At 39.1% G+C, this 60,948-nt stretch overlaps 1 protein-coding gene across 5 annotated transcripts; it reads right to left on the bottom strand.

The window, feature by feature from the left end:
• Window positions 1–8,653: 8,653 nt before the first annotated feature.
• Window positions 8,654–32,007, bottom strand: cdh19 (cadherin 19, type 2). 5 transcript variants are annotated; one of them, XM_039790703.1, is made up of 13 exons: window positions 31,242–32,005; window positions 24,312–24,691; window positions 23,880–24,174; window positions 21,432–21,551; window positions 19,132–19,299; window positions 17,880–18,070; window positions 15,987–16,240; window positions 14,505–14,641; window positions 13,483–13,604; window positions 13,068–13,185; window positions 12,003–12,254; window positions 10,660–10,715; window positions 9,946–10,051 (listed from the first exon to the last, which is right to left on the bottom strand). In XM_039790703.1, exons 2-12 carry the CDS (start codon window positions 24,555–24,557, stop codon window positions 10,699–10,701), a joined length of 1,920 nt encoding a protein of 639 aa, XP_039646637.1. In that variant the 5' UTR covers window positions 24,558–24,691; window positions 31,242–32,005; the 3' UTR covers window positions 9,946–10,051; window positions 10,660–10,698. The 5 variants fall into 5 exon arrangements, with proteins under 5 accessions (XP_039646633.1, XP_039646634.1, XP_039646635.1 ...); XM_039790702.1 differs by having other exon boundaries at window positions 9,970–10,051; window positions 10,674–10,715; XM_039790699.1 differs by lacking the exon at window positions 10,660–10,715 and having other exon boundaries at window positions 8,654–10,051; window positions 31,242–32,007.
• Between the last annotated feature and the right edge of the window lie 28,941 nt (window positions 32,008–60,948).

Genomic DNA, 60,948 nt, shown 5'->3' with positions numbered 1-60,948 from the left:
AGTAACCCGCTATATAAGCTATATTTTAGAGAATATTATAGATGCAAGATGAAACTAATCAAAGGGCGGGACTAAGAGAAAGAGTCACAATTACAAATCTGTCTGCTACTTCAGCACCACGGACAGCGTCATGGATTTATTAATACACAGCACAGTTAGGCTACTGATATTTCAGAGCCATGGTCGGGGCCATAGATTCTAACTTGCACAAACCTTATACAGAAAAAAGAATCAATGAGTTAGGCAGACTAAACTGACATATTCAACTAAACATGGGGTGGTGGTGGCGCAGTGGATATGACACGTGCCTTTGGTGTGGGAGATCCGGGTTCGATTCCCACTGCGATACATCAACCAATGTGTCCCTGAGCAAGACACTTAACCCCTAGTTTCTCCAGAGGCGTGCGACCTCTGACATATGTAGCAATTGTAAGTTGCTTTGGATAAAAGCGTCAGCTAAATGACATGTAATGTAAACAAACTCTTTGCCCCTGCACTATCTCTGCTACTAGGATGTAGGGGGATTGGAGGTCAAAAAGGAGCATGCGATTTCGTCATTTTTGCTAACAAGGAGGATGGCATTACCCGTCAAATCGCCTACTGAAATCCATCAACTTAAAAGTTGATAATATCTGAAAGTTTTGTTTACAGCTTGTTTCTACTGCCCTCAAGTGGCTAAGAAAATCTGTTATTGTATTCTCTGTAACATTGAATATTTATGGAGAAATAAGCATCATTAATGATTAAAAATTTTAAAAAACATCTTAGCTGTCCTCACCTAGGAAAGCGCATTCATTTGTATGTTTTATCAGAGTGCAAGGTTACTTAGCGTCTACTAAAAAATGCTTCCCAACCAATGAAAGACAAACTTTTTTAAATTACAGAACCACAGTGAGTGCCAAGTGCACTTTGTCAGTGATGATGATGGTTGCGTAAGGGCTTGAAGCAGAGTCTTTAGTTGAAGGATGACCGCTTTACCATTCATACCGCCATTCTATTGCCTCTTGTGTAGCTCACTGTTTAGTTTTCATGAGCCGGTTTGAATTGCAATCTGATTTGTCAAAAGAAATGGCAGGACATGTTTTTTTATGTTCATTTTATGCTGGAGTCAAAATGATGATTGGTGATTAGCAACAGGCTCACTAACTCTACAATCACACAATCACAGTCTGTTCTGCTTTCCTCTAATTTCAGGAAGCTGCCACTAATCTGGCTGGTGCTTTAAAAATGGCTGCTTCCTAAATGTACATCATCAGTATTATATTTTAAAGCTGGAAATGCCTAACCTTAGGTGTATGCTGCATTGTGGTGTGTTCAATGAGGGCTATCAATGTCATGGCAGTAATTCACACATTTTTATATACCTATCAGGTTTTTAATGGCTGCGCAGTACCTGTATATTCTTTGTTAGTTGTTTATGTGGGTCTTAGTGATAAATACATTATAGAACATAACCTCTAAATTAGATGGAAACTTGGAAAAAGTATTTAATTCATCATTCAACTTTTCGCTAAATCCCATCCCCATTCTCTCACTGCACATATACAGTTCAACGGAATTGAGCTAACAGTAGCACCATTATTTTGATGATTTTTTAATACTACTTTTACGTTTCCTCACAATATATTTTGCATTCCCCTCATTTTTATTTACTTCTTTATTTTTGTAAGGGACCATGTACAATATATACCATTTTATGTATTTTACCACAGTTAGCTAAAGCTCATCTACATGTGTAGATCAATAGGAATACTTAACCTCCAGTCCAGTTATAATGCTGTATTTTAAGGAAAGGCTCTGCAGATACAGAAAGGAGATTTGGCTGACTTTTTAATGTTTCCAGCTGACTCATTTGAATACAAGAACTCTGTAAAATAAATGGTGAATATGCATTTGATGACTACATAACGTGCAATTGAGGCTAAAGTTAGCATCCTTCCTCACAGCGGGGAAATACTAAACAATGGAACTGCGAGTCGTGATTGGGGTTTTTTTTTTTGTTGTTTTTTATGTAACATGCACACCCTACTGTACTTAGTTACAATGTGCTTCTTGGCCTTGGTAGTTACTACTTTAGGTAATAAGCTAGTTAGCCAGGCATGCTAAGGATTACATTTTACAGAAACACACTGTTACTTTCATTCCTTACAATGTTGCTCTTTTGTTTTGGTTTTTGAAAAGGATTAAAAGAAGACACCACCCTCCAAACTCTCAATATACAACCCGGTCTCACGGCAGTTCGTGTAAATGTCCACGTTATTATTTATCTATTGATACGTGTTCACGGAGACGTTTTTCTCGTTTTTTACGTGTAACTGTCACGTTATTTTTTACGTGTAACTGTCACGTTATTTTTTACGTGTAAATGCCCACTAAACATTAGACGTCTGATGGACGTGCAGATCATGTCTAAATTGCGTCCGTCGGTCCAGACCAATTGTTGACGTCTACACGACGTGCAAACTAGGTCTGCTATTTGAACGTCTAACAATGACCCCATTTGGACGTCAATATGCAGTTCAACATTTGAACGTCAGACTAGGTAACTTTTTTGGACGTCATGTGGACATCTTAAACATGTGTGGGAAATTGACATTTATTAATGTAATATTGTTTATTTATGACAAATATCAACATTGTTGTCAACAATATGATTAATGAATATGAATATGATGATTTGTGATTAAACATTATTTGTTATACATTATTTATTTATTGAGTACATTATATTTTGTTATTTTACATATTCCTGTTTTCCCTCTACTGGTTTATTTTATTTTAAATAATTAATTAATAAATGTATTTATTTATTTATTTGGAAATGCAATTTAAATAATTAACATATAAATAACACCACTCTGGCTGAGGCAGCACGTTATCATGACCCAAGCATTAAACGCCAATCTGATTGGCCGAGGCAACACACCAAGCATTTGGCGCCTGTTTGGGGCGATTCAGCGTGTTTCATGGCATAGATATATACGGTTTCATGGAAGCAAGCTTTTAAGCTGTAGGAAAATAAACTGAAACCGTATGCCACCTTCTGAAATGGTACTACAGTTATGCACAGAGCTAAGAAGCATTAAAAAAGATGTCTGAAATTAGTTTGAATTTGACGTAGAAAAGACTTCCACAATGACCACAGTTGGACTGCAATTAGCCCTTATACAGCGGTCCTTTCGACGAAAAAATTGGACGTGCAAAAACGACGTAGACAACACGTCGTTTGGACGTGTCTTTGCGCAGTGGGTGTCACATTACTGTCTCGGGGAAAGGACGCCGGGAGGCGGCCGAAAAGGTCGCTCCATAAGCCGGGAGGCCGGGAGGCGGCCGAAAAGGACGCTCCATAAGCCGGGAGGCCGGGAGGCGGCCGAAAAGGACGCTCCATAAGCCGGGAGGCGCCCGCGAGGCGGCCCGCTGGGGACGCCCCACAATAACGGGATGGCAGAGGTTGGGTTTAGGAAAAAACTTACGGGGAAAGGGCGCCTTAAACGCCGGAGAAAGGGCGCCTTAAACGCCGGGGAAAGGGCGCCTTAAACGCCGGAGAAAGGGCGCCTTAAACGCCGGGGAAAGGGCGCCTTAAACGCCGGAGAAAGGGCGCCTTAAACGCCGGGGAAAGGGCGCCTTAAACGCCGGAGAAAGGGCGCCTTAAACGCCGGGGAAAGGGCGCCTTAAACGCCGGGAGACGCGCCACAGTAACACGCGGGACAAAACGCCACACGCAGGGACGCCATCCCCGGGAAACAAAGCGCCGCAAACGGGACGCGATCCCCGCTCGCCCGGGTGAAAGTCCTGTGTTGTTTGCTTTTTATATTATTCCCTACAATTTCGTTCTGTGGCCACGAAATATGCTTCCCATTGAAATACATTACTTCCACCACGTAAAAAACGACAAAAACGTCTCCGTGAACACGTATCAATAGATTCAAATAACGTCACATTTACACGAACTTCCATGAGACCGGGCAACATACGAGCATTACTCTTACTACAGCCCTACCACAACACTTTAATATGAGGAGAACAGACCTGCCGTACCTAGTTCCTATGCTACTGTAGGGGGGGAGGGGTTTAGCAAATGGTCAATTTGCAATGTAAAACAGTTTCTTCAGCCAGATCCATCAACCCAAAACAAAATTCAGCTTGGGCACGAATAGTCTTGATGATAATCGAGTTGCCTCAAGCATGATATGAAACTATCAACTGTCTTGTAAATGAGGCCACATGTTACCAAACAGCCAGCCTCTGATGAGCAACAAAACAAGTTTCCAAAGTTTTTGCACAGCATTATTACTTATTAATTTCTTTTTGTGACAATCCCCAAGTCTCATCACAATGAAAAAAAAAGCTTATTAATGGACCAGAGTGTTGAAGGCTCACATGAAATAACTTGCAGGAAATGTATTCTGTAAATCCCAAAATATTAAAGTTTGCATAATCTTTAAACATATTTGCGGTCAGATTTGACACCAGCACACATGATAACAGCCGGGTGGTTTGAACAGGCTCACACATGGGCGTCATCTCTGTCCTTGTCAGTTTGCTTAAATACTTGACACTACATGAGTGTTGTTTAATATTGATTATTATTGTGACGTTTAGGCTTAAATCTCTGTCCGTTTCTTGCTTAATTGTTTGCATACATCACTGAGATCAGTTGTTAATAATAAAGGATTTTAATGTATTAGCATACACATTATTCAAATATCCATCTGACCAGTCATCTAATCTTCTGAAGAATCTTGCGCTTGCAGAGATCAGATATAAGATATAGGAGCCTGAGTTATGGTATGGAGCCCTCTCATTTGGTTAAATCTTCCTTAAAATCCTGCATATTGTACACTATTGTTTTTTAATTATTTTTTCTTTGTTTGCATTGTTTAGGGTCACCATTTAGGGTCACCATTCATTAAAATGCTAGCAATATGGACAATATGTGTGATTATAAGAGCATTTTCAACAATTAGAAACATAATAAACTATTGTTATGGTCAGAATTACAAACAAATCTTAATCTCAATACTCTCAATATAATAATTACGTTCACATCACCAAATTTCACATGAATGATAGGATCAGCCAAACCTTGAGGCATACATGTTGTTAGTAATTTTATATATATATATATATAAAAATTTAAAATGGGTCTCAAAATCCTTTGAGGCATCTTTTCAATCAACTCACTGCCTGCCAAATGAGGGCCCCCTCTCAAAGACCCTCCAATGAGCATTGTGGCGCTTTGTGATACGTTTGGCACTGGGTTTGAAAAGAAGAGCTGAATCTATAACCTGTGCAGAGGACAGAGACAATTGACAGAGTGAAATCCTTCACATTGCTGTAATGGGTATAATTACACAAAGAAAAGGGCTGTTAGGTTAAATTACCCGTGATATTCACCACGGGTAATGACAGAAATTCAGAAGGTTAAATGACACCAGGCGCTGAATGACTTTTGACATTAAGGTACTTTTTTAAAAATGGAATTATAGCAGAGCCTTTATGGGAAAATCTAATACCCTACATGTGGGACTGTAGAGATTGGTTTGAAAGGACTTTAAAAAAGACCTTTTTTGAGAGCACCTGTGTCTTTAGAAGCCATTGTGAGACAATGATTTAGTCTAAAAAGCACTGGCCAGATAGATAGTTTCACTTGCAGTTGCAGTGATTGCTGAGTAGTGCACCTACTCATACAAGTAACCTCGGCAGAAAAGGAAAAGCTGAATAGATTCAAGCAATTATTTCTTTCCCCTAATATAGTCTCTTACCTCTGGGCTTTTCAACTACTTTCCAAGTAGGTTTGTTTATGAAAATCTTCAGTTTTTCTTTCAGTGAGAACTATACTCTCTCTGGTCTAAATGCTGACCTTCACAGACAGCAAACAGCCCAATTAGTGGATGAGAAGGTAAAGGGGGCTGGACCTGAGCCCTATGCAATTACCTCAAGTCACCCGGCGAGCAGCCACCCACACAACTAATGTAACCATGTAGTGGTTGCCAATAATACTGTATGTGACAATGAAGAAAGAAGAGAGGCAGGCGCTGTATGCACTTTTTTCAGAGCGAGTTACATGAGTCGTCTGATCTGCTCTCTCGTGACTCAACGAAAAGCAGAAAGTCATATCAGACAGCATAATATATGTTAAATAGTTCATATTTAATGGATGTTCTTCTGTATGTGAACTTTAAGGCTAATCAGGAAACAAAATCTATATTTAAAAAAATATCTTGCCATACATGTACCCCAAGGGAAGTATGCATTAATTTATATAATTTCATAATGTAAAATAAAAATACACATACTGTACAGTACACACTGTTAAACATAAAACAAGAAGTGAATAATATTACAAATAGTGAAGGAATCAAGTAGTGCTCAGTTCTATAATTGGGACACAGTTTTTAGTAAGTTTTTGACCACACACGCTGAGGCAGCTTTTTGCTGCAGTAGTTACTTGTGGTTCTGGATGTTTCTTTTTGTTTGTTTACTATTGGAATATAATATAATAATAATAATAATAATAATAATATAATAGACACCAAGAAGTCAACAGAATAAAATAAATGAAGTGAGTGTCACCTGGAATGTTTGTCTTGGACTCTGATTCATCAGGCATCCGATTTAAATGACTTAAAGACTTAAATGTGAGGCTTAGTTTCTGTAACTTCTGGGTGGAACATTTGACCAGACAAAGATTGATTCCTACTTAGAGAACTGAGTGCTAATTGGCTTCCACAAATAGTTTCAGAAATTTCATAGGTCAGTAATACTGTAGGTATTATGCAATTAGTGTAATATTGTCACACTGTAATAACTGTAATAATTTAAGCATGAATCCCATCGTTGCACTCACACTTCAACAACTTCATAACGTGATAATACTATCATAATACATAATATTTCAGCTTGCTCCACTGGGTGGACCACGAAAATAAATGAACGCAGCTTTAAAGGTTGGGGAAGGGTTAGGTTTAAGGTTGAACAAAACAACAAACCTTTACTTTGGTAGAACAAAGAATGCAACCTGCAGCCTCTGGAGTAAAAAGGCAGAATGATTAGGATTTTCCTAAAAAACTATGGCTAGACTCATAAAAAAGCATCCCTATTAACAGAGCTGTAGAGTAACGAAGTAGAAATACTTCACTACTCTACTTAAGTACTAAAAGGCTGTATATGTACTCTACTGGAGTATTATTTTTTTCTTCTACTTCCACTTTTACTTGAGTACATATTTTTGATGAATGAAATACTTTTACTCCGATACATTTTTTATGTGCTGCATCATTACGCGTTACTGTTGTGAATTCCTCACGCTACGAAGACTGTGTAGGTTACGTAATTTACATCAGAAATCCCAGAGATCGCGTTGTGTTTCTTTTCATTACAGTCGCCCGTTCAGAAGTCAGAGACGATGTAAGTTTGTACTCTACTTAGCTATTTTTGCAGCAGATGAAGCTATTCTGGAGTTTTTTCAGTCTGCAATGAGTACTGAATGTTAACCGTTTGATCCAGTGATGTGAAGCTGCTAGTTTATCTGTATTTTGCTAGCTTGCTAACTTTCCTGTAGCTACATCACACATGTTACTAGCTAGTGTGTGATACGTTTGGGGCTTTAATCGTTACTGTGCTGGAGAGGATGTTCATTTTACTTGCACAGTGTGATAATTGTACATTTTATTTCAGTATTTGTTAATATTTGTTATTTTTAATATAATATATTTAATATTTGTTTATTCCTTTGGCTACAGCCTTAGGCTAAACATTTAACATAATATAAACAATATGATATTCAAACTTTTGACTTTCTTTAATAACTAAATAACACAATACTTGTACTTTTACTTTCAGTACTTGAGTAGTAAATTTTAAAATAAACTACTTGTAATACTTAAGTAAATAATTTTTTGAATACTTTAGTACTTCTACTTAAGTGTGGTGCTTAAAGAGCACTTCTACTTCTACTCAAGTCACTTTTTTGATAGAGCACTTGTACTTTTACTCAAGTATGGGTCTCTAGTACTTTATACACGTCTGCCTATTAATCATCACTTATGACCCACTAAAAGTGTGTATGAATCTGCCCTCTTGCTGTATTATGTCTTTCTTGTCCTTTCTCGGCGTCAGCCTTTGGGTACTGGGTGTGTTGCCCCCACATATGCGCAATCACACATCCAAGAGGAAGCTACGAAAATGTCAGATACAGCGCAGGAAAAACACCAAGCAGACAAAGCTCGTTCCAAAATGAGAGTGCATCTGGCGAGCACGAGTCAGGGAGCGGGCACTTCTGGTGTCGTTGAGCCAGGGAGGAAGTGGGGTCAACTTTGAATGTTGTGTTTTACAAACCGCAACAGAGAAATCCTAATTATGCTGCCTTTAAGTCACATGCTTTGTACACATAACATGTTGTCATATTAATCCCACCTTTGCTGCTTAGAGGACAGTCACTATTTGCACAACCACAAAATGTGTCCTGTTAGGAAAAACACAAGTTGTTTTTAGCATTCATACAAATGGCCAATGGTGTAGATTTTCTGGTGAGAATAGTCTTGTAAATATTTGCTCTTTCTACAACAGACTAGAGGCTCACATTTTTTCAGGGAGTCAATTTCACTGTTCATCACGTGACAGGGTCAGGACAGGGAAAAAGGTCAACCTATAACAATAGTTCAGTTTTTATATGCAAAAAAACACAACGTGATATGAGTCATTCTTCCTGGATTGGGATAGGAAAGGATTTCTTTGTAGGAATGGGATTGGACAGTAGTGATTGTGTCACCTTCTACAGCAGATCTATAGCATAGATGACATTTGATGAATGACATTTGATTGTTGCATAAGAGTGAGTGCCCTTTGACATTAAGGCACTGAGACATAGTTTAACATGCAACATAACCTTTTATATTTGACATACAAAGTCAAAAATGTGCTCAAACTCCTCTGTTGCCATAACATGAAGTAATGTTATCCATGTTGAAAGTTATACACAAAATAAAAAATGGATCCAGATCCGCAAGGCACACATGAAATTATTATTGTTACGGTTTGATTTCTATCTTTAAAGGAATAGGTCAACATTTTGTGAAATACACTCCCCTTTTTCGCTGTGAGTAGCATGAGAATGAAATACCACTTACATGTCTGTATGATAAATATGAAACTACAGCCAGCTGCAAGTTAGCTTAGCTTAGCATAAAGACTGGAAACAGAGGGGAAAAGCCATGAAGAAGAAATTAAGCCTACCAGCACTTCTCAAGCCTTCAAAGAAAGAGTCATGCTAGCAGTTTCACTCCGTTTCCAGTATTTATGCTAAGCTAAGCTAACAGGCTGCTATTGCTTACTGTACACACTTTGCTTTACACACATGAGAGTGGTTTCAATCATCTCATCTAACTCTGGGCAAGAAAGAGAATAAGCATATTTTCCAAAATGTTGAACTTTTCCTTTAAGTGCAACGTCATGTCATTGGAAATGCACTGAACTGGTCCACCGTGCAAAGATTAGAAGAACAACCATTTAAGGAAAAGAAGAAAAGCCCCTCAGAATACAGTGTCTTCGTCTCCCCCATACCAAGGGGTGAGTTTAACCACGTAGGGTCTGGGATTACAAAGACGTTGCTCAGGTTCAAGCTCCAAAAAAGATGACTCCAGTGAGCTCAGGGACCCTGTGGGAGACCCGGACCCCTCATATGCATAGGTTTTTAGGCAGTCAAATGGGGGAACGTAAGGATCCTGATCCGCCTCTGTCAGTCTGTCCAAAATAAACTGTCTGAAGAGCTCGTCATCTGGACCGATGAGGTGGGATTCTCTGAGGGACATGCGTATGCTGGCCCTGACATCCTCCCTCCGCAGCCTCCTGTCCCTCCTCCTGGGGTGGTGGCGCAGCGGTACGGCAGGCTGGCAGAAGCCCAGGCCTGCTCCTCCACCCCCTAGTTCTCTGTAATACAGCACCTTCTGCGACACCGTCTCAGGCAGCTCCAGCTCCTTCACCTCCACCTCCAATCCCTCCTGCTGCTTCCGCCTGTGCCTCCTCACCATCACCATTAGAATTGACAGCACTGCAGACGCAACACAGCACGAGCTCATTACCGTTAAACACCAGGGCATGAGCTTAGTGAGAAAAAAGAATGTAGGGTGCCTGATGGAGCATGGAATGTACTAGTGCACCGGAAATAATAGCAGCAGATTTGTTTTTCTATAACATGTTGTGGATGCAAAAATCAAAATGAACGCAATTTGGGCTATAACTTACCGTTTTTAATTTGAGCTCACGCATTAAGGAAGACTTATTTCATTCGCTCCATGTGACACAGGATGCTAAAAGAGTGTTTATTTTTATTCTGCCGAGGTTTTCACCGGGTATTGTGCTCATCAGACAGAATGTTAGCTTAGCAGGTATTGTCATTAATCTTTCATGTGATGGGCAAAGGGAGGACACAAAGCAGCCGAGGTCATAATAAAGCTCTTCACTATGCAAACCCATCAATGTCCCAGGGTGGCATTGCTACTGATGTATTGCAACCAAAATGGTCATTACCTGACATCATTGCTTTGCAAGCTTTCAGCATTTTAAAAGTGTGTGTTAAAGGCACGCTGATGAGTTTTAAAAAAGGGATTCAAATGAAAGTGCAAAATTGTTAATGAAAAATCCTGCTGTTTAACACACGTTTATATACTTGCCAAAATGATGTGAGGTGGAGCTGCTCTAGCTCAACAGATCCGCTGAAAAATAATGACTTTTTTACAACAAAATATCAGTGGGGTCTGTCTGTCTGCCTGTCTGTCTGTCTGTCTGTCTGTCTGTCTAAGGACTATACTGACTTTTTGGGAGTTTGATCCTTGGTTACCTTAATATCTCAGGACCATGAGTGAAGTAATCATAGATGTCGCGCATTATTCAAAGTTGCCAATGTTGTCTGTCTTCTGAAAATCCCAGTCTACATCTTCAGTGACAGCGTTTGTGAAGCCACAGTGCAAAAACAATCTGCCCTCTAGTACACTTCACTCTTGTTTAAACAAAACAAACTACATTTGCAACATGCCTCTCAGATAGAGCAATCTTGTTTCACATCCGTCTTGTCAGACTCACTGAGGTCTGGAGAAACTTGCCAAAAAATCTTTGGAAATCCTGCAGTAGCCTTTTTATTAGCTGTTTGAAAGATGTGTGAAGATGCCAAACTCCAGAAACAGCACTTCTGGACGATTTCCTGTAAATAGTTTGAAATGATTTTGCCTAGTATAATTCTATTAGCTTGTACTGTACAATATATGACCAGCCTGCTGTGTTTCTTGTACACTTGAATTGCTTGATTCTGTATTATCTATACATTTGACATTCAATTACATTTTTTGTTATTTTCTTCCCTTCTTTAAGACGTAAGTCAGATTTCCATCCAAATGGTTCACACATTTTAACCACAGAACATAAAATCTGCAAAATGAATGAATGCTTGCTTCCATTCACTACAGCTATGCGATTGTTAGCTGTTGGTTCATCGAGATAAGTACATAACGCTATTTCTCCAGTCAGAAAACCATTATACCACTGCAGAAGGAGAGGGCCACCCACCAAACGGTGAAAAACAATGTAGAAAACTCAATGGAAAGACATTTCTGTTTGTTTCATCTCCCTTTCCCCACTCTCTGTTTCTCTATCAGACCACACATGAGACAAGAATTAGCTATAGCACACCTAGCGGTCCTCCCCGCCACTACACCTTGAGGAGAGCCGATGGCGGCAGCTCAAGAGCACCGGAGACCTTTGCGGCTGGAGCCACTCGAATTCAGCCACCTGAGTGCAAACTACCGCTTTCAAATCATGACTTTTTCAAAACTTGGTTTTTAAGTGCAAATTGAAAATGCACATAAAAACAAATCTATAGATGATTTTGATGCCAGATTGCTAAGACTTCCAAGAGACCAGACTCCAAAAAAAGCCAGTGTATAGATCTGTATTATATCATAGTTTCATATTCTGGCACTGGATGGGATGTGAATACGCTTTCTTACCAGTGAGTATGACAAGGCAGATCAGAAGCCCTAACAAGGTTTGCAGGCTGACCCCCATAGACAGGGCGAGGGCCTCCACCCCTCCGGTGGGACAATGGCCGGCAGGCTGGCAGCTGCACACGCTGATGGTCAAAGTGCTGGTGCTGGAGAGTGCTGGAGAGCCGCTGTCCGTCACCACAACAGGCAGGAGGTACTGGGTTCGATCCTTGCGGGTAAATGTACTCCTGCGTGCCACGATGCTGGCTGTATTGTCTAAAAATTTAAAGAAAGGTGCACTTTTTAATTTGAGTGATGGTATTTTGGGGGAATTCAACTGACACACGTAATGTGATTTAAAATACAATCCAAGCTCTCTGAAAGGCCTGAGCACCTTGTCAAATCAAATTTTCAGTGTGTACATTTGGAAAATCTGTTTAAGTTTCACCCGTAAGACTTCATCAAGGCACCTGATGAGAACTCAATGGGAGTTAAATGAGTCTCGTGGCATTGGGAAATGTGTTTTATTAAGTGTGTGATTCATTATTAATTTCCTGGTTTCTGACTGGACCACTGTGCTTGCGTGACCTAACTTTTTTCGACGCGTACAAACATTATTTTGCTGTTTGATTTTTGCTGCCCATTTTCATTTTAAACTTTGAGAAAGTGTTGACCGCCCACTGACTACAAGGCAAACACTCATTCAATTTACTACTTGAGAAGCAGTCAGCCCCAAAAACACAACACTACTGAAGGTATTCATTCCAAAATGTGGCAAAACACTTATGTGTACATAATGTTCAATCAAATTATTGTAAACATGAAAATAATTAAACCCCTGCTCATACAGGTTGTGGATTAGCCACAGCTCACCCTCATTCTTTCAGCCACTAAATGGGAGGAACTTTGAGGGTGGCTCCATCTGGTTTTATTTATTCACTTACAGTATGTCACACAGCTTCAAGCCCCCAAACTGAAGTAAAAATTTAAATCCAGGATTTTTACTTTAGTATTTCTACACCAGTTATTGCTACTTTACTCAAGTAAATTATCTGGATACTTCTTTCACTAGTGCTAAATGAATAAAACCTTGATTGTCTCGGATAGTGAAGTTTGGATTGATGTGCTTCTCAGGGACCATAGAGAAGTAGAAGTGGTGTCCCTCCACAGGGTCGTCCGGATCAACAGCACTGAGCAGCTGAATGAGCTGAGAGAAACAAAGACACATTTCTGAGAAAATAGAAGCAGATTTCAGATTTTCTTATATGCAGCATTTGTATTTTCCTTTTCCAGAAAGACAATCTCATTCAGTAGCTGACAGTGCTTTGGCTCTAATATGGTATAGTGCTGTAAAATAGTCAAATGACTACTTGTGAGTCCCTTAATGTTTTTTAAAAAAGTACATTGATGTTGCAATATGAGAACTTTTTCTGTCGGCTTCTTGGAAATTCTCATTGCCACACTGCTATAAATCATAAACATCAGTGCATCATAATATACATACTTCTCCCGCCTGTGTTCCCTCACAGATATATGGCTGGTAATCTCTTGCAAGCCTTGGCACATTGTCGTTTATGTCCAGCACTTTGATGAACACCACCACAGAGGAGGATAAATGGTTCTGCGCTGTAGTAGTGAAGATAGACATTTGCTGGAGTCCACTGGGTGCATGTATCATAAATGCTTTGTAAAAGCTCTGTCAAAATAATACTTAAGAATGGTAAATGTTTCTTCTTCTTGAAACACGACTGTCGAGCAAAGAAATGGGTATCGGCATTTCACTGCTTTTTCCAAACCAAGACATAATTAACATTATAAAACAGTGAAAAATGATTCTATGAACATTTTACGGTTTAAATCCCAATCTTTTGAAGTACGCCTACCGCTTTATCGATATCACCTGTCATGTTGAATTTTGTCTCGCATTGCCAGACTTCCACATCTCCAGATCTCCACAGCGCTGTGTCAGCGCTGGAGTATGTTCTGGCTACACTATTACTATCTATTCTGAGATAGGGGGTGAAAAACATGCTCCGGCTCGTTTATATTTCTTTGAACCGATCTCAACACTAAGAAACTGGATGCGGCGTGGTGCCAGCGTTGCCAGATGTACGATAAGTAACATTAAGTAAATCTTATTTGTATGATCATTCTGCCCTCTTTATGATGTACAGTACGATCAATAATGCCAAAAGTGCCATTATATATGATTATTTGAACATTATAAAAATAGAAGTTGGTTTTAGTCTGAGCATAGCTGCTGCTGCAACCACCGACATCACTCTCAACTGCAACGGCTATTGTTCAGGTCTTACAGCGGATTCATATATTTTTTTGATCAATTTGTAGTTCATATTATTCCAAATTACCCCTCGGGTACTTCTGGATGGGAATGACTGCTCTAGAGTGTTTTCATATTTGTCATCAACTCGTTGTGAATATATTCAGGTTTGACGACACATAAATGTGCCATACGTTGACCATATAAACAAGATGCTATTGTACAAAACAGGAAATTCTCCTTACTTGTTTCCTTGGCTTCAACAGTCACATTGTGCCAGTTTGTAGTCTCTCGGTCCAAAGCTTTAGCGACAGTTATAGTTCCATTGTTTGGGTCTATTTTGAAAGCTTTTGTGTTATCACTCCTTTTGTCAGTTGAATATCTGGAAGAAAAATCACAGAGACACACATTTAGTAGGCAAGGTTGTTTCCTGGGCAAACAAAACATTGTGATACCACAGGGAGATTAATTAGGAAAACTGCTCAATTTTTAATCTGTTGACAGATATCCAACAAAGAGAGCACACACACAGACACACACGCACGCACAGGCTAGTGTGACAAAGAAACAGCAACACTGTGAAAACAAAGCATCTCACACAGATGGCATAGACACAGTTCTGTATAGTTTTTTTTGTTAGCTTAATTGAATATTATTTCAAACCTGACCACAGAACTTTTCTATATATTCTATTTGTCTTCAGTGAGGAAATATAATTTTAAAACCATGAGACAGGGAACCTTGTAAACATGGAGAAACTTTCTTTCTTGAATTAAATAATAGACAATGTTAAAGGGGCTGCAGCTGCAGTGACAAAAACAAATACACATCATTGTGTCTTGTTTTCTGATAGTGGGTGACAAGTTAGGGCCTGCAATATTTTAATGTAAAAATAAACTTGGAAAAAAAACATAAATGTATCATCCACAGACGGAAGGAAATGAAGGAAATACTGCACAGGTCTTTGACACAACCGTAGATTTAACACTCATTAGTATTAGCTAATATAACATCATGGTGAATTAGGGTAACCAGGAGTTAAAACACATTGAGTAATGAGTTATTTCTGTGAGCCACGTTACTGATGACAGCATGGAAAATAAGCCAATTTGACCAAAGCAAACTTAATCATATTTAGTAGAACTGTGGAAACCCCTAAAATGTCAGCCTAAATTTATTAATCAATGAGACACTGTCTCCAAAGGGACAGTAACAGACGCTAGGCTGAGGATGATATGCAGCACCTGCCACTCTTAAGCTCTGCTGAGATGGACTACAGGCACCAGTACTGCTACTGTTTCCTTTGCAACGTGCCCAACTTGCAAATGACTGCACATCCCAATTCCATATGCCACCTTCTATGGTGCTTTATTACATTCTCACGTCCTAGTCACGTCGCTTTGTGATAATACCACGGCAATAGATAGAAAAGTCTCTGAGGTATAAAAAAAAAAAGAAATCGTCATGATTTATTCAGCAGGGCTCATTTCCTACGAAAGTAATATGAGATAAATATGACCATGTACAGGGTATCCAGAGATCAAGGGTAAAAATGGATGCACCGAGGCAGTAACACTATTTGAAATGGAATGATTTTTCACCCTGTGGAGGAAGCTGTCTAGGGACGTTCCGCCCCCACCAGCTTGGGTATCTACCTCGTCATTATCATCCTTGCAGTTGGGTGGCAGATGCCATTCTTCCTGTTATAGACAGGTCACATTACCTACCTGATGGGATTGTTGACTGTGTCAGTGTCTCTGCCACTAACACTGCCAACCACAGTTCCCACAGCTGCATTTTCAGGAACTTTCCACTCGTAGACCGCTGCGAGGAAGACAGGCGGCTCGTCCACATCCTCCACAACAATCTTGAGCGTCGTCCTGTCCGTGAACTCCTCCAGAGTCAGAAACCGAGTGTCCACGTGATCGTTGACTGCTTCTGCGGCCATCACAAAACGCCTTTTAGTTTCATAGTCCAAAGGCTGTGAAGAACAGAAATACCTCTTAAGAATTCATATTAATACAGTGGCTGTTGTAAGCAGAAAACACCTTGTTCATTGCCAATTTAGCAAGCGTAAAGAGTAACAGCTTTTCAAATATGCTTTGCCAACTAGTATGTAAGACAGATGATCATTCCCATGGAAGCAGGAAACCACTCAAACGCAATGTTAAAAGTGTTTAGTCAATGTCAATAAGCTACCAGCTGTGAGCACGCACTTAAATAATGCTGCGTTTTTGATTAACATTATGATGCCAGTAATAAGAAAACAGCATGCAAACCATTACTCCGTTCCCAAAATGATTCAGAGACAGAGTCAATAATGTTTTTTTTTTTTTATTTCATTATCACGGCATCTGAATTAAAATCTATAAAGGAGAAGCATACTGTTTCCAGTGATGGGATATAACTTAAAGTACATTTACTCAAGTACAGTACCTAAAAGGTATACTATGCAGTATTATCCTAAAAAACAATGTGTAGACTAATACACAAATATACCTCTCAATCATCACTTATGACCCCCTAGAAGTGTGTGGCGGTCTCTGTAATCTTCCCTCTGCCTGTATTTTCTCTTTTTTTCTTTTTTTTTCTGTGTGCAGGACGTTTATGGGCATAAGCAAAGAGTGATAGCTAATTTAAACGCTGCGTGTTTACAAACAGTAAGCGATACTGCATATTATAGATTTAAGTATAATATTGAGGCATTTTACTTGAGTAATTCCATTTAATGCTACTTTATATGTTTTACTGCACCACATGTATTTGATAGCTTAAGTTACTTTTCAGATTTATATTATTAATACAAGATATACGTCAACAAATACATCATGATGTATTATTGTAGGTTAAGCAACCCAGCAGTATATAAACTAGTTGAAATTAGCTCCTTATTTACCAGCTGCAACATTAAAGTGATGTTAACTTAATGCATCAATAATTATAATCCAGTAAAATCATATATTATTCCCAAAGGGCCATTCTGCATAAACGTACTCTTACTTTTGGGTTCTTCAAGTACATTTTTATGTAGATACTTTTGCATGACTCTTTTTCTGTGTGCCAATCTGACGGCCACATTCAGCTTCATGATTCAATTCAATTCAATTTTATTTTGATGTATCATGCACACGTTTAAGGAGCTGATAGGATAACATTTCACTGGAATTGTACCTCGTACGGTTTTATGTGACAAATAAAAATTGATTGATTGGTTGATTGATTGATTGATACTGCTGCCAGGTGTGTTACTGTGTGTGATTGTTAGGTCTCTGTGCCAGGCTGTTACACTGTTGCTGCTGCTGCTTTTGCTTTTGTGTGTGCCAGCTGTCTGTGTGTGCGCATAGTGCCAGGATATGTTGCCATGCCCTTTATCAGGTGTAATGTTTTTATTTTTTTTTTTTTGATCGTGTTGGTGTCTGTAATGTTAATCAAATCCTAAACGCCGGAGATTAAACATTTTTTGTACAAATAATAACGTTTCAGAACCTAATGGCCTCTGTGCCCACCCACACTATGGTTTCTGGCTACACTACTGCCCTTGAAACATTAGATTAAAAGTTTAAATATATTTAAAAAAAATTATATTAGACAAAGAGATTATATACTTTATATGTTTTCACCTTGGCTAGCAGAACCACTCCCTCCTGTGTCATTGGGTCTGTTTTGATGACAAAAGTGGAGCTTTCCTCCAGGTCATGCTCCAGACTGTAGGTCATCCTAGCATTGATGCCAGTGTCTCCATCCTGTGCCATAATCCTGCCCACTGTGGTGCCCACAGCTGCATTTTCAGGGACGGCAAAGGTGTACAGGTCTGAAAAAAACAAGGATGTTTTAAAAAATCTTTCATGTTGACACCATTAGAGGAATGCAGAATCTGGATGATATGAAATTGGTACTTTTGCAGCGCATAATGATAACTCATATTTGGAGAAAAACAACAAACAATTCTTTACTCAAATATCGCCTACTAAACTTGACAGTAAGTTGTTAATAGCTAGTCAAGAGAGTCTGCTAGTGTGTAAAGTGATAAGAAGCGAGAACATTGTGGCGGAGGGTCAATTTGTGTGAGTCACAGATAAGTTGTGGCAACTCCACATAATCCCAGCCTAACTCTAATAAGAAGATGAGAAAATGAGATTGTGTCTTTGAGTGACTCTATTTGGATGGCTGCCACAACTGGGAGGAACTCAACAGCAACCAGCTGCTCCTGAAAAAAAAAAAAAAAAATCCCTGCTGATAATAATTACCAATTATGTTACAAAACAGAGGGCACAGTTCAAAGTGAAGTGTGGTCATACAATATTTATAAGGCCCTTTGACTCAACATAGAATCCATTACATATAGTAGCACCAGCAATGAATGTGAATGTGACATTAATAGTTAAAGGTATCATCCTTGCTGTCTCATTTCTACTAAATTGATTTCTTCCCAGGGCATTCATTTATTGAGGTTTATTGCTGAGAAAGCTAGGTTTGTTTCTAAAGGTCATGACAAATGTCCTTTCATGTGTGAATGATTAAATTCATCCAGTGGGCAATGCATGTACACGTGCACGTGCAGATAAACATCCCCATCTCCTTTCCCGTCTCGTTCACACTCTCTCATTTCTCTCTCTCTCTCTCTCTCTCTCTCTCTCTCTCTTATATCTCTCTTATTCTTCGACTGTCTCCTTTTTAATTTTGGCTGCCGGCTAAACAACAAGATGTGTATAGCCGAATGCAGCACAAACCACCCACCCGAACCAGAGAAGTGTGATCAAATAAATGCCTCTTAGGGATAATATTAAACATGTCCTCGCAGTCTGCAATGCTTTGTGCTCTTTCATTGATTCCCAGTGTGTATGGCCTGGTGGTTGCATCACTGTGACTCACGGTGCTGGAATGTGGGTCCATTGTCGTTGACATCAGTCAGGCTGACGGTGACAGTGGTGGAGGAGGAGTAACCGCCACTGAGGCCCAGCATATCCTTCACCTGCACCACCACTAGGTACTGTTCTCTGGCCTCGCGGTCCATGTTTGGCCAAGATGTTAAAATAATCCCTGCAGGTGGAGGAGACAGACGAAAAAGAAGTCATCAAGTGCATCTGTGGATTTCTATGTTTTTATTATAAAAAACCTAAGTAACCTAAGTTGCCTCAAGTAGTTGCACCACAATAAAGTCTGCAAATTTTAGATACAAATACATAGAGGGCTTTAAGATGCTTCATCTGTCTGGCCAAAGTGGAGGCTGTGGGCAGCAATAAACAGAACAATTTGAATCAAGAGAATTAGATTGATGTGTCAAATTTAAATGCTATTTTTGCCTTAGAAGTCATCATTTCAACCACTTACTTATCTTGTGTTTAGATGACATAAGTTTTCCAGCAGCCCTTAGCTATCCACAATATCAATCAGTCAACAGTGCCAAAAACAGCTGCTTTTTTCAAGGATAACACTAGATAAGATTTTTTTTTTTTAAAGACTAAAACCAACAATTTGAAAACAGCTGTTCCCAAAAATATGTCAGATTTGCTCTTTTACAGATTGCATTCATTTGCATGTAAAAAAAATGTTGACGTCAATAATGCCCTCCCCCAACTCGTCACAGTTCAGGTCACCAATGTGTGTGGGAAGTTCTGCAACTGACCTCTGTATCACACTATGCATTGGTATCAGTTGAACCAATTTCCTGTGTAAACACTCACATTTTTCCCAATGGTCTAAAACAAAGTAGCTAAATGTGTGAACAGAGAAAAAGTTGCCAGGGAAATTTAAAAAAATTTCAAAGTGATAAGTAGTTCATAACTTGTCAAAAGTGACCAGAGGGAGACAGCCAAAGACAAAACAGGCTTCAGTCACAACAGACTGAGACTGGAGACATTTATGCCCTTTTGTCTTTTTCTTAGCCCACTTGTTATGAAGTTAAACATTATTTCTGCACAGCCGAATCTCTAGTGCGCCTCCCAAATAGCCCAAACTGTGGTTGTTGAAAGATTTGTGCAGTCTCCATTGATTACGACTAAATTGAGTACAGTTCAAACTAAAGTTCAGACTCTGTGGGCCCTATCTTGCACTCAGCGCAATTGCCTTTGTACACCGACGCATGTATCATTCCTATTTTGCACCCCACGCACAGCGGACTTTTCCCTCCACAGACACACGTCGGTAAATTAGGGAATGTATTTGCGCTCCCGGGGGCGGTTCAGCGAAAAGAGGAGGCGTGTTCCGGCGCAAACGTTACTTGGTGCTATTTTGCAGTTTCAGAAAACAATTCCGCCACTGACCAGGAAAAAGCTGGTCTAAAGTCAGTGGCGCTAGTCTAAAGTCAGTAGCGCGTTATTCAGATGCTATTTTAGGGACGAATGCTTGGCCATAATGTAGCGTGTGCACAACGCGCATACACTTTGCTTCTCTCATCTACAGCAGTTCACATTTTTGAAAACCATACATAATTACTAAGAAAAATATTACTGAAAATGCGCTTCAGGTGTTTGGATAGGTCAGGAGGCACTTTACAGTACAATCCTCAAAAAGTCGCAGCATTCTTTGTGGCTTGTTGTTTTTTACACAACATTTCCATGAATCATGGATGTGTTCATTACATAAATGAGGAAATATTAGAGGACTTAAGGAGACGTGATGTTGAACTACGGTGGGATTGGACACTCCGGCGGAATCTGGTCCGGGAGTAATGTGCGATGCGCTCCTGATGGAGCGGGTGGACGGAAATGGAGTTGGGGGAGGAGGAAGGGGCACAACAGGTGCAGGTGGTGCATTTGGAGGCAGCTGCAGCAATCCTCTCCAGACTTGAGGAGATGCGCCCGAGAGGCCGCAGCAACATCGCCACCCGGACAAGATGGGCATTTATTACTTTGCCGCATCCCGGACAGCTCCCGCTGGCGTCCGCCAGGCAAATCCGCCGTTATAATAGCAATCCGCCAGGGAACAAGCGTGCCTGCTCTTAAAGGGAATGTGAGATGACACTCTGATTGGTTATTTTCACGTTACGCCCAAACCACACCTAGCTACTTCAGACCAACCCATTTAAGATTTGCGTCGGCCGCAAGACTCATTTATCCCGCCAGTATAATAGCAACAGCGCCTGAGATCCGCCCACAAAGCTACTTGCGTTTTGCGTTTCACACTTGCGTTTTCAGATCGTTAAAATAGGGCCCTGAATCTGTAAGTAGTACCTGTCTTTGGCTCCACAGAGAAGTAGGGCTCCCCCTGCAGGATGGAGTAGATGAGCTTGGCGTTGTTTCCAAACATGGGATCATCAGCATCTGTGGCTGTCACCTGGGCCACTGTGGTCCCTGAAGGTTGGGGGGAGGGGGGGTTCACACAGTCAGAGTTAGCTCAGGCTGCAGTTCCAGTCGACTGGGAAATAAAGTGATTATGCCATAGTTCCGCAGGGTCTGTCTGTCTGGCTCAGGGGGAGAGGGGGAGCAGTGAAAATGGAAGAAGGGAGTGGGGGAGGATTATGGGAGGGATGTTGACAAAGGGGCAAGGAAGCGGTGGGAAAGCAGCGTCGGCCTTTCATAACTCGTGGCTGTGCAGGTGTGTGTGACAACCTCTCAAGCCATATAGCTACATCTCTCTCACTATCCACCTGCTGCTCGTTTTCTCTTCATCGCACTCTCATTCAGTTTCACCTCTCTATCTTTCACACTTACTACCTTTTTCTGCACTGACCATATCCTCTCCCTCAGTCCTCTTGTCTATCTCATTCTTTTTTCCCCAGAAAGCCCTCTGTTTTTTCCTCACAGGCAGGGATTTACCACAGCATTTCTTATTTTCAGTCGCCTGCACGCCAACCTTCCCCTCTCGCTTTCTCTTTCCGAGTCAAATGCATTATGATTTATTACGAGTGAGATATTATGCTGAAAAAGCAGATTACATAGAAATTGAAATGGTAATGCTTGTGGTATGAAAGGGCAGTGGTTATAATAACGTTATTTAAAATATTTATCCATAAAGGCATTGAAGCTATGTTTCAGAATCCAATACTTTTAACTTCCTGAATGGGGACAGATGACAGACATTCATATAACCTTTAGTTCATTGTCTTCAGTCAAGATTTAAGTTAAGAAAATTCATTTTAAAAGTATATCCTTAGAAACAATAAAGCCAATAAAAAGTTTGTATCAATAGATGTTTAACTTTTATTGGTAAAAAACAACAACTATTCACTTGTTTGTTTGTATGAATAATATTTCAAATAGGCCTACATACTTCTCTGATACCAAACATGAAAAATATAGTTACACATTTGAATCTTGAATAATGCCATAGCTTAGCCTTAATATTAGGCTACCACACTATTTAGAAAACGATTATTGAAAGGTTTGTTCATCCCCCAGAAAAAAAAAGTGTATGACAAAATACATTTAAACAAGCGCTGCTAGCATCTCTTCGAGGCTGTACTTGGACAGCTAAAAGCTAAATACTAATGTCATGTTAGCTGGCTCACAGGGACTGTTTTAAGGGATTGTTGGACATTTAGGAAAATACGCTTATTCACGTTCTTGCCAAGAGTTAGATGTACAGATCAATACCACTTTCACATCTGTACGGTAAATTTAGCTAAAGCTAACAGCCAGTTAGCTTAGCTTAGCATACAAACTGGAAACAGGGAAGAAGCTAGACCATCTCTGTCCAAAAAAATATACCTACCAGAACCTCAAAAACTCACTTATAAACACGTTACATATTGTTTATTTAATCCAAATAACAACTGAAGTGTATAAATTACATTTCCCCATTGTATAGTCTATTTCTTGGTTGGGAGCAGCAACTTGTTGGAGTCTCCACTGTTGCCTAGCAATGATGATTCTGGGAAGTTACTGAGATATTACATGGTAATGAGTGAGCTTTAAAGGCTATACTGGTTTCAGATAGCCTATTTACCGTAAAGACATGAGATTGGTATTGATCTTCAGATGTTTAGCAGGTATATAGTTTAGTGTGTTAGCATTCTAACATTTGCTAAATAGCACAAAACACAAAGTACAGCTGAGGCTGAAAGTCATGGGTTTTGCAGGGTTTTTGTTTAGTATTGGACAAATAATTTTGACCTGATGATAGTGTTAGATTAAAAGACAGGGAAAACCAAAGTTATTATGAATCTACCTGTAGAGAACAGTAATTCCTGTACAAAAATGTCATGGCATCTCATCCAACAACTAGATAGTCAAGATATAAAGTTGTTGATGAATCAACCAACATTGCCATTCAATGCTATTATGCCAAATTAACAGCAACATCACTAGTCAAAATCAGTGTTTCTGTGTAATCCACAGACCTTAATGTGAACTGTGACTATTTATTCAGTTTGTAGTTCCAGTAAAAACTGTTTACAGTGAGGTATGTGGATTATTCTCCTGAATAACAGGGGCATAGATTTTGGAAACGGATGTTGCTGTTGAATTTTTAAAAGTCAGTTTTCCTTGATGTGAACACCACACCTCCATTGTATTGAGTAAATCTCAGAGACACATATCTCAAAACGTGAGCAGATAAAATCAAACTGCCTGCATGGCTAGTTATTGTCAGGCTACTGTATTTTGAACCGACCCTTTAAATGTAATTCTACCTGCCTGTACTTTCAATTCTTACTGTTCTTTCAACATCTTTCAACATACCCGTTGGACACATCTCAGGGATGCTGGACACATACGGTTCGTTCAGGAACTGGGGGACATTGTCATTGATGTCCTGCACCTTGATGATGAACTCTGACTGGGGTTCCTCTGGTTCATTGGACCTCCTGTTGATAGCCTGGGCTTGAAGGACGTAGAAGGCCTTTTCCTCTCGGTCGAGCTTCTTCAGTGCCCGGATCTCACCAGAATACTCATCTATTTCAAAGACATCACCGGCGCCTTCTCCTGATAATATGTACTTGATGGTAAACTCGCCTCTGTCATAGTCAGATTTGAGCTACAAAAAGAGAAGGGGGTATATGTAAGCTTGATTTTGTCAAAAAAAAAAAAAATTCAGAGGTAATCAGAAAACATGCATTTTCAAAGGGAAATAGCGTGTCAAGGACATGGAGGACATTCAATCTGAAGTGGTACCTGGCCAATAACGCGAGGAGTGGGATCTTCCTCAGGGACAAACAGCTGTTTCCAGATCCAGCCTCTCTTCAGGCGACGATGCAGTTGAGTGGACCCCTGGGCCAATTGTTGGGCTTCCAGGCCCTGAGTACCTCTCATATCGCTCAGCACCCCGCCAGGAATCATAGAAAAGACCGTAACCATGGCCAAAACACTGGGCATGCTCATTTTTACTGTCCATCCGTGCATTTCCTCTGCACTTCCCATGGTTAGTGGACACAAGATGGAGGTTTCACTGGTCCAGTGTTACCAATTCTTCATTCAACAGCACAGTAATTCATGATCCCGGCAGTGCTGTTTCCCATCTCGTTATGATGTGGTTTGTATGCATGCTCATGTCTCTGAAATAAAAGTTAACAATTTAATTAATGGCGGCAGTGAGAAATTTCCAGCTGTGCACAGAGATTGCAAAATGAGGAAATTGAAATCTGTAGCAGTGTAGTGTAAACTCCAAAAATCAAGTGTTTCATTTCACACAGCTATAAAAACATATGTGGAGTATTCTGTATGTCTTTAAATCACAAAGGCTGTGTATATCTATCTGGAATTAATGCAAATGCATTGACAGTTACATAGTATGCAAACATTTTTGTACGTTAAGACTAGAAAAGCGCAATATGAATGCAGTCCATTTACCATCTGCAAAACGGAGTTTCTCCACAAAGAATCATGAAAAGTCCCAGTTTAAATATTGTGTTTACCAGAAATGTGCTCATAAGTTTCTTGGAAATAAATCATTCGGCATGAAAAAGCATACAAAATGACTAATCAACTAAAGAAATCTTAGTCAACTAAGACCAAAAACGACCGATTAGTCGACTAATCAGCTAAGAGAGGGTAGACCTACTAGAGACTACTTGGTTGAGATCCACTGTTCTATATGAGCACTATGATGGCATCCTTTTATCTATCTGAAGAGTTATGTCAAATCCATTGCACAATAACAACTCAGATGTATTACAAATTCAAGCAAGAAAGCCAGATCAGAATTGCATTTTACAAGAGAAAAACAACCCATTGTCCAAACTCTTTTTTTCTTGCATCCTGCAGTCGTGCACGGGCGTCTGAAAACAGCCCTCTGTTTTGAATTCAGACAAGGCCCTGTATTGTGTTTCACGGGGGGGAGAAGGGCCTTAACATCATTCCTTAAGCATGACACTGCACTCTGCAGCTGACTAATGAAGACTTCTAATTAGATCAATGTCTCCCCAGACATGGAAAACAGAGACACAGATGCCTCTGACAAACCATGAGTCGAATCAATGCACCAATTATAATGTGCATCAGGGTCAAGAGTGTAAGGACAATGAAAGTCAGACAAATCAGCAAATTAGTCAAGACAACACAAATACAATATCTTGCCCTGACAACCCTGCCAAAGTTAACAGAGTTTAACTTCAACAAATTCATCAATTCCCTATCAGTGCCTGAAATGGGCCAGTACTCACCAGCAATTCTATGTAAAATCAGACATTCAGCCCCCCCATATAGCCCGAATGGAATGATTCTTTGTTTCATAATCACATTTTCAGACACTTTGACGATTCGACTGTGAGATTGGCAGACAATACAGGCTCCTTCCATCGACTCATCCAATAGTCGACTATTCGGGGTCACCGCTGCAAGATATATTTATAAATATAAAGATTTACAAAACTCATGTGATGATCATGTCATGCAACTGCTGAACTAGGGTACTGGAACCTTTTGTGGTCCAATTCAGGCACTCCTTTATACAGATTAACTGTGGTGTATTTTTCATGTTCCTTTCACCAGCAACAATAACCATGCTCTGTTAAAGAGACCAATATATCACATCACAGCATTGTCATTTTAAGTTACCAAGGGTGATCACTGGTGTCAACCTTTTCTCTTCTCTGAATAAATTAGCTCGCGTTCTGGTGTGATGTAATTAAATAATCACAATCAACCAATTAATTCTAAACCATTTTAATAGAGTTTTTTGACACTGTAATATCAGCACATAACATAGAGAGTCCCACTACGTGGACGCTTTAATCCAAAGTATTGCACAGGAACACAAGTGCATGCATTTTTAGCATGGGTGATCCCTGTGGAAATTTAGAAAATAAGAGTATACTGCAGGACGTTGTTTCAGCAGTTAAAGTAGTTGCAGTATTAATACTTTAACAGCTCATAATGTTCATGTTTAATCTTGTAAAAGTAAATTAGCTGTCAAGACCCATTTGTAATGAGCTGGTAAAATCAATTACTGATGCGGCGGCTTTCATTTCTGAGATTCAATTACGAAACAGAACGTGAATAAGAGTATGTGTTTGTGCGTATGTATGTCTTTACAGGCTGTATTCATATCTCCGTGCATTGTGGAGTGACAGTCCAATTAGTAGCCAGTGAATCGTGAGCTGTTATAGTCTTTCATGGGGCTGCCAAGCATGCGCCCAAACTGAACGCCTTGAGCCAAAACTAGACAACAGCCCTACATGATGTTACTCTGAACAACTGCTCAGCTGCCAACATGCCAAGGAGTCTGCTTAAAAATCTTTCCTGGGGGTATCAGCCTTTACTGATGTGGCTGGAATAGCACACAGGTCAACAGATGTTTAGGTGCCAATTTAACAAGATAGGCGTTTCTAGAAATATGTGATGAAATTCTGGGAAAATAATGGGTATGCCAAAAAACACTCAGCTCCAGGTCTGTAAATAGCAAAGTTATTAGGGAGCAAGTAAAACCCATGTCCATGAATGACAGCTATCTTTATAGTGCTTAATAATAATTGTGATCTTGCCAAAGTGTGATGAAAGTATCAAATATAGTAATAGATACGCTCCATATAGGCCTTTCACAATGCAATCCATCAGGTATCATTTACACATGTAAATGTTCTGAAAAAAATCAAGAGAAACTAAAAATATCGAAAAACACCATTGAACCCTATGGTCAATTTTCTCCTTTCAAAAGAAATTCTCATTTCTACATGACATGCAGTACATGAAGAGTACCATGTGGTTGACAGCCATTCATTACCTCTAATAGGCTTTCCTCCCACTTCCAGCAGACCTCCTGTAGCCTGTATGTACAGTGTGCTACTCTGCCACATGACAGAATGGCAATGAGCTGCAGTCTCACAATGTTAAGCACCAGATGTGCTGAGACCGTCACATTATTTTCCTATATGGTGATGTGTTCTAGCTAATAAAATGTGTCTCTGTTGTAGAAATGGTTCCAGGATGCTGTTAAAGATGTTTAAACACAGCAATAAAGAAAAAAAGAAGCTTTTACTTGACATTGCGGATAACACATCAACATCAATATGCACGCTATATGCTAAGTAATGCTAACTTTATGTCAGGGCTGCTCGATTATGGAAAACAATATAATAACGATTATTTTGGTCAATATTGAAATCACGATAATTTAACACGATTACTCGTTGACTTCTGGAAAGATGTTGCAATTATTGAACTTAAAAAACAGTGGGAAAAGTTACATAAATAAACAGTAAAAAAACACATACAACTGTGAAATTTGCTTTAATACTTTTCCTATTTAACACAAGAGAAAAGAGTTTACTTGCAAAACGTAATGAGCTAAATAATTGTTTTTCTCGATTATTCTGTTTTTGTGATCATTGGGAGCCAAAATCATAAATTAAATTTCGATTAATTGCACAGCCCTACTTTATGTTACCATATTTATGCAGTTTTTAATGCATCGTGGAAAAGTATGAAAACGTAAAAATTGATTTAAATATAGACGCTATAGCTATTTGCAATCTATAGCTGTTTACAATCTTGAAGACAAATCCATCAGTTAAGACTCGCTTCTTTAAGATCACCCTTCCAAAACGATAAGTCCTTAATTGGTCATTTGGGAGCCTATCATGGGACCTGTTGTTTACTGTGTTCAGCTCCGTGAAACAACAACACTGACATGTAGTTTATGTTTCCCAAATCAGGACCCTAAATGACTCCAGAGACTGAGCTAAAATGACAGGGGAATGTCAAGCCATCATGTACTTGCTAGTAAGTAATTTGTTTAATTTTATTATGTGCACAAGTAGAAATCATTATTGTTTAGCAAAGTGTCACGAATTTCCTCTGACACGCAGCCATAGGACTCTATCCTACTATTTCTTTCTTTTTAATCAAAACACAATTAACTGTTGCTAAAAAAAGATAGAGGTAAATCTAAACTACATGCAATTATCAATAAAGACTTAATTATCATGATTAAAAAATAAATTTGTGGCAAAAGTTTTACAACAACTTTTAAGGAATCTCAACAAACATTCAGAGAGCAGAGAATCAACTTAAAAGTGCCCTGCCACATGTATTTCATTACTTTGTGGTAATGTCTACCATGGACTCTGTAACATTTTGTTGTGGAAAAAATGCCTTGGTTACCTTGTTTCAAGCCATTCTATTGTGGTATAGAAAGCCTACAGGAAGACTCAGCTCGATTTCTGCCAGTTCTCATTAATATTCAACAAGCTAAGCTGTTTGAATCTGATTGGCTAACAGCTAGCCAGTGAGAGCCTGGCTGTCAGAATCCTTTACCCAGCCCAACTGGGCGAGCTAATGAATAGTAATGAGCTCAGGCAATATGATGTCAGACTGACCAGCTTTTGTAATTGGCCTGATTTCTCTGCTTATTTCTTTTCAGTGGCTAGAGCTGACAAAGGAGGTAGCAGTTCATTTTCACATTCACAACATAACACAAACACATATGGACCTAACGTATTTTTCAAAAAATGCAAGTAAAAACGATTTTGTATGGTAGGGCACCTTTAATACACTTTATTTTAAAGGTCTTTTCATTATTATTATCTATTATACCATGGTCTGGGTGAATACTCGATTCTGATTGACTGCAGAGTGTCCATTAAAAAAGTGATGTAGGACACCTACTAAAGGAGTTCCGGTGAAACTGACTGTTTATTGTTCTAAATGAATGCGCTACATTAAATCAAAAAGGATATTTGGATTTATTATTTACAACTCCTCCTCTGAACACCACAGGATGGCGCTAAAACACACAGGCTGCAAGAAGTAAGTTATACTGCCCCTCTGGACTGACTTTGTTTCACAGAGAATAACGTTTTCTTACATCCCGTTCACTGTTCAGCTCGCTGCTTCAGGCTGCGCCGCTGCAGCCGACAGCAACGTTAGCTACACATCGCGGATCAAATTCTTCGTAAAAGTCGTTATATTGTTTTGGGGACAAAGACATGGCTGGATAGCTAGCTTGTCTTGTTGTTCAACATACTGTCAAATTATTTTTACTGATTGCCAACTGTACACAATGTTATTGACTTTGGATCTTGCTAGCATAGCGTTAGCTTTCTAGCTCGTAGCTAAACTGAAGGGTTCTATCAGCTGAGCGGACTATATAAATATCTCCGGTTGCTAAGGGAGGCAAGTCGTATCTAAGGTTCTTCCTAATTCCTGGTGGAGAGAACAACGTTTGCATTGCATAAGAACCTGATGGATGGGAATGATTGTTCCAGGTATTAGTCAAACCGTCAGGCATAACCAGGGAAACGGAGTTATTGTTTGGATAAACTTTAGATTTCGATTGTAAAACTAATTAAAATATGAACTAATGTTTTAAAAATATGTTATTTGGCAAGTGACCATGGTATAAGCGGGTTAATGCCCTTCGAGGTGTCCATTGTCAGGTATTAATGGACTTCGGCGGAGGCAACCGTCCTCGGGCATTAACCCTTACTTAAACTATGGCTGGGAACATCATGCAATACCACAGCATTTCATTGGTTGGCCAAGGTTTTCATACACTGAGGATGTTCTGCAGTCAGAAAGGGGGTATTTGTGGATCGATGTTTACTGCCCTTCAGTAAGTGGATCCAAATAGTGTAGTTATTTCACCAGAAACATGTTTAAAATTCCTAATTTATTAAAAGGCCTTCAGAACGGTTTGATAATTATTTAATCACACCACATTTTGAATACTGTAATCTCTGAATTGAATGTTTTTTATTTACCAAAGGTGGAATGCACCACCAGGGCTCGTGTTTTGTTGCTACATAGTATAGGCCATAGAGAGGTTACTCAATATGGGATTTAAAAAAAAGTGTTTATTTCAATGAAACACTTTCTGTTAGAAGGCCAGAAGCCATCTTATAAAGATGCTGATTTCCTGCTGTGGCCAACACAAAGACTCTCCCCTCGACTCTTAGAATTGACAGCATTGATTTATTATGGATCTCAGAACTCCCTTGCTGCTACTTTATTAATGTTGAAAGCGTCTTTACTCTTTGTATTCCTCTTCTGGATAATATGTAAAATTGCATCTTCTGACGAAACATTGATCTCTTATAGGATGTTTAGCATCCACCACCACACAAACCTGTTCTGTGTGATTCTGCTTTCCCTTAAGTCACTTGTCAATAACTATTATATTATATAATAATCTCTGAATCAAATATTTTTTTTACTCAATTTCTAAAACTGGAATGCACTGAAGGTTCACGTTTTGTTGCTACATACTGAAAGCCAGTCTACAGAGGTGAGTTTATATGAGATTTGAAAAAACAACAACATTGATTTCAATGAAATAAACCTTAGGGATTATCAACACAGGTCAACTCTAAAAAAAAAAAAAATCACTTTGCTACTCTTAATTAAATCCACTTTAAATGCATTTCCTAACTATTTAAATTTCATTGTTAGTTATTTCAGAAGACCAACACTTCTAAAAAGCCAGAAGCCAAACCTAAAATGTTTGCCACAGCAAGAAATCATGCTGATTCCTGCTGCTACTTTAATATTGAAAGCCTCTTGACTCTTTGCATTCCTTGTTACATTCTTTTCTGGATAATATATAAAATTGCATCTTCTGACAAAACACTGATCTCTTACAGGATGTATAGCGTCAACCACCACACCCACCTGTTCTGTGTGATTCTGCTGTCCCCCAAGCCACTTGTCACCAACCGCCGTCAAGAGAGATCATCGTGGGGTGTAAAGAAACACAATCTGCTTAACTAAATGCCTTGGTACTGGAAAGCAATTCAGTCACCACAATAGCAGAAGCGAATGCGCGTGGTTCTCACAATGCGTAATCCCCTCCGCTGACGACCTCCCCTTTTCTTCTTCTTCTCTCCCCTTTTCTGTCCTTCTCAAACTTCCCGGGGAAGAACAAACACAGGCTCTATTGTCTGAGACACTGCAGAACACTCAGGGCCTTCATCACCATGCAAATAGTCACAGCCCAGACTTACAAATGGATTTCTATCTTTTCACCCTCTCTGGTTTTTTCCTCCCCATTTTTGTGAACAATCAAGTGCTTATTAGAGTCGAGCTGGAGCATGGAGGGGATGGTAATTCATCCACTGTATGACCACTATTTCTGCAAATGATAGGAAGGCAACAGTCTGTTTTTCGACATTCAAGCCGAGAGGACATGCTGTTTCTGCATGCCTCGTCCTTATATGGTCGCATTTAAGAATTGACCTGTCATGACACGGAGTATGCAAAATCACTCGTGAGGTTGTTTGTCCTCCACAGTCTTCCGGTTGTTTCCATGTACTTGTAATCAGGGCCATAGTGGTAAATAAATGATGGGTCAACTCTACCTCACCTCAGCTATACTCTGGATGGGAAGATGGACCTATCAGTCTCAAAAAACAATCTTGAAACACCAATCTGTAAGGCCTTTATTATAGACCGATGTTTGGAATTATATTTTTATAACAGAGGAAGTTTGTTTAATAACTAAAAATGTGTTATGGAGAAGGAGTGGGATTAAATAAGTGTTGTTCCCACTCCTAGTGGACAAAAATCTAATGTTTTGTTATGATGTATCTATGTTATCTATATTATTATTTTCTGAAAGATCTTATTTTTCTGTTTTCTTTTACATGTTCGAAATACATTTCAAAGAAAGAAAGGAATATAATAGGATAACACACCTGGAAGATGCAGATTTGTTTAAGCCAAATCACATTTTCATAAATTTTGTGTTCCTCAAATGATCAGTACTGCAACTAACTGACAGTTTTACTGCACTCCTGATGTAAACAAAGAATTGACAGCAGAAGAAAACAGTCATTTAATGTAGCTTGTGTTTTGAATTTACAATTTTTTTTTTCTTGAATCCTAATCAGTGGCACTTATTTGACTTTCTCCATGTTTCTCAGCCTCCACAAATACATCCAGCGTTTCACTCCTACTTCTGTCTACTAACTCTTAAAATACAATCACTGCCTTGCGGTTGTATGCCTTCGCCAACCAGTCAAGTTGCAGTTTACTTGCTCATATTCCAACATAATTGAAGACTTTCAAAGAATTTAATAAAATGGATGAAACATGGATGCTTCACACAAACATCTTCAACCCGGCAGCACAGAAGATCTTGCTACAATATTGCGACAATAGTGGATTATTGTAATGCCGTGGGAGTTTACAAGCTATGAAATTACATTCATGCTAATTTGGTATAAAGCAGAAACAAGTTTGATAATAGTGGTTAAATGAGCACTAATGTAAAAGTGATAGTTTAAAGAAAAACACATTTTTCAAGTTTTAATTCGGTCAACGTGCACTTGTTTTGTTTTTTATAGTGGTATCCGCACTGCTTTCCACCTTACAACATTAGAATATGTTTCCATCTTGAACTCTTGGCATATCCATTAATGTGGGTGACTAGCAAACCCCGTCAATCATTTAAAGTGTCCATATTATGAAAAAGACACTTTCTGGGATTTGGGGTGTTATTTTGTGTTTCTGGCTCTTCCACATGCATACAAACTTTGAAAAAAATCCATCCATGCTGTTTGAGTGAGATATGGGTTTTGAATGTGTCCTGCCTTCAGTCTCCAGGTGAGCTGGTCAAAATCTGCACGGCTTTTTACGTCACTAGCCGAAATGAGCTGGCTAACCATAACTGTTAGCATGCTACCTCGTTCTCAATGGCAAAGCACTGCTACAACACACACAAGTTCACCATAATCTACAAAACAACTACTTACATGTGCGCCCTTGTTTAGAAGTCTCCCAGCTAATCCTGCCTTGTAACTGGCGGAAGTTGGAGAAACAACCTTTCTTTTACTTCTATGGAGCTAGCTGACATCATAGATATATAGCTGACATGATCTACGATCTGAGCTACTGCGCAGGTGCGAGTGCAATCAAAGATAGTACAGAAGAAAACTAGTCTCACTCTGTAGCTAAAACAGAGACCTGAACACAAGGTGAAAGAGAGCTGTGCAGTACAACAAAAATATGGTGTTTTTTGAAAATTAAACCATGTAAACCTATTCTGGTACAACCTTAAAATACAATTATGAACCTGAAAATGAGCATAATATGGGCGTTTTAATAACGCACTTTCCCGTTGGCTTGTTCTTTGGTTTTACATTTCAGAAAAAGTGTTAATTTATATAGTTTTTACTGTATCATCTTTCTCCTGATCTTAAGACAAGTCAGGGTGGAACATCAACCCCTCCGATCCAATCAAATTTGAAAGATTTGATTGAATTTGTAACTAAATTCTGCCCACAAATTCACTCACATCCCACAGTCACAGTACTGAGGCTTAATAGCTGGGACACACTTAGCCGATTATCGGCCGTTAGACAGTCTGGCGAGGTCAGTGACGCAAATCTGTTCTGTGTGTCCCGGCGTTCATTTTGGCCAACTTGACATGTTCGGTCGGCGGCAGGGCAGTCGGGACTCACCCGGAAATGGGGAGCGGAATGAGGTGACTAGAGTCTCTCAAAATCTGACGAAAATCTTTTAAACTGACCTTTGTTGAGCTGAAATGAAGACAGATTCAGCAACTGCACGGCCTATTTCTCGCTTAAAATGTTTTCAGAAACATGTTTCAGTGAACTATTTTAGTATAATATGAGATCGTATTCTGAATGGCTGCCATGACAGTCTGGCTTTGAATTTCCGGAAAAAAACGAACCCATGTGACGCGTTCGTCCAATCAGCTGCCGGTTTTCATTTCCTGGGCTGTTATAGAGATGTATTACGTCTCGTCTCGTCCCGTCTTTTTGGTGTGTTCTGTGGCACTTTTTGGACCAACACGGGGAGGCTGATCATTTTGACTGGCTTTTCTGTCAACGGTCGGCCGTCGGCTATATGTGTAATCAGCTTAAGATGCCACAACTTCCCTTTCACTGTAACTCTAAGCTATAGCACGGAGCTAGCTTCTTACGTCCTGGTATTGTATATGACAGATTCATATTTGATGCAGCAAGTTTCAGATAATGTCCATCCTCTGTTGACATGAGGGTAAAATGTTTCAGAGGACAGAACGAACAATGCTAGAATGGCGTTTACATGTATTTGCCCTCGACTACAGCTCCTCTGGCCCAGTAATTGTGGTCACTCCAATTACCACAAGTTAAAAGTTTGTCATTTCCTGAGTCCTTTTTGATTTGACGAACAAATAACCTTTTGGATAAAATACCCAAAGAGCCTGCATTACATGCTTCTGGTACACATGCTAACCTCCGAGGGCTAATTACAAACCTAAACAATGCTAATAGATTCAATCATTAGTAGGCTCTTACAGGGGTGAGCTAGCATTGTTGGGTTGTAAATGTCTCCAAAGTGGCTGCACCAGGCTTCCCTTCAGGGCTTTGTGACAGGGTGGAATTTGTTATTTCGGAAGTTGAGATTAGTTCTCCCTGTGAACTCCTCCGCTCCCATTCTGATTCCATATCAAACAGAGAAATGTCAGGACCTGCACCGTGACATTTAAAACCCCCATTGTAGACCTTGTCTAATTGAACCACCCTCATTATAATGATGGAGTATGGACCGACCACTGCAAAAGAACATCAGAGATGAAAGCTATGGTTTGGTGCCAGCAAGGATTATTTACATTCCCGCTGTCTTCTTCTCTCTGAACTCAGCGGTGAATCCGACTATCTCTCTGTCTCCGGTGACATTTCAGGGCTGTCAAATAATGGGCACAGAGTAATGGTCAGCATATTTGCAACAAGATAAAGGTGAGTCTGGTCAAATCAGCATTCACAGGGATGTCATGTTGTATAAAGAATGTAAGCTGTAATGGTGATTTACTGCATGCTTATATCCTGTATTATTCACTATCAGCAGAGACATCATTCTCTTCACAGGAGGCACAAAGAGAAGATAATGTGGCTCTGACATTAAAACTGATGATTTTACACAGGCGTACATTGTTTTTTACATTTTGTTTATCCACTATTGTGCTCTTCTGATTAATGGTTTTTGAATACATCTTTGAATAACAAGATAATGCCTAATCCAGCACTATACCAACGTCAATATAAAGTTCACAAGTTCAGGCTCACAAGAGATGAAGTACTAAACTGTTCAGTCTTTGTCATGTTGTGCCCTTCACGGCTTACATTCATATTGTGCCCTTCACGGCTTACATTCATATTGTTGCATCGTCTCGCTGTAATTGGAAGAAGAATAAAGCGTCATTGGCATTCTGCTCAGTCCACTGTGGTGAGTTTGATGAGAATGTCACATTAAAAATGCATGTTCCTCGTACGTTCTTTGGCCTTTGTCTTTAGCCATGGGAAACAGCGGACACTTATGACAAATAAGGACGGAGCTGACGCTGCCTGATCTCTCTATTCGACAGGAACCATCAACGGCGTCTCCTCCCAGTGTCTGCCTCCTGCACATGAGACATGTGCATTTATCAACCGCCTGGGTTGATGGAGAAGGGGTGAGTGGGGGTTGTGGGGGAATGGGTCACAATAGAAAAGTTGCATAGACTTCCAAACATCATTCTAAGACAAAATCCAAGAAAAACCTAAATCTTTCACCTGGTTGCTTTCTCAGGAAATACTCAACTAAAGCAGGCTGCAAACATCACTGTTAGTCTTTACTATTTTTGTAGTAATTTGTAGTAATGTTTGAACCAACAGCTCCGACAGCTGACTGATGGCCGGCAGCCAACTCTCGACCAGCTGCTGGCTGACTACTTGTGAGACATCTCAGGTCTCCAAATTCCTCCAGGAATCTGCCACTTATGAGCACTAACTCTGCACTCCTGGGCAGCCAGGAAAATCTCCTGGAACCAGACAGCAATGTTTTTCATTTACAAAAAGTGGTTCTGTCCATAAAATATATAGCTCAACTGGTGCATTTCATCAATGTACCTAAATACAGTAGGGAGGGAATTATACTTATGCCACCACTATATTTATCTAAAAGTTATAGTTATTTGTAACTTTATAGATAATTGTTATACATATAAAACATATGTGGTTAAGCTCAAATATGAAGCGTTGCTAGTGATTAAACTACTGTACTCTACAGTTTTGAAGTGTTAAAAATAGCACTATGGAGAATACGTCTTTCTGATCGGCTGGAAAACATTACCTCAAACGTTTAAGCACCATTCGAAATCAATGGATAAAGAATTTCAAAGTGGGGAGAGCTATTTAGAGCGTGATTTTTTAGGAGCACTTCTATGGCTTGGATGGACATAAAACTCGATTGATTCATCTGTACAAAGGATTAACAACCGTGTTTGAAAAGATCTGCTTCATTGATAAAAAATTAAAGGTACAAGCCTGCGTACATAAAAACACAACACAGTGTTTTTTTGTTCCCAACTGCAACAACAAGGCATTTTGAATTTGCTCTGATTCATGCTTCTTCACCATAGCAACGGAGACCGAGGATCATGGGTATTGTAGTATTTAGAACAGTCCGCCAGACCCAAGTGACAAATTCTTAGTGAGGAAAAATCCGCAGCTCCTTCCATTTTGCAATGTTATTAAGCAACAACACTAATGCCATATGCTAAGTGATTACAAACACTTTATAGATGCTTCAGATACATTTGAAAACACCCTACCTTTTTCCCTTGGAAAGTGGCTATGGTATATATGCAATAATACACTCCTAGTATGCAGGGAAATAATGCCATAAAGTAATGCCACAAAGAAATGAAGGCATTTGGCTGCAAAGAGTGTGTGAAGTATTTTTGTATGGCAGACTAGGGCCTGTGTAAACAGAGATTATGGGTGTCTGACTTGTTATTAGCCACTTATACAACACATCTAAAGAATGCCACGCCGACACAAAATCAAAAGGGTTTGATCTGTTGTTATGGACAGTATAACAATTCAGAAGTTTGCCACCCAGCTTTCTTCTGTCGTAATCAACAGAAAGGATGGCCGACCAAAGCCACAAGTGGCTTGAGGCAAGATGCAGGGCCAGGCTCTCATTTAGGGACACATATATGGAACGTAGTGCTGTGACGAATGTGGTCTAAAACTTCCATGCATAGCCAAAGACAACATTAGTGTTAACAGCATACATTTCATGATGTTATTTGAACAGATTTTTTTCCTAAATGAAGGTGTGTTTTCTGAGTATCTTTAGCTTCATTTACTTACTTAGTCACAATTATAATGCAGTATTCTTGTCTACACAGTGTTAAGTTGACAAGAAGTAAAACCACCTGCATTAGCCACTGTGGTAAGGAAGTCATATCACTGTTTTTTTTTTACTTCATGCCAGCAAAGTTTTATCCTCTGAGAGTGAGAACTGACAGCATTTCTCAAAGGAGTCACTCAAAGAACGAGCAGACTCCTCTCTGTTCTCGGGGGAAATATAGTTTTGAGTTGAACGTGCGGTATCCATCATGCTGATGAAATGCATAATTAATTCTCATCATTCCTGTAATCCTTCTCTAGACTTGACCGCAAAGATGAAAATTATGAGCCGGGGCCCGTGTCAGCAGGCTGGGCTGATATCTATTGTGGTTTTCTCACACAGTGGCAAAGAAATGCAGATGATAAATCGGCAAGGTCACAAAGTATTTACACAAATAAGTTGAAAACAATCGATCCAGTGCAGCACACTGTCATACCCTTAGGGATGTGGTTCCCCTGGAAGAATGCACAATCCCCCTGGCCTGGGTTCATTTGAGACGCAGATTGTGTCTGATTGATCAATGAGAACCACTGCTGAGCCATCAATCTAACAGGAGTGGAATAGGAAAAAGAGAACATTAACATGTATAAGCTGCCGTGTCCCAACAATGTCCTCTACCTTGAGTTGGTGGGAAAGCAGACACCTCTGGGGACATGAACAAAAGTGGTAAGTCTAAGACCTGCGTCAGGAACGATGTCAACATCTCAACTCCTTTGTGATCTCATCTCTGTCATAGCAGAGGCTCTTTATCTCTCTATCTTAGAAATATCTATCTATCATGAAGGCGCTGCTACTCCTGCACAGCTTTTTCTACACAGGTTAGAGAGTTAATAATCCCTGAATTGTACAAAACTTGAATATCACCTTCAAAGGCCCTCCAGGTAATCATCACTGTGAGCCGCTAATGAAAGCATAAAATTGCTGGCACCTCTTTGGCAGCCTCTGTGCTGCAGTATTTAAGACAAACAGGTGATTAATGAGTGATTTGTGCTGGTATTGCTGGTAGACAGCTGTTCCATATTGCAGCAATGATTGGGCGGAGCAGTTAAGATCTGTTCTTCAAGGTCTTTCTACAAGAGTGTGTTGCTTCTAAGATCCATTACCAGTAAATGGCTAACATGTTGTGCTAGAGGATGTAAGAGTAAGGCTGTGTTTGAAACTACATACTCAATCTGCATACTGCCTACTAATTTAAAGCAACACCAAAGCCATTTTCGTCTTCGGTCCCCCTACAGGTTGGAAGCGGAATTGTCCATTACCGCTGTCGTAGTGTCTCATTATGTCTCATTCGAACTACAGATCCGCTACCCAATCTGGCCATAGACATATATAAAATGGACCAAAAGACCCCGTTGCTCTGGACGGAGACCAGTGAAGGATATTAGAAGCACTTTTCCGGTGATGGTTGAGTGTTACTGCGCAGCCTCCAACTGAGAGAGACAACGTGTGACGTGAGCAACCTGTCTGAAAGTTGTAAGTCTTCTGGTAGCTGTGCTAAGAGAAATCTCAATCATTCTGAATCTTGCAGAGACGGAGAGTGTAGGTATATGTAAGGAGATAACATAAGCACAGGCTAATTATTGCTAACTAAAATGCTAGATAACATTAGTAATTGAACTTAATCAGCTAATGTAAGTCGAAACTGCCTGCGAGCTTCTCCTGTACTGTACGGTAATTTCTCTACTGTGCGACAGTAAGTCACGTGGTTATGACACAATCGTTAGCCTATTTTTACAAAAACGTCTGCTACGGAGCCATAACGTGAGGTACAAGGTAATGGAGCCTTTTATACATTGTCGTGTTTCTTCAGAAATAAACAGTGGACAAATAGAGTCTTTAAATGCTTCAGATGTAAAGTTATTCACTGTCAAAGTGGCGTCAAAATGAATGGCAGTCAATGGAATGCTAATGGGAGGTGATGGCTTGGTAGCATCAAAATGGCGCCATAGGAGCTACGCGTTCCGGGGAGAGGCTTACCCCATTGGATCTGGCAAACTTGCGTAGTGCGGTTATAGCTGATAGAGGGCCGCAAAGTGTATGTAGAAGTGCCGTTCACCCTGTTACAAGTTGATCAACCACTGAAATGATTTTGGAAACATTATTTTAAGGTACAAAAGAATCTTTGGTGTTGCTTTAACGATTAAGCATGCCGTTACCATGGACTGTATAAAATATGGAAATAGTCTCCGTGGCGTCACCTATAGGTTTCTGAAGGGCCAAATGAATCCCACCGTACAGTCTATGCCCGCCTCCTGTGATGGCAGCCACCTGTCACTTAAAGTGGCGAGCCCCTATTTATGCATACATACTTTAAGCCTGAATATAATATATACTGGTGAGTTATTCAAAAAAACAAGACCAAAACCATTTTTTGTACCAGGCTGTAAACATGGTAATTTCTGCTGTGAAGTTGAGCATGGGGGTCTATGGGAATTGATTGGTCGCTTTTGGAGCCATCCTCAAGTGGCCATTGGAGGGACTGAAGGTTTTGGCATATTTTTTTGCTTCATTTTTCACACCGAAGGCTGACGCTTATATTTATAAAAATAAAAATAAAACTTTGATTTCTTCTCTTTGGTAATTATATATTTTATCAATTTAGCTAAATCAGTCAATTTCATTTTGACTTTAAGAAATTGTTTTTATTTAACTATATAAGCCAAAAGCATTACTAAGCCAAAGCCAGGTCCAGAGGGAAGGACCTTTGCAAACTAGAAAGCACTTATTACAGCCACAAGCAGGTCATGTGAGGATATTGGAAGTTAAAGTGTTTGCCAAAGGGCATCTTGACACAAGCTGACAAGTGGTGAGAACAGCATGTCTTGTTAACTTTTGCCACCCTGATTTTAGCACCTAATCTTGGAGGTGATATTCCAGTAGCTTCTCCAATCATCCTGCCATGAACAGACAGCATTTCATTACACACTGTACATTAAAAAACAATATTACTGTAGCACAAAATGCGTTTGCAGTTAATGTATAAATATGTTGGTGCATGGAGAAGTTTATCGCCCTGTCTGTGTATGATAAATAATAGATAAGTTTACAAATTAATACAGATTCTGACATTATTTTTATAAGCTGCAAAAATATCTGTGCGGTGAACAAATGTCAGTTGTGGGGATATACAGTATAAGCTTAAATATTGACATTCAGATTGCAGCTGAATCAGTCCTCACAGTAGGCAGTCACAGTAATACTCAGCTCGTGGCATTATTCATTCAGTCCTGCAGTCATGCGTTGGCGCAGTAGCTAATCTCTGCCCCCAAGGCACTTCAGCAGTAATGCACCTGTTAAAAAAAAAATCCCCATCCATGTCATTCTGAATTGTAAAAAGATTAGCTAATATTTTTTAATAGTTTGAGGGGATTTAATAGACACTTAGGTGTTTCTCTCTGGCTGGAAGTCTGCACCGTCAAAAAAAAAAAAGGAAATGGTGAACCTCCACCCAAAATAAATGTTGTCTGTGTTTTATGTTGTAAAACTAATAACAGCAATTTGTATACAGTCGTTTATGTTAAATTGCCCACGTTTTAATTAACAAATTACTAAAGTGCTGGCAACACTCATACTGTTGAGGTGCAGGGAAGTCTTTCAAAAGCCATTATGTGGCTTGGTGTCACACGGCTGCATTTTGCTGTCTCATTTCCTATCTCTTTTAGACATGCACCTAGGACTGTAACAATTCCAAATTTTGCTGGACAATTAATTGTCACAGAAATAATTGTGATTAACAATATAATTGTCTCTTTTAGTGAAATAATATATATTTTCTATTTTTTTGATTATTTTTTCAAACAAATTAAAGTTTAAATGAATCCCAGGATACATCTTTTGTTATGTATCACTGTTATGTGACCCAGGTATGCAGATTCACAGCCATGAAACATTTTGTGCTTAAATGAACAAAAAGATGAAAAAAGAACATTTATTCCCATCAATAAGAAACAAAGCATTAATCATAAACAAAAAACAGAGCGGGTTTAATTTCTCTGGTTTTAGACGGCAACAGCCGAGGATGTTTGGAAATGCTATGGCAACAAGTGACAGCTGCCACTAACGTAGCTTTAATTAGCTAAACAGTCTGACCAATAATCACTTATATAATTACAATTTGGCACATCTAAACAAAATCAACAATTACCATCAACAGTCAAACCCCTTAGGATGTTAGCAAAAGTTAGCAAACAAGAAAAATAAAAGCACAAATCCCTGTGGAACTACGTTAACATAATGATAATGTATGACGGCCATTTCCGCTACAGCGTCGTCATTTACGGTAACGTTACTATTTAAATAGTCTCGCTTTGCCAGACCCTCCTCCAAAGCGCGCTGAAGGAGGGTCTGGCTACTCCACATAGCATTCGGGGATGGGAGGAAAACGTGCTCTGGTTTACCGGCATTTCTTTAAAGGTGCCATGCCACACAAAACCGTTTTTACTTGCATTTTTTGAAATATGTTAGGTCCATATGTGTTTTGTTATGTCGTGAATGTAAAAATGAACTGCTACCTCCTCTGTCAGCTCTAGCCACTGAAAAGAAATAAGCAGAGAAATCAGGCCAATTACAAAAGCTGGTCAGTCTGACGTGGTGTTGCCTGAGCTCATTACTATTCATGAGCTCGCCCAGTTGGGCTGGGTAAAGGATTCTGACAGCCAGGCTCTCAGTGGCTAGCTGTTAGCCAATCAGAGTCAAGCAGCTTAGCTCGTTGAATATTAATGAGAACTGGCACAAATTCAACTGAGTCTTCCTTCTGGCTTCATATACCACGCTATAATGGCTTGAAACAAGGTAACCAAGGCATTTTTTCCACAAAAAATGTTACAGAGTCCATGGTAGAACTTCAGACATTACCACAAAGTAATGAAATACGTGTGGCAGGGCACCTTTAAACCAATATGAAATGTCATGGGCGGCGCTAAGCTGCAAAATAGTTGTGTGAGAGAAAACTCAGATTGGACAGATAGTATAGCTAGCTGTCTCAATTTACCATGCAGGGATATGAGGAGCAGTCAAAAATAGTCCTCATTCATCCACCGAATTTAAAATTCCAACACAAAGAAAGTTGAAGGAAGGAAACGGAAAATACATGCATCCGTCGGAATTTCCTGCGGCACCGGAGAAATCCCCGGACGTGTAATGTCAACGATATATACTGCTAATTAAACACCAAAGACGGACTAACTACATTACTTTAAGGACAATTCTGGTCGATTTCAACAGTAGCTCTGTTGTTTGTAAATTTGGAGTGCTGTCAGTAGTAGGGTTGGGTACCGAAACTCAGTGCCAATAGGGAACCGGTGCCGACGTAAACGGTAGTAACGAGACCGAATAAGAACGAAAGTTTCGGTGCCTCATTTCGGTGCTTGACTTTACACTACACCTGACAGCATGTAACGTTAGCCTACCTTTAGCTAGCAGCTGGATTAAACACCGGTAAAATGCTGACAGCTAACGTTAAACAGTGTAAAGTGTGACTGTATTTCACTGTGGAGGACTTCAACAGCGGGATGTAACAGTCTGCACTGCAGTGCAGCAGCAGTTGCCGTTGTCGAAATTCATAGATATACAGTATGTTTATATGGTCGGAATTAAACAACACAGACGGTGCTTTCACTTGCAGCTGCCGTCGTCGGAATTAAACAACACAGACGGTGCGTTCACTTGCAGCTGCCATTGTCGGAATTAAACAACAGACGGTGCATTCACTTAAAACAGGTAGCCTCGTGGTGCATTCACAGTAATTGTAAAATACCCTTTTCCCATCTGGGGTTCAACAGCAATATACTGGTGAAATAAGTTATTGTTATTGTTATAGTTATTAGGCCTACATTATTATTAAATCTTTAATTTTGACCATGGCCTTAGTAATAAACAAGTCACTGACTGTTGTTTACTACCCTTATTTTTTTCTTCTTCTTTTTTTTACTTTATTGAAAAGTACCGGTTCAGGCACCGTTTAGGCACCGGCACCGTTTTAAAAGTATCGATTTAGCACCGGAATCGAAAAAAAAAACGATACCCAACCCTAGTCAGTAGTGAGAAAAACGAAAACAATCGGTGTTGCCTATACCGTGTTATCCTCCTGCTAGCTAGCACCCAGGAGGCTGAAACTGGGGAAGTTTTAAACGTGCTTTTAGCCTCTTAACATGTTCGAAATGTCATTCCAAATGCCTACCCATGTGAAGTGATTCCTTCCGAGTGAACACAGTGAATCTGAGTGCAGTAGATGTGAAAGAAATGCATAAAATGTGTGCTAATTCAGTTCTGTTTAGTTCCGGTGTTTGGAACGGCAAGACGAGTGCTTAGGGACCGTCTACAAACTGCAATACCAAAAAGAGATACAAAAATATTTTCAAAAACAGGCATATGCTTATTTTTTTAAAGCAAGTGCTGTAGTACAACTAGCAGGCGACAAGTTATAATTGAGGTAAGTTTGGAGACACTACCTTATTTAATCATTAAATTAATAAATATTTTTGTATCTCTCTCGGTGTTATACTTTGTAGACGGTCCCGAAGCCCTCATCTTGCCATCTCAACACCGGAACTAAACAGAGCTGAATTAGCACAAGTTTTATGCATTTCTTTCACATCTACTGCAGTCAGAATCACAGATTGTTTTCATTTTTCTCGCTCCACTCCAAATTTACAAACAACAGAGCTACGTGTTGAAATCGACCGGAATTCTCCTTTAAACACATGCAAAGATGCTTCGAAAGCCGACTGGACTTGCAACTGCAGGTGGGGCGTATTGCAAACACATTTGACGGATCCAAATCATAACAGTCTATGATCCAAACAATAGTGTGACCAATCTCGTTTAAAAAATGCTCTAATGCTTTAATTGCGGTTATACAAAATAACTGCGATTATGAAAAAAGAATGCGGTTAGAAACTTATTTAATAATTGTTACAGGGCTACATGTACCTATTTTTTGATTACTTATTTTTTGTTCATACAGCAGGAGTATAACTTCTTACTGATTTTGCAGCTATGAACAGCAGCACCTGGCTTACGTGTCTGACACCCAAACATACTGTAGATAATTATAATGTGAACCTTAAAGCAGGAGATCAAAAGAGAAAATATTTAATCAATCCACACCTTTAATCCTTAAAAGGTATTTTGTTTGTATATAAATGTAAGTCACAGGAGTTGTGACATTATGTAAACTGCTAATTTGCACCTGTAAAATGATATCTTTAGTGAATACTCGTATCTGTTTCTTCTGTTTGAAGCCCCACTAATCTTTCCATCACAAACCTGCTTTCCCTCAGGCATTTGTTGCTTTTACATTTTTAGAGCTGTTTTACTTTGTAAGCATTGAAATAAATCATTTAAAATTGAATCATGGGCAGAATGTCAGATTTTATGATGAGCTGCATTTCTTCTGAGGGAACGGGAAATTGGATCGAAACGCTGTTGTTAAATCTTGGCACCTCTAACACCTCCAGATCAGCTGTTGCTTTCATTTTGACAAATGTTGTAAATTGTTCACTAAATAAATACTGAACAAAGAGAGTTCATTTTTGTTTTTTGCTAAATCAATACTTAATTCAAGTGGTGAAATCAGACAAATGATCACATCATAGCAAACAAAGTGAGAACCAAAGTAGTACTAGTAACATTTTTCCTGTCAACGCCCCCAGTACTTGAATGAATACCCACCACCATGGTCATCAAGAAAGGTATAAGTCAACTGAAAAATACTAGGAGCTATTTTTTTTATACCAATTACTGTATGTGTTTCCATTAAGATGTGTCTCTAAATAAATAAATAAAAAACACAAGCTGCAAGTATCTAACAGAACAACAAGGAATTAAAATACCAGTAACGTCTCTATACGGTAGGTGGTGGATTAAATCGAAGAAATCTTCTTTGGCAAGTATAATAAAGTCAACTTTGTTTATTCCCTTGGAATAACTTTACCAAAGAACATACTGACTTCTGCTTTTCCCATGACATATTCTTTCAACCTCACAAGTTAAGAAACCTGTAAACCTAGGACAACAAGAATTTCTGCATGCTATTGGAGGCTAAGACACTGACAAAAGGACACTTAGACTCAAGGTAACACGTAGGAGGGACGGAGGGAGAAAGTCTTTTTAATACATTTCCACGTAATGGCCACAGCAGTAGCACTTAAAGGTAGAGTCATGAGATATTGTTTTTGTAAGTGTAGAAATGTAACATCTCACAAACTAAACATAAAACTAACATGAAAACCAGTAAAATATAAAGATTGCTAACATTTCAGCAACAATTTTTAATCATTGGCTGATTAGAGGTAACCCATAAGCTCCTCTGTAATTTAACCTTGAATTTAGGATGTACTAAAACAAACCTAAGAAATCATATGAGAGAATTATCTCATTCCAAAAGTGGATATTTCCTATGTTTGACTCACGAGATAAGACCGACAGATTAAACCTCCTGGTTCAGACCTATCACCACCATTATTGCAAAGGCTAATTTGGATGTGATAGCTCAAACAAACGTTCAGAACAGACTTAGTCTCAGAGAATGATAGTTAATTGCTAAGAGCTCCAGGATTTGTCTCTGCATGGCACTATCATTTGTCATGGTTTACAAATACTAGGTTTTAAGCCATGCTAGCAACCTGACTCTGGGGATGGCAATGTTGGTAGGTCCACCACTTGAGTCCAGGTTAAATTGGCTCAACAATTATTGGATGGATTTCCAGAAAATTTGGTAGAAATATCCATGGTCCCCAGAGAATGAATCCTACTGACTTTGGTGATCCCCTGTCTTATGATCCTGTGCCACCCATAAGGCTGACATTGTGTTTTTTAGTGAACATCAACAATCTTTGGATAGATTACTATGAAAATTGTTACAGGCATTCATATTTCCTTCAGGATACATTTTAAAACTTTTGGTGATCCCCGGACTTTTAATCTAGCGCCATCATCAGGTCAACATTTTAAATTGTGTAACACTCTGTTTTCTGACCAAACACCAAAACAAATGACATTCCTATCAGCCTCAACTGTACTTTGTGTTTAGTACTAATTAGCAAAAAATTAGCATGCTAACACACCTAACTAAAATGGTGAACATGGTAAATCCGCTAAACATTAGCCTGTAAACACAGCCATTGTGCACATGTTAACATGCTCACTTTAGCATTTAGCTCAAAGCAACATTGTACCTTAGTGCAGCCTCACAGAGCTGCTAGCATATACTTGCCATACACACAAGTGTTAAGGCACAATGATTTATTTTAAAGTTTAGCAGCATGTTTTTATATTTTTATGAAAACAAAATATTACAAGCATTTTCACTAGGCTATAGAACATAAAAATGAAAAGGTAAAAGTCACAAAGGGATATAATACCTTAAGGGACAAGATGGTGGCTCAGTGTCAGCCTCACAGCAAGACTTCTGTTCAAACCTGTTTTGTCCGCTTGTTATCCCTTTGATAGACTGGAAATCTTCCATTGTGTGTCTCGACTCTTGCACAGTGCATGCTGGGATAGACACCAGCCCCCTGCAACCCTGAAGAGGATTAGAAATGAGACGGAGAGTTATATGGACAGACATGTTAAGGCCAAACTCACACAGCTTCCAGGTCAACTGCGGTTGTTTTTAAATGTGCTATAGATAGAAATAAAGTTTGACTTGACTTAATTTGTAACAAATGCACTTTTAAGAATAGAGTCTGTAATATACAGTAATTAGATTATATTAAATGCGTTCTATCACAGTATTGCATTATACACTGACATGTTATTGTCTCATCACATCCAACACTTTGACATTGCATCCACGCTGAAAGCAATCTACAGCTTTGTTTAGAGTGAATTTTTCCTTGACCATGACAATGCTGCCAGTCCGAACCCTGAATGTCAGTCCGGACAATTGATACGATAAACCCAATTGAAACTTTCAATCTCCCTCCCGCTGATAAGAACAGAGTGAGTCTGCAAGGGGGAAGAAGGAGGTGACTTTCTTTTCTTGACGGCCTAGTGTCAGTAACAGCAGAATCTCTATTAGACTGGCGAGGAAAACAACATTTGGGAGCACATCTCCTGCAGTTCGGCTCAATACATTTTGCACGGCAATATGGTTTCAGTTTTTCAGAGGAGGGTGGAGAGAGGAAACCTTTGTGATTTATTGTGTTTTTGTAAAGACTGCTTGATGTTATGATTCCAGTTCAAAAACTGCTAACAACATACATTAGATTTTAAGGGATGAGGAACTCTCCACTCATCAGTGTAATGGATAATGAAATCTCATTGGTGGAAAGAATATGCAAATTAAAGAGGCAATCCACCAATTATTATTATTACAGTGGTAAAGTTAATCAGTGGTATTATTGTATAATCAGTCGTATAACAATTGTATAATTACTCTTGTACCGCTTTAAGACTACACATTGGGGGGGGTGTGGATGCTATTAAGTTGCATTATGGGAGGAGTACTACAGACAAAAACTGAGGATATCTTGGCCTAAGCTGCACCAATTTTGATAATTATGTTTTTCTTTTTTTATCTGTCCCCTGCAAGTCCCCAAACTTTATAAAATGAAATACTACATCTATGGAGTAATGCTGGCTGCAGGGACTCACATTCACAGCATTAGTGAGGTCGGCCACTGATGTTAGTAATAAGGCCTGGTTTGCTGTAGGCGTTTGAGTTCATCCTAAAGGCGTTGGATGGGGTTGAGGTCAGGGTTCTGTGGCTAGGCAAGTTCTTACACACCAGACTGACTGGGAAAACTACTTCTTTGTGGGCCTTGCTTTGTACACAGGGGTTTTGTCATGTTGGAAAAGGAAAGGTCCTTCTTAAAACTGTTTTTAACAAAGGTGGAAGCAAACGATTGTCGAAAATATCATTGTATGCAGCATTACGATTTCCCTTCATTGCAACTAATATGTCTAGACCCGGAACAAAAGTACACAAAAGTGAAATTCTGATTCTAAGAAGTGCATACTACTTACAGGAAACACTGTTCACCAGAGGTGTTAATGGGTCAGTCAAGGTCCAACGGGATGAGCCAATCCTGTCGCAACACATCACATAAAGAGGTTGGGAGTACATAACCACCCTTCCTCTGTCATGGTGTCCATCAGCGTATCGATCCAAGGACCTTATCAAGCAGTGTATCTGAAGCTAACAGGGTGGTGGGGATTGACTTTGCAAATCTCTACCTCTTCTAACTTTCCTTTTGATCTGAGCATGGCCTCTTTGGTCTGCGTTCCATAATCAGCTGCAGTGAACTTGTCTACGTCGCCGTCTCTTTCTACACGTTACGAGTGGAGCGGAGCCAGCCTCTTTGGAGTTGCCAAGTGCCACCTTAAATGTATTTCACCTAATTCTGTCAGTCTGATGATGTTTCTGATTGCAAAAAGAGAGCGTCTTTAGTGAAGTTTCAAACCATTTAAAAAATTGAAATCATCTCATCAAGCATATTCATATGTCACACAACGTGTTGGCTTTTACATTAGTGTAATGTTTTATTGATGCACCGTGTGTAACTATTGCATCATAGATTACAAAGAATAAAAGTGCGGGAACATCAGTATCATCAGAATGAATTAAATAATTGCAATAGTTGCACTGCCTCTGGTTATTTCATGATGACAAGAGACAGAAGTGTACGTCATGTCTCACTTCCTCACAGCATTTCAAAGATGACACAGAGCGATAACAAATACAGGCAGATCCCATTGAATAAAGGCTTTACATCTTTAAAGTGGAAGACTAATCTGAAGTAATATGTAATGTTGATGTGCATGTCCAGTAATGTGCACTATCAAAGAGCTATACAATTGTACCTACCAACAAAACAACTTGTATTTTAAAGTTGTCAGTGGTCACTTTACAGTTAGCTTATAGCAACCATAGGCACTTGGTAGCTCAAAAGAGTGGAGGTGGTGTCTTTTTATGTCTCCACAAAACCAAAATCATAATCATAAAGAATTGTTTAAACTGTGTGTTAACCAGTGGCGGAATGTAACTAAGTACATTCACTCAAGTATTTACAGTACAAATTTGTACTTTACTTGAGTCTCTTTTCTTTTATGTCACTTTCTACTTCGCTACGAAATATTGTACTTTTACTCCATTACATTAATCTGACATCCAACACTGTCCTTCTATTTTTTATTCAGTTTTTTATTTTTTTATTCTTATATGTTACCGGTAAGTGTTGTATGTTGTTGGAGTGTACTTAGAGAGCAAAGATTAACCGGAGTCAAATTCCTTGTTTGTTTGCGCAAACCTGGTCAATAAAGCGGATCTGATTCAGATTCAGATTCTGATTTAGTTACCAGTTACTTTACAAATTAAGGTTTTTGCACACAAAACACATGTAGTTTATAAAATATGTTTTATTATAAATTAAACTACCCAACAATATTACGGCCTACAAGTCCAGCTGAAATGATTAGCCGATTAAACTCAGAACATTCTAAAATGTGAGAATTTTTCTGGATCAATTACTTCTACTTTTAATACCTTAAAGCTATAGTGCGTAGTTTCTGTCACCCCATGAGGAATTCTAAGTAAGGACAACAACACTGTCTTGCTGTCTCACTTGAGCTTCTGCATGGGGGAAAGTCACCGGACGACACAATCCTCTAAACATAGCCATACTGAGAAATACACGATGGGAGTGAGAATGTGTTGAATATTGATTAATACACATTAGTTTAGAGCATAAGTAACATTAACAGATTCACAACCCTCCAGGTAAACAATATAAGCATTTCACAGCAATTTGTTGAACTTGAATTTGAATAATGTTTACATATGCAGAGCTGTTCTTGCTAACACTCAAGGTATTAACCATCTTAGCCTGAGTCATACTGTTGCCTTTAATACACGAGAAAGGAAATGATGATTCCAGTGTTAGCTGTGTAATCCTCTTGGCACTTAGACAAACACACAGGGGCAATAGAGTGAGAGTGAGATTTTTTTTCTTCTTAAACTAAACGTACGTTCATGGCTGGCTTGCAAAATTTTTGTTATGCTTTGCCTTCTCTGTATTTAGCTTTAAGAATAAATTAATGTAGTTCAGCATTCTGCCCAAGTGCTCTATATTGTTTGATGCTAGAATTTTCTTTCCCAGAGAAGCTTGCTTTAAGCTATGCATTGCTACAGTATGCATATTGCATTAGAGGGGTATTAAGAGCTTTGTAACCAGGAGAAAACATGGATTTAGATTAGACATTCTCTGACTGCTATTTATTTGTCAGTTTGAGAATGAACAAATATTCAATTTGCACAGGATCAGATATCAGATCAAATGGAACTAATGAATTTTAATTTGTGGTGATATTCAAACCCAAACATGTCAGTGCTATCATTTGATGCTACAGGTTGACCTCTGAACAAATACCAGTCAAAGGACAATTCAATGTGTTTTGCTAGGTTTGTTTGGTCTCAGTTTTTAAGCTCTGTTATTATGCACGCTTATCGGGTCTATGACATATTGCATTACAAACAGAAATTTAAGAAATATTTAGGGCAAATCATTTGAATATAATGAGGGTGGGAGAGAGAAAATGCAAGCGTAATGTTTTGCAATCATGCACAGAATGATAATTAGTTGTATATTGTGGGTTATTGTTCTAACATACACAATCAATTACAGTTACTAACTTAATATTTCAATGCTGATTTATTGGAGGTAGTTATGTGGTAGTTTAGTGGAGGTTGTGGATTTAATAATTTGTCTCTTATGCGCAAAACATTTTTAGATAGATAGACAGATAGATAGATAGGTAGGTAGACAGATACAGTAGATAGATAGATAGATAGATAGATAGATAGATAGATAGATAGATAGATAGATAGATAGATAGATAGATAGATAGATACATAGATAGATACATAGATAGATAGATAGATAGATACATAGATAGATAGATAGATAGATAGATAGATAGATAGATAGATAGATAGATAGATATATAGATAGATAGATAGATAGATAGATAGATAGATAGATAGATACTGTATCCATCCATTTGGGGGATGCTGCAGCTGCAGACAAACATCGTATCTTCATATCAAATTCATAAATCAACACTGTGAACGCTCCGGAGAAGAGCTTCCCATATTAATCCACAAGAGCGATTCCAGGTCAGTGATCTCACAGTTGTGTAGCTGAGCTGGGAAGGTTTTTGCACAAATGTAGGTAACCTGCCCAGTGTCCACAGAATAGAGTTTATTCAGTGTGAGCTTTGGTGTAAAGGGGACTACAACAAAATCACGACCACTAAACTAATTTCTGTTCAACACCAAGACCAACATAGGCATTTCATTGTTCAAATTATTACGCAAATGTAAACATTTAGGTGAATCTTGAATCTATTCAGAATAATACAAATTATATTTGGGGATTATAATTATTGATGCATTAATGTGTACATCACTTCAATGATTCAGCTGGTAAAAGGTGAAACTTGTTTTAATAACTTTATATACTGCAGGGTATCTTAAAACATCATTTATTAGATTCTATTTTGTAACTAAAGCTATCCAGTAAATAGTGGAGTAAAAAGTACAATATTTGTCTCCAAAGTGTAGTGGAATAGAAGTAGAAAGTAGCATAAAATGGTTAATACTCAAGAAAGTAGAAGTACGTGAAAATTGTACTTAAGTCCAATACTTGAGTAAACGTACCTACATGTAAATGTAATGTGAATGTAGTCACATTCCACCACTGTTGACCGATGGTTCATATGAATGTTTTCTGATCTGACACAATTATAGTTGAGGTTTGTTTAGGTTTAGGTACAAAAACTTGCACTGTTGTATTGGTTAAGGTCTGCTCATGTAAAAGTAACACACGTACTTTTAACCTGTCGTCCACGACAACCTCCTCCCAAATAAGGTTTTTGTTGCTATAATATCACTTCCTTTTCAGTAATATTTCACATGGCTATCAGAAAATAAATGTCAAGTAAATATTGACATAATGACCAACACTTATCATTGCCAGACCTTTGATAGCCTCACCTATAACTTGAGCTCAACAGTTACCATGTTAACATGCTGACGCTGAATCTATTATATATAAAATGGATACATTTTGACATGCTATAACATTTTGCTCCAGCCGACACTTCTGCCGAGCTGCTGTCTATCTCCTTCACTTTAGCCTCTGCTCTCTTTCACTCAGCTCTTGAATGCTCTTTTTTTCTCACTTATACTATCCTGCCTCCATTCCGTTCTCTCTCTCTTTCTCTAAATACTGCAGCCTTACAGTATGACAGGGTCAACATCCCTCCGGGCACGGTACTTTCTCTGCTGCTGCTGCTGCTGCGATTGCCTGGTACCACTGTAAACTGTGTGAATTGAAATTAAAACTTTTAATCAAATACATTTTGAAACTATCTTCTTAATTCAATTATAAAAAATATGATTGTGTATCAGTAAAGGCTACTGTTATTGCAAAGGACCAGCGACAAGTATTGATGATTAGCATAAAAACTATGATGTTGCAAACGACAACACCTTTTCATGCACAGGGCTGACAGGTTTAGTTTGTCCATTTGTAAAAAGATATTGAAAAATAAGTAAGGAGAGTGAGCCGTATTGCCTTCTGTATTGTATGAAGTCTCAAATGAAAAGTCACGTTTTCTTATCCTTTTCTTTTTTATATTTTGGGGATTTGGGGACACATTAAAGTTTGTAATCTCCCCAACGTTTATCTATTCATGTGCAATGTTGTACTTTTAGCATTTAGATTCTTTGACAGAGAGTTTTGGGCGTGACTTTTTGCAAAACATCCAAAAAACATGTAGATCTACTGTATTTGCAAATCATGGCAGCACTTCAATACAACCACATCATCAACGCACAGTAACATACTGTACTGATCAAAGCAGAGGCATTAGGCTCAGTGCATACACAGGTTTAGACAGTTGGAAATCCTTTGAATTGTTTGCAGTGCTGCAGAGACCATAGAAACCAGGAAACATGGCCTATTGCATGTTTTTACATCAATAAAGTTACATTATTAAATATCCAAATGTGGCCAAAACCATGAGAGGTGAAAATTCAAAGATGTCAAAAGACCACACTTGACATTTTCAGATCTGTTTTGAGAATCTACTCTACGAGCTAATCTTTGGATTGCTGAGAATGCAGAAGAATTCAAAACATCCCAGCATGATGCCACCATATTGCCCCAACTGTGTCAGTGGTTTCATATATTACTGAGCATTTGCATAGAAATAAATATGACTGCAAATGCAAAGCCTGCTATTTTCCCCCCTCACATGAGGGATCATTCCGGAGCCATGACAAATCCTGAGCTTTGTTCATTGACCCCGTGGGGTCAATTACGTTTGCTGCGAGAAGACGCAGCGAGCGCCTCAGGTTCACGAGAACAGTAGTGTTGGCACGTTGATCAATGGCAGGGATGCTTATCAGCCACAGTGCGTTACAGACACCTAATTGCAATTGATCGCCTTTGCTGTACCATTAATTGTAAATCCTCTCTCAATCACAAACTCCACACTAAACATGTTGTACTCTAAGTCTTCATTCATCAGTGGACATCGTTTTTCAATACAGGAGTGCTGTGGGAGACAGTACCAGAGCTAAGATACACACCGCCTTGCTCAGAGTGTTGAGCTTCACTCTGCTGTATGCGGCACCTGGGTGGTTTAAAAGTCAAGGTCGATAGCTGAATGCTCTCATCAAGATGTCAACGCACCGACTCCTGCGTCAAAAACACTAAAAAACCAAGTCATCATAAAATAACTGTTGCTTTTATTCTTGTTTTAGCTATGCAGTAGCATGGCTCTATAGTCATGTCAGTCAGTTGGTCCACCACTGAATTGCCATGAAACTGTGTACAGGCATTCATGGTCCCCAGAGGATGAATCCTACTGACTCTGGTGGTGAACCCCTTACCTTTGCTCTCCTCACCATGAGGTTGACATTTTAGATTTTTAGTGAAACATTACAACAGATATTTGGTCAATTACCATGACATTTGGTACAGACATTCATGGTCCCCATTAGATGAATTACATTGACTCTGGTAATTGCATGACTTCTCTTATAGTGCCATCAGCAGGTGAAACTTTACACTTATCCTGTGAAATAATCAAACATTTACTAAATGCACAAGACAGTCATGGTTCCCAGACCATGAATCCTACTTTAGCGCCACCATGAGGTTGACATTTGTGGTTTTTAGTTAAATGTCTCTGCAACAATTGGATGGATAGACATGTAATTTTGTACAGACATTTATTATCCCCAGAGAATGAATTGCATTTAGCGCAAAGCACCACTGTGCCTATAGGCACAGCCTGACAGAGCTGCTAGCATGGCTGTAGACTTTAAGTCGAGTTGGCTTGTCACTGAAGAAGACTCAGCCATTAGGTATACTGTGTACACCTTATATTAGTCTTTTATATGGATATGTACAGTGGGTAATACCCCACAATTTGAATAAATGATTAATCATATGACTAATTTTCTTGCTTGACAAATTACATGCCACATTATGCAAACATCTTTCAAGGAACTTTTCTTTTCCCCTCAGCTACTTGTGTATTTTGAACACCTCCAGCCAATGAAGCACCCCAGAGCTTTACTGGAATAACCATAATATAAGAGATGGTGACAGGCAGTGTGCAACTATAAGGCTAACATCTTCTTCCCCTCTGGCAACAGAGTGTACATAACTAAACAGCAGATTCTCAGCTGCAAAGAGAGGCTTGCCCAAAAGGATAAACTCTGCCAGGAAGACTTGAAAGAAATTGGTTATTAAATAAGGTAGACCGAAGATAAAGATGTCAGCAGTAATAATGCTTTTCATTTTGACTCTGATCCTATTTGTTCAGAGGGGAGGGTGAGCCGTGCAGTCTCACTGAGTTGACATACGGGTTTCTCCCACTGCTGAGAGACTGATCTGTCAGCAGATACATGGCAAAGAGAACAAACTAATATAGTGGAACTGCAGAGGTGGCGCTTTCTTACGAACACACTTCCATACATACACACAGACGGGCCTGAACACAACATAATGTATACAAACTGTGGTGGTTACACTGAGTGTAGCTCAGGTGCTTTGCTGTCTTACACGTCACAGGGGCAAAAATAAATGATAGGACATATGTACAGGAGTTTCAGAACATTTGGTCATCCTTCTGTAACAAAAAAAACCCCCATAGCTCAGCCTGCACTTCCTGTGTTCTTCTCCGTTAGTGTCGAGTACATTTTTGTTAATAACAAATGAGCATCGAGGGGCTGAGGAGAAAAATAAATTGACATAAATACAGTAAACTGATACAATTTTACAATGCTCTTCTCAAATAATTTTAATACTGGGTAAGTTAAACATACAACATAAAATGACACATAATGGACATCACCTGGAGACAGGACATTTACATAATTGTTGTTGAGTTGTTCTTTTGGAGAGAAAGTGAACAAACAGGAACACAGTGGTGAGGAGGGTTTAACCAGATTACTTTTTTAATGCTAATAAAGCAGTGTGGCTGTAACAAACCACAATCCCTCTGTCTTTTTAAGTCCACAGTTAATAGCTGAAATGGTCAGTAGTTCCATTAGCTTTTATAATTGCGGTACTCTGGACTCTAAGCCATATCTCAGGTCAGTCTGGCCCTACAAGTAGTCAAATCATACAGATGCACTATGACATTAGGGTGAATGCGTGTCGTAGCCCAGCATTTAGCTTATTAGGTACAAAGTGGCAAAAAATCCTACCATTTATAAAGGTTATAATGTTTTTGCTTACTGTAATTTTGAAGGCTGACAGGAGTTTTTAATATTCAACCTACCTCTATTGACTCCTGTCTGTTCTGAGATCCAGGTCTAAGTGTTATGGCGGCAGCTGCCCCAGATGAAACATATTGTAGGCTAAGCTGACACCATCACAGAGAAGATAAAACCGACCAAAAACAACAGGAATGAACCACTTTACTGCTACGAAAGCTGACTTGATTACAAGAACAATAATGTATTACTTAAAGGTGCCCTGGGAAGTTTTCTTGTAAACAAGATGAAGTTATGTTTACATTCGGTGTTCCTCTTAAACATGCATTGTATGTGTGTGTATCCTTAAGATCTAACTATCAATTTCCTTCTGCATTAAAGATTTGCAAAGATTAAAAAATATTTGAAATCTCAACATGTTTACATCTATGTTTACGAGCTCAGAGATCAGAGGAATAACGTGAGACCCCTGCAGTGTGTATAAACAAAACGGGGACCCACTCATGAAAACTTTGCTCCATAGCTAAATAAATGACTAGAACTAATGTTATATATATATATATATATACACACTCACCTAAAGGATTATTAGGAACACCCTAACAATACCGTGTTTGACCCCCTTTTGCCTTCAGAACTGCCCTAATTCTTCGTGGCATTGATTCAACAAGGTGCTGGAAGCATTCTGTAGAAATGTTGGCCTATATTGAGAGGATAGCATCTTGCAGTTGATGGAGATTTGTGGGATGCACATGCAGGGTACAAAGCTCCCGTTCCACTACATCCCAAAGATGTTCTATTGGGTTGAGATCTGGTGACTGTGGGGGCCATTTTAGTACAGTGAACTCATTGTCATGTTCAAGAAACTAATTTGAAATGATTCGAGCTTTGTGACATGGTGCATTATCCTGCTGGGAGTAGCCATCAGAGGATGGGTACATGGTGGTCATTAAGGGATGAACATGGTCAAAAACAATGCTCAGGTAGGCTGTGGCATTTAAACGATGCCCAATTGGTTCTAAGGGGCCTAAAGTGTGCCAAGAAAACATTCCCCACACCATTACACCTCCACCAGCAGCCTGCCCAGTGGTAACAAGGCATATCGGATCCATGTTCTCATTCTGTTTACGCCAAATTCTGAGTCTACTATCTGAATGTCTCAACAGAAACCGAGACTCATCAGACCAGACAACATTTTGGTGAGCTCGTGCAAATTGTAGCCTCATTTTCCTATTTTTAGTGGAGATGAGTGGTACTCGGTGGGGTCTTCTTCTGGTGTAGCCCATCCACCTCAAGGTTGTGCGTGTGGCTTCACAAATGCTTTGCTGCATACTTCGGTTGTAACGAGTGGTTATTTGAGTCAAAGTTGATCTTCTATCAGCTGGAATCAGTCGGCCCATTCTCCTCTGACCTCTAGCATCAACAAGGCATTTTCGCCCCCCAGGTTTGCAGCATACTGGATGTTTTTCCTTTTTCAGACCATTCTTTGTAAACCCTAGAAATGGTTGTGCGTGAAAATCCCAGTAACTGAGCAGATTGGGAAATACTCAATCCAGCCCATCTGGCACCAACAACCATGCCACGCTCAAAGTTGCTTATATCACCTTTCGTTCCAATTCTGACATTCAGTTTGGAGTTCAGCAGGTTGTCTAGACCTGGACCACACCCCTAAATGCATTGAAGCAGCTGCAATGTGATTGGTTGATTAGATAATCGCATTAACGAGAAATCTTACAGGTGTTCCTAATAATCTTTAAGGTGAGTGTGTGTATGTATATATATATATATATATATATATATATATATGATAACAGGCTAAACTTACACTTCTCTGTTGTCTGGTTGAAGTGTAATTCATGAAGAAAGAAGCTCCACTCTGCAACCTCACTGTATAACCATGGGCGGACTGAGTGATGCACCTTCTCTCCAACGGATTACTTCACATCAGTTTCAGGAATCACATTCTCCCAGTTATTTATCATTCATATCATATGAATAATTCAAGCTTAAAAATCTAATATTTCTGAATCAGATCCTTTAGTATTTGGATCAAGTAGCTTCTGAAAAATAAAGTATATACAGCTGTTATTTCAATGTGTCAGATGCATAGTCCATCAACAGAGTGTTGGGACATACCTACTGCGTATCAATATCTGTGACTATGATAGGTTACTTTGGGGAAAAATAAACATGTTTTGGCCTTTTATTGAACTTAAGAAATAAATATATGAAATGAAAAGTGTGATAAAACTAGGAAGACTGAAGATGGGGGACACTCAAATAGACCAGGCATTATCCCTGAAGCAGGAGACTAGGGCTCTGATTGGACAATTGACAGCAAACCACCTATAGGGTGGGCTCGTTAATCATCAGTCAATGACATGCAGGCTGGATGGAGTTCAATATTAAATGGACTCTCTCACTGGCAGACTCAAAAGCTCTCCACTCTAAAACTTCGGCACATACAACAACAAGCCTTATGGCTGCAAAACAAACAACAACCGAAAGGATAAACACAATACACAGAAGAAAAGGCCAATTCTATTAAATATTTATACTTGCTGTTTCTTACTTTTCCTGAATTTCAGAATAACAAACAATAAAACATGAACAATCAGGCCTATATTGAGTTTTAAGCCCACTCTTCTTGAAGAGGTGTGTGACTTTATAGCCTGCTTTTATTCTCTCTTTAATAATAGTGTCAGGGCGATAACTGTTCATTTTTTATTCTGTCTGTAATGTATTACAGGCTGGGTCAATTTGCTTAAATATATTCAGTCCATACAGAAAGCTAACTGGTTTTTGGTCTGTCATTTGAAAGGCACCCTGAAATAAGTGCAAAAATTACACAAGGGCACAAACACCCCAGGGCCTTAACTGAGGACAATGAGACCATTTCCTCAAACATGGAAGTCTTTACACAAACTAGAAATATTCACATGGTGTGTATTTTAAAGGCTGATTCCAGTATGTTTAGACTCAATATCCCTAAATGTGACTACTTTGAGGCCAAGAAAATATAAATGAATAAAAGGCTGGATAAAAAGAGATTTTAATGGATCAGTAATGGCTGAAATAAAATCTAAATCCTTTCCTTTCTTTGCTAAACTCTACTGTGTTTTGTTCAACTCAGCCAGCATGTGTTGCAGCATTTCACTGCATATGACAGGGGGAATTATAGAAAATGTATGTGGGTGCACCTTGACTGACACCTATGCTAAGGTGCAGCTTGTTAATTGTAGATGCTGCTAACTGTCACTTTCACAGGTTAAAATAACAATCACCGCCAGTGGCAGCTCACCATCAGCTATCGTTAATTAACGTTAATTATTTGCCTGAGTAACTTGATAACAGGCTAAACTTAAACTTCTCTGTTGTCTGGTTGAAGTGTAATTCATGAAGAAAGAAGCTCCACTCTGCAACATCACTGTATAACCACGAGTGGACTGAGTGATGCACCTTCTCTCCAACGGATCACTTCACATCAATTTCAGGAGTCACATTCTCCCAGTTATTTATCATTCATATCGTATGAATAATTTAAGCTTAAAAATCTAATATTACTGAACCAGATCCTTCAATATTTGGATCAAGTAGCTTCTGAAAAATAAAGTATATACAGCTGTTATTTCAATGTGTCGGGACATACTGGTTATCAATATCTGTGTCTATGATAGTGTCTATGATAGTATGATACTTTGGGGAAAATAAACATGTTTTGGTCCTTTATTTAATTTAATAAATAAATATATGAAACTGCTCAATGTATCAGTGTTTAATACAAATCTTAGTCCAACTAAAAGTTAGAAAAGTTTCCTTATTTAATATCTCCACCCCTGTCCTTTATTTATTATCAGTATTTATTATTTCCGGCGAACAGTAAGGAGAATCTTTTATAAGAAACTTGGCCTAACTGGGGCAGAGACAAACTTTGGTCATTTAGCTCTGCCAGGTTTAACTAAACTAATAAGATTATGTCTGCCTCAGGAGCAGCTCTGCCTCTGAGAAATGCTTATATAACTAAAACTCCATTTGCTTAATGCAAATAAAGCACTGCACATTGTCTCTTTAGGCCTCCCCTCAACTCTGTCCTTTTCCCAAGCAAACTTGATGTCTCTCCCTGCTCCCCTGCCACTTGATCATGCAAATCAATACAGGTTGAAAATGTTATAAAGAGAAAAAGCATGCAGTTAAAAGTAATACTCAAAAGATATTTTTCATGTTAATAATTACTTTTAATGTCTAAGTAGTATTGCAGATGTTGCAGGAATTTTGTGAAAAAAAATGTTTCACTAATGATAAATAGAAGTATCACCACTACTGTATATCCCACAGTCTTAGGGATGCTCATTGGCTGCTATAATCAATATTCTTTATATTATCAGAATCAGAATCAGAAATACTTTAATAATCCCAGGGGGAAATTATTTTTGTTACCACTCCAGATATACAAACAACAAA

Source organism: Perca fluviatilis, chromosome 22, assembly GCF_010015445.1.
Source record: "Perca fluviatilis chromosome 22, GENO_Pfluv_1.0, whole genome shotgun sequence".
In the NCBI taxonomy this organism is placed as follows: Eukaryota; Metazoa; Chordata; class Actinopteri; order Perciformes; family Percidae; genus Perca; species Perca fluviatilis.
This window is presented reverse-complemented; position numbering and strand designations above follow the sequence as displayed.

Excerpts from the sequence above, each read along its gene's own strand:
- cdh19 (XM_039790699.1), bottom strand. The coding sequence starts at position 24,557 with ATGGGAAGTGCAGAGGAAATGCACGGATGGACAGTAAAAATGAGCATG. Across the intron at positions 14,642-15,986 it reads ACAGTCAACAATCCCATCAG|ATATTCAACTGACAAAAGGA; the intron begins GTAGGTAATGTG and ends TTTTTCTTCCAG. Across the intron at positions 13,605-14,504 it reads TGTTGAAGCCAAGGAAACAA|CGCAGAACCATTTATCCTCC; the intron begins GTAAGGAGAATT and ends TCACTACTACAG.